A 72,089-nucleotide genomic window follows, 5' to 3' on the forward strand; every position below is an offset into this window, starting at 1 on the left:
CAGAACTCTGTCATACTCGCATGAGTGGAACCAATCATTCTCCGGTAACTCCAGGACCCATTAGAGACACAAAGAGCAGCTTGGATTGTGATAAAAGTACAGCTGCCAAAAAACTCCGTTTCACAACACCAGAGCAGAGTGAAAATGAAGGTGATGAAGCTGCCAAGAAGGATCCACAGCAGTGATATAACCAGAATTTGGGGTGTAAGACAAATCAAAGTGCTTGGGAATCCAGCCTTCTGCCATAGATTTCCTTTCCTTTAGGAGTTGCCTTTCCTTTTAGCTGTTTAGATTTATGTCTCTTAAACAAACAGTGGTTTTAAAAATGTTTTGCTCCAGCATTGCAATGTTGGAGAATCAAATTTTTTAATGAGTTTTCTAAGAACACATAAAATAGTAATCGTTCTTAGAAAACACTGCAGATAAGCCGGATGTTGATCACAAAAAAAAAAATATTACTGTGATGTTTATTTTGTACGTATAAAATTTGATAATTATAGTAAATTATAATTGTTCATTTTTAAAGTGGCGTAACTACAATATTACCATTTACAAATAATTAAACATATCTACAAAAAAATTTACTCCAGCCTTTCAACCATGAATCATTGCAGGTTTGACCTCGGCTAATACCATCGGCCTCTGAAACACCTCGGTTTCAGCGACTCGAAGCAGATTTCTCTAGGCCTCGGCAATTGAATGTGGTAAACTGAAACATATTCGGTAAAACTCGACAACGGAGAACAAATCTTCACCTATTGCTGAAAACCTGAAGCTTGCTTTCAGCAAACCTCATAACTGTAATTTAAAGCTTCAGCCATTGCATAAAACTTAAAACCCTTAGTCTCGGTAACATTTTGGTTTCGGCGGCTCAAAGTTGCTTTTGCTGAGTCCCAGCAATTGTTGAAATACTTTCGAGCTTGAAGCTCCGGCCATACCATACAGCTTGAAGCTTCGGCGGTACTCAACAACATAATATTTACAATATTGCAAATTGTAACACAATCACCATATATATTACTTTCTTAGATTGTTTCAAAAATAATTTTAATACAAAATCAAACAAAGGTAGTAATTGTAACACAATCACCGTATACATTACTTTCTTAGATTATTTCACTAAGAATTAAAATAAAACACAATCACTGTATACATTACTTTCTAATTTTAAACAAACGCCATAAGGAGTACCGCGTTGAAACTTTACCTTAATGTTATTTACTTAAATAAGATTTTAAACAACTACTTTCAAATAACATAATTAATGATTTAAATTTCTTATGAAACACACTATACGCAAACCTAATTACCGTGTAACAAAAACACCGGAGACAGTATTAGCCAACAATAATCACCGCCATTGGGGTGCCGCTAACGTAGCGCGCGAAACCACAATTAGTATATTATAAAGAATAAGACTAAGATGGAGATCGATAATTATAATCATAATATGTTTTTTGAAAAAAAAAGGTAATATTTAATATAAAAAATAAAGATAAAATAATGTACTCCCTCCGGCCACAATTATCTGCAACATTTTCCATAAATGGGTGCTCTCTATTATGTGCAATAAATTTTTTTCTTTCCTCTTTTAGTAAATTTTAAAGAGTAAAAAAACACCACCTTACCTTTACTTTTATTTTTTTAACTTTGTTTAACATCTTTTAATTACACTCAATTAAATCCTAAGCATCTAACTCACTCTAATGATTCCCACCAAAATTTAACCCCCTCCATCTCTCTCTCATCAACATTCACTCATCTCCCAACAAACTCATTCAATAACTACATTGAATGTCCCTCGAAGATGCAGCCCAAATTTAATTTAATTTGGAGAATTCTCCAGAAGTTCATCAAAAACCCTAGGTTCTCTTTCGTTTTCCCTCTTCTCTCTCCTGTTCGCACTTTGTTCTCCTTCCCATTTTCTCTGTGAAAACCTAACTTCAATTTCTCCATCTCTCCTAGAAAAAATGAGTACCAGCCCAGATCCAAATGAGTCCCTTGAACGCCAGACCACTGAGAAGAAGAGTGAGCCTTCGTTTACTCGATCGCTAAATAATAATGAAACCAGTTCGTCGGTGCTCTGCTTTGTTTTCCAGATTCACCCATGGAAAAATTGGAGCGAAACTCGCTGAGTACACTTCGAGTGATGAAGAAGAGGAGTAGGGTTCGACCGCAGATCTAGCAAAGAAGGAGGTTGTGCAGGCTATAGTAGGTCCTGATCTTACGGTAGACGGTGGTGAGAAGGAGGTTGGTGCAGTTGTTTAAAAAGAGGGCCCTTCTGATGTTGTTGCTATGATGGAGGACACTTCCGGGGTGTCAGATCTAGAGGTTGCTGTCCCTGAGGCACCTGTAGCGGTGGTAGAGATTTTTTACTCCCCGAAGGTGCTGAATGTGGTCTGCCCTAAGTCCCTAAAGGCTCCGGCCAGTGTTGGCTCTTCCAGTGGGAGGAAAAGGGTCTGTTTTTACAGACGACTATAGTGACTGGGACCCTGCTTACATGGCCTATCTAAGGGACAAATACCCTGATGACTTCCCTCCCACTAACTGATCTTGCAGCGTAACTATTACTAAACCTTAATTTTGATTTTAGTTTTTTCAATTTAGCTTTGCCTTGTTTACTTTGTTATTTTGGTGTTTATCATTGTTGAAAAGCATGTGAACTGTGTGTATGAGAGTTCCTACAATTGTTTCTTGCTTGATTATGTTGCTTGATTGTGGTGTTTGGAGGTTTATGCTGGTGGATGTGTTACATTGGCTTTAAGTAGCCTGTTGGATTATGTTGGATGGTTGTTTGAGTTCCTTGCTGGATTTTGCTTATGTATGCTTGTGTATATGATGCTGGATTATGTTGGATGGTTGTTTGTGTACACTGCTGGATTTTATTTATGTATGTTTGTGTATATGATGGTGGATTATGTTGGATGGTCCGTATTGGATTGTGTGTGTGCTTGTAGTGTTGGAATGGCCAAGGGAATGTATGATTGATGAATGATGAGCCATGCCAAGGAGCATTTACAGTCCTATTTGAATGTTGCCTAGTAGTTCTTGCAAGTGAGTGCATGTGGCTTTGTGTATGAGTCCCCCATAAAGGGTTATGTGTGTGTACAAATTCAAAATAATGAAGGGACTCACTTTAATTTGGATGTGTAGGTTAGTTTTGCTCCAACAAGTGCCCCTTTAAACTTGTTGTTGAGGTAACAACCTATAACATCTCACTGAAACAAAAGTAACCTCTCTGTTGGAATTCATTTTGAAGCTGCAAATTCATATTCGTTCATTACAATTCAAAAACTTATATGTTAATAGTCCCTTAACCTAATCATTTATTACATGACTGCCTAAAAATAAGGAAGTTTATATACCAAAATACACATAACCAAAGCATTATAAACATGAACAAAAAAAAGTTGCTTACTTAAGACAAAAACCAGTTGTGACTCCTTCTTTGGTTATGTGTGGAAGTCATGTTGTCATTTAATGATGGTCATCTGTTGTACCTAGTCTGCATAAACCTTCATCTGCATGTAGTCTGCATTCTCTTGACTTGTTGGAATAAAAAGTGTGTTGAGGTGGTCAACTACTTGTTGAATGAGTCCCCTTTCAACTTCCAAAAACTCCGGAAGAAGACCTAGGTGATCCAACCTTTTCTTGCCCATATGAGGTGGATTGAAGTTGTTGCCCCCTTCTTTCTCTAAAATCTTTTTCATTACTCCTTGAAAAGTGATCCATGTGTACTTGTTGAGTATTGGATCAAACCACTCATAAGCCTCATACACTTTCTCTATTAGTTCATCAATTGTTGTGGGAAAGGACTGGAGTTGCAAAGACTGAATGACCTTGAACAGACCAAGGTCTAGAACATTCAAAATCTGGAGATTGAGCTGGTTGAAACACCATTTGAATGTTGAAACCATTAGTTGTACATGCTGTAATGAATTCCTCATCCCTTGGAATTTGATGTGGCTTTGCATTGTCCCATTGAGTTAATATGTCTATAGACAGACTAGGATGCCATTGCATTGCTTGTGTATTGCTAGAATGATGTTGTTCATGAGCATTTTCCCGATTTCTTCTTTGGTCACACTCTGCACTGCCTTTGTCTCCATGACCCATGCATCACTGTTCTTAATTTTCTTCTTAGCCTTTTGCTGGTAAGTAAATGGAAATATTCCATACTTCCCATCATGCAGCATATTTCCATTGATGTCATAAAGGGGCTTACCAATCATCCCCATGAACATAGCTTTAATTTTGTATCTCTTGGACTATTGACATCTATAGGGGTTTTCTTCCTTTGGTAAGAGGTAGAACCTCCTTGTTTCAGGGTTCATATAAAACCATTTTTCATTTATGTGTATAACTTGTTGCGTATCCATGAAAGTTGGATCCCCAACTGCTGGAATAGGGTGAATATGGCCTAATGCTCACTTCAGTCTAGCCACTTTGTGATTTGATGTGAGTGTTGAATGGTTGGTGCTTGTATGTGTTCTTAATCTGCCCTTTTTCTTCAAGTTATGGAGAAATCCATGTGACACTTTCAGAGCAGCTGTATAACTCCTTTTTGTTGTCCTTTTGTATAACTCCTGGTTTGGGACCAGTTTTCCCCAGTTTTTTGCTTCTGACATCAATCGCATTCCCTTGGGCTATACTTTTCTTAACAAACTTCCACACCCTCAGTGATGTGCTTCTGTGAATACCATATGTTTTTGCCATTTGTGACAAAAACCCTCTAGGTAATTCCCCACCATGCATGTTCAGAAGAAAGTCATCAACCTTTTGGCGTTTTTGCTGCACAGTTAATTGCTTCCTACTTGTCACATGTGCCTCTTCCTGTTCTTCCTCTTCACTGTTGTCCCCCTCAGCATCATCATCCATGCTCTCATCAGCACTGCTGTACTGAACTGGTTCCTCATTTAGTAGTTGCTCTATATCAAAAAACTCATGATCGAAGTATTCTTCCATGTGTTTTGTGTCTTTTTTTTCCTGTTTTTGCAGATTTGAAAGATGGTGATGAAGTTTTTTGGTTGCTGTTGTTTTTTGAAGTGGTGATGAAGTGGAACCCTAATACTGCCCTTAGTTTAGGACTAATTTCAATGTAGGTAGTAAATATTTTGACTAATTATGGATGTAATTAATGGGTTTTTTTTTTAAACAAACATAGATGTGAAATTAATGGCCATGGTGGCTTTGGTTTATAATTAATGTCAACATTGAATTCTCTTGCCTTTTTATATGAGGCACTTTTGGTTTGAATTTGAAGTTAAATTTGAAGAAATGTTGAAATTTGAAGTGAAATTTGAAAATATTTCAAATTTTTGGTTATTATGTGAAATCTCAAAATTTCACACCAAAAAAGAAGAGTGAAAAGTACATTCCCTCTTCTTTTGGGACTAATTTCCAGCAAAACAAAAACAAGGGCCCTTAATTTTCCAACTTTTTCCCACCCACGTTAACCCACCCAAAAATAAAAATAAGGGACCACTTCTTTCCCTCCTTTTTCCCACTTAATTAAACCCACCAAAACTTAATTAAACTCCACTAAAAGTTTTGTCTAGGAGTCCGTAAAAAGTGTGTTTGGTGCAGATAATTGTGGGCGGAGGGAGTAGGAAAAATTGAAACTAATAACCCCACATTTGCTTGATCTTCTCAAAATAATCTCACCTTTAAATATTCCTAAAACAATCCCACCTTTGACATCAATCTTCTTTTAATAGGCCATGACTGGTTTTGATAGGTTGATAACCTGTTGGACGTGTTGAGTTGTTATTGGCCAAATCCTTTTTAAAAAAAGGAAAATTAAAACTCTTTCCCTCTTCTCAAAACACGAGCTGTCCCTCTTCCCAAGTTGATAACCACCACCAAATCACCTCGTCTCTCCGTCAACGACAAACCAACAACAACAACTCACAGCCCCAAAATCCCTCCTAAAACACGGGCAATCAGGTCCAATTATGGAAATAAAAGAAAAGCAAAAGAAAGACTTATTAATTTTGGAGCTTTTGCCTTCGATTATTACGAATTATCTCATCAACAACTAAAAATTTTAATTAATTGGATCATTGGATGAATTGTATGATTAATACGATTTTGTGTGATTTGATAGAATGATGGTTTGATCGAGTAGAGTTACAGCAGTAGCTTGCTTCATGCGACTTCTTTATTGGTGGTGATGGTTGCAGCGCATGGGTGAGATTATCAGTGAGGAGGCCAGGAGGGAGAATTGAAGTGCGGGTTGGGTGGGTGGAGTTGTGGTTGGCTGGATGTGTGTTTTTGCGGGTGAGATTATGTGTGGATTTGGAGGAGGGGTGGTGGGCAGTGGTAAACTGTACGGAAGTATAGGGTGGGGATAGGAGGTTTTTTTAAAGTTCGAGTGGGTGTTCTAAGGTGGCGATGGTGAGGGCAGTGGTGGTGTCGGTGGCAGTGAATTGGTCGCCGTGGAGAGAGAGATTTAAGAAAAAAAACAAAAAAAAAAAAAAAAAATTATCCTGTAAAACAGGTTATAGGTCAAAAGGACCGTTGAAAGAAGATGAGGGTCAAAGGTTAGATTATTTCTGGATTAATTGAAGGTGGGATTATTTTTGGAAGAAAGGTCAAAAGTGGGATTATTGTTTTCCAATTTTCCAATAATACAATACGGAGTAATAAATATGGAATTTCTGGAGATACCTTCTCATGTGGCCGACGTACTATTTTACACAAATAGTACAAAAGGTGGTAATGCTTTTGCATACTCGGATAATAGTTGAGGTTATTTGAAGCCAATCTATCCAATATCATATCATATCATATCACTAATAAATAAAGTCGGTCTCGCAGTCAGGCCACCAGACAGCAACACTTGGCATTCAGTTATTCACCAAGTGTCACGCCACGTTGGCGAAAATAAGGTATTATTATGACACATATGATGCTAAGTAAGCGAATTTTGAATAGATTTTTTAAGATAAAATTGTTGTATAGAGTTTTATCGTCGATATATTTATAATATTTCATATATACAAAATTAATCATATTAATAAATATCCTATAACTCAGTTCCATTTCCATCATAAAATTCGTTTTAAAAAGTTCTTTAAAATAAGATCCATTTATTATATATTTAATCACAAACTTTTATACGTAGTTGGCCAAACCGTATCACCAACTATTACAAGATCAGAGTTACTTCGTTAGTACTATATGGGCTACTTGGTCAATGTTATAGTGGTTACTTAATCAGTGTTATATTACTCAGTGTTAGAGGTTACTCATCAGTTAGTATTACAGGGGTTACTCGATCAGTTTTATAGGGGTTACTTTATCCGTCCAGATGGTGTGGCTAGCTGCATACAAAATGCATTGCTATTTAATTTATTTAAATAAATATTAGAGAATCAGTAAAATAAGTTTTAATCAGTAAAAATAATTTTAGTTTGGTAAAAATACTTTCACTTGAGTAAAAATAATTTAAGTTAGATAAAAATAATTTCAAGTGAATAATAACATAGATATCTATTTACAAACAAAACTATACAAAGTACACTCCATATGATATCGTATGTCTAAATACCCTACATTATCATAATGAAGTATTTGACCGTATTTAACATTCAAGCAAAAATGTTATCTTAAAATTTTATCAACCATTAGGGCATTGCCCTGGCACAAAATTAGTATATATATATATAAAGGGGAATTTTTTTCCAAGATTTTAGAGAGCCACCTAGGATTTTGATTTTTAAAAAATTATTAGAGCACCATGTAGCAATAGTATATTTAGAGCGTTACGTATAAGATTATGCCATGTAGGATTGCTATTTAAAGCGTTACGTATAAGATTATGCCACTAAGGATTGTTATTTTAAAGCGCCACGTAAGATAAATTAAAAAATTAAATTTACTATAAAAATAAAATACTATCTTTCAAGATTGGAAATTATATCTAAGAGAAAAGAAACAATTTATTTTATTTCGTATACAATAAAAAAATACTATTAAACTTTAAAAAAAATGAAATTCATATTCAATTGATATTTAAAACAAATTGGATTAGATAAAAAACATAATGAAAATATGACAAGTTATTATAATAAAATATTTTATAAAAATATACTGATAAAAAAAAATCACGTTCAATTATATAAAGAGGAGTTTTTCCCCAAGATTTTAGAGAGCCACCTAGGATTTTGATTTTTAAATAATTATTAGAGCGTCATGTAGGAATAGTATATTTAGAGCGTTACATATAAGATTATGCCACGTAGGATTGTTATTTTGAAGCTCCACGTACAATTAAAATTAAAAATTTAAATTTATTATAAAAATAAAATACTATCTTTTTAAATTGGAAATTTTATCTAAGTGAAAAGAAACAATTTATTTTATTTTGTATATATAAAAAAAATACTACTAAACTTTAAAAAAATGATAATCACCGTTCAAATGATATTTAAAAAAAAATTGGACTAGATAAAAAAAATAATTAAAACATGACAAGTGATTATAATTAAATATTTTATAAAATATACTAATAAAAAATGAAATCACGTTCAATTAAAAAAATATCAGTTTTCTCTAAAAAAAACAGTTTTGGATTAGATAAAAAAAAGATAAAAATCATTGATATTAAAAGTATATCCTTTCTCTTTTTCTAGCAAAAAAAAAATGTTCATCATTAATCATTTATTCGATAAATTGATTTCATCTTATGATTTGTTATTATTATAAATAGGCATTAATTCCAATTAAATAAGTGATTAGTAATTTCTTTTAAAATTAAATAATTCAAATGCCAAATTAAAATTAGCGAATGAGATTTTAAAGTTTAAATTAACTAAAAAAAATATTATCTTTTGATATTAGGAATTTCATCTAAATATATAACGAATGAGAGAAAATTCTCAATTTATTTTAAATAAATAAAATAAAAATATTAAATGATAATATGATATAGTACAACGAATAAATAAAGTAACAAATTTATGACAAACATACAAAAAAAAATATTAGTTGTAAAAAAATACAAACAAACCGTGTATCACACGGGTTTCATTTAGTTTTCCTTTACAATTTTATTTCAATACCTATCGTACAAAATTGTAATTTTTGCATGCAAAAATATTGTTTTAATTAATTATTGCTTTAAAACATACAAAATCCATTTATGATACGTAATTTTTAACCACGTACATACCAAAATTTGTAATGAATTATAAATCCTAAACATTAAAGATACTAATACATGTAAGTTTAAAATTCTAAACATAATAAAATAATAATAAATGTACCGTTCTTAACCTTTTAAGAGCCACAATTATGCAATGTCCAAAAAATAATACGGGTATTACCAGCTTAACACTCATAAAAATTACTCCTTCCGTTTCATAATGTTAGTCCCATATACTATTTTGGGCGTTTCAAAAAGATTTTCCCATATTAATATGTTCCATTTTTAACTTAATTTTTTTTGGAATTAATTGGTTGTGGATTGATGACACAACTCTAAGTAAGGAAATCTCTACCTTGAATTATGCAATTATGACTTATGCTTTCCCAAAAAAAAATCAAAAAAAAATTAAATAAGGTAAACTAATTATGAATTATTTTGTACTTTAATGTTAGATTTCAAATATTCTTCTTTTCTTATTTTTTGTGATTGATTCCATATGGAACTAACATATTGAAATGGAGGGAGTAAAAATTAGCACGTACAACAATTAAAACTAAAATACATTTATTATACAGTTTAAAACCTATTTGATTCAAATAGATTTGTCAAATAAAGATCTCTGATTAATATACTACCTCTGTTTCTTTATAGTTGCAACACTTCTCTTTTCACGCTTGCCGATATATGATTTGAAATCGTTAATATCTTTAATTACCAATATGTAAAAATTATAAACATTTGATATTAAAATAGTATAAATCGAGACGAATCTAACAAGATCCCGCATGACTATATTTTTTATTACGATATATGATATATGTTGAAGATTTGATTTGGTTTGATTAGGATACTCTTAGTTGGCAAGGATAAATCTATGTTAAGTAAATAATATTGTCAATATTCTTGCCATACTTATCTAGTACATCATGCTATATATTTCAGCCAAAAGCCATGAATACAGTCAAGCATATTATTCCTCATTAATATTTAACATGGTATCCTAATCTATGGCACCTATTGTTTGTAACACTACGGTGTTGGTTAATAGGTTGAATGGTAAATTCAATACTAATTTGTGGATAATTGATACGGGTGCCACGCATCATGTCACTGGTATTGATACTTGGTTGTTTGATACAACACCGATATTTAATTGTCCGGTTGGTCTACCGAACGGTGAGACCGTTCTTGCAGAAAAGGAGGGTTTGATTCGTTTATCGGACTCAATTGTGCTTAAGCATGTCCTATACGTTCCCTAATTGAGTTGTAATTTGATTTAGTCTCTCAATTAAATGATGAATTGCATTGTATTGTTAATTTTAATTCCTCTATGTATGCTATACAGGACCAAAAGGGGACGCTAATTAGAACGGGGGCTAGACGAGATGGACTTTACTACTTTGGAGGTGATTTTGTACAACATGTGTTAGGTGCATGGAGCAATGTCACAGTTAGATTTATGGCACAAGCTATTTGGTCATCCTTCGAAGAAGGTAGTAAAGTTACTTCCCCTTGATAGTCTTTATGATGGAGCAATAATACCATATGTAATGGCATCTCGCACAAAATGATAATCAACTTCAATGTGTTTGGTTCTTTCATGAAAACCCGGATTTTTAGCAATGTGTAGAGCTGATTGACTATCACAAAACAATGGAATAGCCTTAGGATGTTGTACCCCCAAACTCAATAGCAAACCTTTCAACCATTTTAGCTCACAAGTTATGGCTGCCATGGAACAGTACTCTGCCTCTGCTGATGATGTCGAAACCGCAGATTGCTTCTTTGTCTTCCAAGATACCATTGATTGGCCTAAAAACACAAACCAACCTGTCAACGATCTCCGAGTAATTGGACAAGCCGCCCAATCTGAATCACACCATCCTTGTAGCGTCAAATCACTATTTGCCCGTAGCAAAATCCCTTGCCCGGGTGTACCTTTAGAGTATCGAAGCACAAGTAAGGCAGCATCCCAATGCTCCGTCCGAGGTGCATGCATGAACTGCGACAATATGTGCACTAAATAAGCTAGGTCCGGTCGTGTCACAACAAGATAGACCAACCGACTAATAAGACGATGATATGCTTCTGGATTTGCAAGTAAATCACCATTCGCATTACCCAATCTGTGAATTTGCTCTATCGGAGAGCCACTAGGCTTTGCACCTGTCAAGCCAACCTCAAAAATAATGTCTAGCGTATATTTGCGCTGACACAAAAATAATCCCGTCGCACTTCGTGCGACCTCAATGCCAAGAAAATATTTCAGGGGCCCTAGATATTTCATTTTAAAACAATCACCCAAATAAGCTTTAAAAGCTAATAACGCAGCGAAATCATTGCCAGAAATAATCAAATCATCAACATAGACTAAAACATTAATCTGAACACGCCCCTTAGTGAATGTGAATAAAGAATAATCAGAGTAGGATTGAAGAAACCCATACCCCTTTAGAGCAGTAACAAGCTTAGCAAACCAACAACACAGAGCTTGCTTCAAACCATATAGTGACTTCCACAATCTGCAAACCAATTTCAGATTGGATTTTTCAAACCCCGGGGGAAATTTCATGTAAACTTCTTCAAGATCACCATGTAAGAAAGCATTGTGCACATCCATCTGATAAAGTTCCTAGTTCTTTGAGGCGGCTATTGCTAAGAAAGCTCAGATAGTTGTCATCTTTTCTACCGGAGCAAAAGTCTCATTGTAGTCAATGCCCTCCGTTTGATGGTTTCCAAAGATCACCAATCTGGACTTCAATCGTTCTACATCTCCATTAGACAAATATTTGGTTTAATAGACCCATTGACTGCCAAGAGCACGTGTACTAGGAGGCAACTCCTCCAATGTCCAAGTCCCATTATCTTCCAAGGCTCGGATTTCTTCTTGCATAGATTGCTTCCACCCATCATGTCTCATTGCTTCCTTAAATGATTTTGGTTCTTGACCCGAAATGATTGATGCTATAAACTTGCGATAATTTACAGAAAATTTATCACAATTAATATAGTGTGCTATGGGGTAGGGAGTACCTGAGAATCGCTGTGGAGACGGAGTAGGCGAAGTTGGACTTTTAGCAACAATAGTGTGTGTGACATAATCCCATAACAACACTGAAGGAATTTTTTCTCTAAAACCACGACCCAGTTGTTGCGAAGCTGATGACTGTAACGTGGTTTGGGGTGTTCAGTGGATGTAGTAGGCTCGGGTGTAGGTACAGAAGCCCCTCCTGCCTCTGTGTTCTGTTGTTGCGCTTTTGCACTTAGCTGATGTTATGCAATGCTTTGCTACTGCTGTTGTGTACTACATTGCTGTTGTTGCGCACTGCCTTGCTGCTGCTATCGTGTGGCAGTGTGTGGTTGCTGCTGTGCGGCAGTGTGCTGTTGTTGCTGTGAAGCAGTATGCTACTGCAGCTGTGCAGACCCAGCGGGCGCTGGTTGTCCAGCGGGCTGGGCAGTAGCCTGGCTTTAATGATCGACCACCCGACCATCGCACGATGGGTTAGCCAGATTATTTGTAACATAGAAATCTTCCTCTAAAGTATCTAACCCAACATTATGAATCGTCAAAATCCTCATCAATAATCACATCAGACATTAGGACAATATTCTCCGGCTCGATGTTCACCACTTTCGAGTCTACAAACGGAAATACATTCTCATTCAAATCTCTAGAGTCAAAGAATTCCCTTTTATCAAGATCGTACAACCTCCATCCTTTCTTTCCAAAAAAGATACCCCATAAACACACATTTTCGACTTCGACTTTCGAATTTATCACCCTTGGTTTTCTGATTATGAGCAAAACACAAACATCTCCGAAAGTCTGAATAGCATTATATGATGGAGGATAACCAAATAACATCTCAAAAGGAGTTTTGTTATCTAATAAAGGAGTAGGATTGCAATTAATCAAGTGGGCGGCAGCTAGTACACACTCCCCCCAAAAATAAATCGGCAATTGTGCTTGAAATCTCAAGGCCCTAGCAACATTCAAAATATGCTTATACTTCAGTTCAATCCGACCATTTTGTTGAGGAGTCCTAACACAAGAAGTATAAGACAAGACCCCAGTAGCAGCAAAATAATCACGCAAGCAATTAAATTATGTGCCATTGTCACTTTGAACAACTTTAATCGTTTGAGAAAATTGACGATTATCCATTGCAATAAAATTCATAAATACACGAAAAACTACCGTTTTATCATCCAACAAATAAATCCAGACAGCACGGGAAAAATCATCCACTATTGTTAAAAAATAACGAGCTCCACAAGAGGAAGCATGTCTATATGAGCCCCACAAATCACAATTTATCTTTTCAAAAATGCGACTTGCCTTATTATCACTAGAAGAAAATTTGTCCCTAGGGTGTTGAGCCCGAAAACAAACCTCACAATTCTTATCCAAGCTACGGATTCTCAGTTGGCGAACATCTTTACGAAAGCGCTTGACAAACGACAGTTTGATTTTCTATTGTCCAAGTTGGGCATTCTAGATCCTCACCATGCTCCAACTTGAGGGGAGAGGGGGGTGTTACGATATATGATATATGGTGAAGATTTGATTTGGTTTGATTAGGATACTCTTAGTTGGCAATGATAGATTTATGTTAAGTAGATAATTTTGTCAATATTCTTGCCATACTTATCTTGTACATTATGCTATATATTTCGGCCAAGAGCCATGAATACAGTCAAGCATATTATTCCTCATTAATATTTAACATTTTTTCATATCTATAAAAAATCAAAGTAGTCAAAGGAATACATAAATAGCGTAAAAGTCAAATTGTTGTAACTATTCATAAAAAAAAACGGAGTAGTTACTTCATAATCATTCTAAAAGTACAAAAAGTACAACATAATCGATCAATGATACTGTATGTATCTTATACATTATCACAAGGATTTTGTGATAACATTTACTCCGTAACATTCAAGCCAAAAAATTTGGGAGTATTTGGATTGGTACTGTCGGTCTTCTTAATATTGGTACGTGCATGTGTTAGTCAAATTAATTCACTTTGGGAGTATTTGAATTGGTACTGTAGTTCCTCTTAGAATTGGAATCGTTTACTTGGCACGTGTGCCACAAGTAACAGTCCTCTTAGAGTTGGTATCGTTTATTGTGCCTGAAATATACAAACATTAACATAATTTAGCGAGGATTATTTTTTCTTTTTTGTGAAAAGTTTAGCCAAGATTATGAGACAGTGGTCTTGTCATTATTTTTTCAAATTATTTTTCTAATGGGCATGCAACTGCTAAAAATAAGGAGTATTTTAAGAGAATAATATAATAAATTGAGCTGTACAAATTTACGGAGTCATTGAATTGATCAATTGAGACATAATCAACCCATCCGTACATGAACAACTTATAAAAAAGTCGATTATGAATATTAAAGATGCAACCAATAATCATCAATCATACAAATGGTAGCTAGTATAAAATCTGTGCAACTTGTTGATAATAAGATAGGAAATATCTATCGATACTATTGAGTATTGACTACTTCCTTTTTGAAATCTTTTTATGATCAAAACAATAAATTGAAATCTTTTTATGATCAAAACAATAAAAATTATTAAATTTTTTATTTGTGGATCGACTACATTATATGACAAGGGTTACTCGTTTGATCAGGGGTTATTTGTAGGGGTTACTTATTTTGGAATTACTCATTTGGCCAAGGGTTACTTATTCAGAGGTAACTCGTTTGGTTAGAGGTAAATTATGTATAAAGGTTACTTATTTAGGGGTTACTTATTCAAGGGTTATTCCGTAAGTCAGGGGTTACTCTCACACAGAAAACACGATAACCGACTGATTAAGTAATCCCTACAAGTAACCTATGAATAAGTAATCCCTGCAAGTAACCCGACCCTCTAATTAAGTAAACCTGAATAAGTAACCCATACAAGTAACCCTCTGATTAAGTAAACCCGAATAAGTAACCCATACAAGTAACCCTATCACATGGTGTGACCAGCCACTAAACTTGTTCAACGGGCCGAATTCGGGCTGGTTGGACCTTTAATTAAATGGGCTAGACCAGGCCAGATTACAATTAATCTATAATGGGTCGTGCTGGATCAAGGGTCGTTATGTCCAGCCCAACCCGGCCATTTAAACTTCATTATCAACGCTATAACAGCTCGCTAAGTTTAGTAAAACAAAATCTAAACCCATTATTAGAAACAATAGGATATCTTAAAAAAAAAAAAAAAAAGGATTGAAACTATAATCACATGAAATTGAGAAGAGAGAGAAAATGTTGAAAATGAAGGAAGCAACACCACCTAAACATTCTGCATTTACGATATCGTCTCGGAAGACATCGTGGCAGTAGTTGCCTACCACCAAACTTTAGTGGGAGAACTCCATTAGTTTGGGTTTTGTTTGGTTTTATTGGGGATTTATTAGAGAAGTTGTTCGAAAGAATTTGATTTTAAAAAATGGATTTGAGTATTTATATATATGCATTTGAGTTTTGTAATTGGTGTCTGTCGATATTTTCTGAAATTTTGCGCGTACATGGATTCTGAGAAAGAGTATCAAAATCAATTCAGGAGCTCAATAAAACTCACTTTCTGTCGATCAAAGATGATGATTGCAGAAAAAACGAATTTAGTACGAGGAGAAATTTTGGAAATTCTTTTAGGGTTTATAATTTGGAAATTTGGGGATTTTATTTTTTAGAGTTTATAATTTGATTGAAGAGGGAGAGTTACGAGAATCAGAATGAGTTGATAATCCTTAAAAGCCCATGAATTGATAACCCTTCAAATGCCCTTTTAAAACTTGACCCAACCCTTTAAAGGCCCATGATTTGATAACCCATTAAAAGCCCTACCCATTTACATGTTGGACGGGCATAATCCTATTTTAAACGGGCTGGGTCAGGGCTTTTAATGGGCTCCTAACCCATTGAACAAGTTTAATGTTTAGTGAGGGCTCCAACTCATTGAACAACTTTTTTTTTTTTTTTTTTTGAAGAACTTTTAGTACTAATTTTATTATCAATGGACAACTTGTCTATTAAAACATAAGGAAAAATTACAAGAGGGCAAAAATTGTCCCAAATTTGTTCAACACCAAACGGTACTAAACTAGCGAGGTGATAAGCAACGTAGTTCCCTTCCTAGCGTACATGAGACCAAGAAACATACTCAAAATTAGAACTAAGAAAGAAAATATCATCTAGCACGGAGTCTAGATCAGAATTGAATGTAGAAGCCTTCGAAAGACGGGTCACAGCAAGCTGGCAATCGGACTCCATAATCATATTTTTATACCCATAACGCTGCGCAAGTTTAATCGCAAAATGCAGAGCCATTCAGCCACCTCAGGGGGCCAGTAGCCACGATTGCAGTGCACCCCTGCAAATAATACTTCACCTGCTGCATCTCTGGCCACGGCTCCAAGGCCTATCCACCCATCATCCTTCAATGAGGCATCACAATTTATCTTGATAAAATTAGGTGGAGGAGGCAACCACTTCTTTGAGCTTTTACACCGCTTACTCTTCACAGGGCCATAAATTTTGGAAGCATAATTTCCATAATCCTCTACCAAGCGTGCAACTCTATCCTTCACAACCAAATGTGGCACATCATTGTCATTAAAAATTTTCTGATTTCTGCGATCCCAAATCTGTCACAAGAGAGCAACCCCAACAAGGCTTTTTTTTGCCCCAATTTTCACCCAATCCAGCAGTGTATTTTTGAAATCGAAATTCAGGCCATCAACAATAAGCTCAGAGCAACCACATTCATATTAGAGGTCTTGAACAATGGGGCAGCTAAACAAAGCATGATGCAGCGTTTCAGAGGTGTCAGGACACCAAGGACAGGAGTCGGATTCTTTCATATGCCTATAGTGAAGAAGGGAACACGTCGGGAGAGAGTAAGTGCATACACGCCACAAAAAATGTTTCACCTTTGGGATAGTATCGAGGCTTCATATAAGCATCCAGGCTTGGTGAAAAGCATCCAAATCACACGACTTTCCTAGCATGTAGGCCATCTTCACTGAGTAAATACCGTCCATTGAAAATGCCTAAGTTAACAGGTCTTCCCGACCACGAGGACTTAATAAGATTGCCAATAAGCACTTGACATCCCTCTCAACAATGGATGCAGACAGAAGATCAAAATTTCAGTCCTTAGTACTCTCGTCAATCAAGTCTTTCACCATAGTAAGCCCGTCAACTGTAGGAGAAGTAGTGAATCTCCCACTGTCATCAGCAAGCCAAGGGTCTTCAAAATTTTTTATCTTCGAACCATCCCCTACTCGCCAAATGAGACCCTCCTTAACAAGAGACTTTGAGCCCCAAATACCTCGCCAAGAATAGCTGCAATTCAACCCCAGAGAAGACTCCAAAAAATCAGAGTTCAGGTAATACTTGCCCTTCATCACTCGGCCTAGCAAAGAGTCAGGCTTCAAAAGAAGTCTCCATGCCTGTTTTCCTAAGAGTGCCTCATTGAATACAGCCAAGTCCCGGAAGCCCATCCCACCCAAACACTTTGGTTTGCAGAGAGCATCCCAATTCATTCAATGCACTCTCATCCTGCTATCCAAATTATCCCAGAAAAATTTTGCCGTAAGTGAACGCAACTCATCAATTACACTAGAAGGCAACTTATATACTCCCATAAGATAAGTCGGAATAGCTTGGATAACGGATTTTATGAGGACCTCTTTCCCTGCTTTCGACAAAAGTTTCTCTTTGTAGCCCTGCAACTTCTTCCAAATTTTGTCCTTCAAAGCCACAAAAACCATTCTTTTTTATCTTCCAATTACAGAGGGGATACCAAGATACTTGTCATGCTTGTTGACAAGTCGCATTTTAAGTAAATCAACCAACTCTTCTTGTTTCGACACCACAACGCCTTTGCTAAAAGATACCTCCGATTTTCCGTAATAAATTTTCTGTCCGGAAGCTGCTTCATAAAAGTTGAGAATTTCAATTATCTTAGAGCATTCCTCTCGGTTGGCCCTTGCAAATAGCAAACTGTCTTCAGCAAAAAAGAGATGAGAGATTTTTGGTCCTTTCCGACTAGCACCTACACCATGTACTAATCTGTGATATGAGGCTTTTTCAATAAGAGCCGAGAAAGAGTTTGCAACCATTATAAAAAGATACGGAGATAAAGGGTCCCCTTGCCTCAACCCTCTAAAAGGAACAGCCGAGCCAGTGACATTTCAGTTGATAATAAAAGAATATGAGACTGTCAAAACATAGTCCATCACAAAGACCAACCCATTTCTCCGTAAAACCCATTTTTAACAACAATTTTTCCAGAAAATGCCATTCAACTCTGTCATAGGCTTTGCTCATGTTAAGGTTCAAAGAATAGTCCCTTTTTTCCCTTTACTCCGTTTTTCCATCGTATGAAAGATCTCCATTGCAATCAAGGCATTGTTAGTGATGAGTCTTCCCAGAACAAAAACACTTTGATTTTCCGAGATGGCATTTGGTAATATGGATTTTAGGCGCATAACAACAGCCTCAGAAGCAATTTTATATAATACATTACACAAAGCAATAGGGTGGAACTCTGACATAAACATAGGGGACTTGACTTTCGGAATTAAAGCAATGTTAGTATTAATAACCAGTTTAGAGGAGCACGTACCATGAAGAATGCTACTGACAAAACGAAAAACATCATCTCCAATCACATGCCAAAATTTCTGATAAAATATGGCATGAAGTCTGTAAGGTCCTGGAGCTTTACAAAAATGCATAGCACAAATAGCAGCATAGATTTCATCTTTTCGTGTAAGGTCGCAGCAAGGAAGCATTATCATCATCAGAAATCTTCGGTGAGACAGCCTCTAGAACTCTGTTAACATTAGAAAAGCACAACTCCGAGGACATGAATAGATTTTCATAAAAATTTTGAGCAATGTCCTCAAAATATTCTTCTTCTTCCTTCCATTGCCCATTCTCATCAAAAAGCCCTTTAATTTCATTCCGTTTCCGTTGTTGAGATGCTTTATGATGAAAATATTTTGTGTTCCGGTCTCCATCTCTAATTTCAGAAACTCTTGAGCGAAGGTACCAATAAGCCTCTTGCTTGTTCCCAAGCTCATCAAGCTTTGCTTCCAGGGTCGAACAAAGCTTAAATTTTCCTCCGATATCACCCCTCCTTGCGCTTCTTTCAATGTTTTCTCCGTATCATCGATCTGCCTATCAATATTCTTGAATTTTTACCACTCCACATTCTAAGCGCAGACAACAAACTCTCCAACCTCTCTGCAACAGGGCGCTCAGCAGAACCCCCTCCCCCCCCAAACTTCACGAACAACAAGATCACAGGAAGCATCAAGAAGCCATGCTGTTTTGAATTTAAAATTCTTCTTCCCTCTCTTGCGCTTCTTCTTGGGTCGCTTAAGTCTAGCAAGAATTGCCGAGTGATCAGACTTAATGCGTACTAAATGTTCAACCGAAGCCTTCGGAAACAAATTAAACCACTCCTCATTGCCACAAAATCTATCAAGGCGTTCACGGATCATTATACTCTCAGTCAAACCCTTTTCCCAAGTGAACCACTTTCCCTCAAATCTAAGATCACACAAGCCACAATCTCCAGAGCAACCCGAAATTCATTAAATTCCCTTCTCACCAAGTCAGCCCCTCCTTCTTTCTCCTCGTAACTCAAAATTTCATTATAATCTCCTCCAATCAAGATAGGTCCCTCAAAAGCAGAGCATAAATCCCGAAGGAGATTTGTTCCCCGACTCTTATCCATACAAGCCTACAAAGCTCCAAGACTTGCCATTAAGTTCTAATATGTCACCACAAATATGATTTTGAGACATCAAGACTAAAGAAAAAGTAATACAATCACTTTTCCAAAACAAGCACAAACCTCCGGCCAAACCAATACTACTAACACCTATACTGTCAAAACCAAACCTATCTTTTAATTTTTCAGACTCAATTTTATTTATTTTAGTTTCAGAAATAAAAAGTACCTCCGGGGCATAATGTAAGCACCATCTTTTGAGTGCTTTAACTGCTTGAGGGTTGCCCACCTCTCGGCAGTTCCAACATAAATTATATATGGCTTTTCGCGGCGTTTGGACACTCCAACACACGCTACTTCATCAAGAGCCAATGTACTATGTACACGAGCTCATTACGATATCTCATCAACACCCATCTCATCACCCTTGAAACACTCCTTTCGCTTCCACACTTAGTCTCCCCACTAGCATCTTTCCCTTCAAATTTGCCACTTCCCTCTCTTCGAAGCTTCAAACCCTTCTTTGCCATTCCTTTTCTGGAATTCTAAGCAGCCATGAATGAAAAGGGGGGGTTAAGTTGGTTTACAGAGAGCGTGACAGAAAGTCCATCAATATCTCCACCACTACGAATTCCATCTCCTAGGGACGGAGCCAACAGTTGATTGTTCTCAGAAGCAACAATTGTTGCCACCTCAGAAGGCTTAGCTTGCGCCAAGTTATCCTCCCCTTCTGTTACTTCCTTCTCTTTTAATTGTTCAAGGCCCTCCATCTTATTATTCTCACTGGAATTTTCAGGTTTATGCACGAAGAGCACCCGCCTGCACGCTTTAACCTCTTCAGCCTCCTCAATTAATTTCTGTCTCCCCTTGCACGGGGTAGCATGAAGTCGCAAGCTCTAGCCCAGCCCTGGACTCTGCTCATCCTCAGAACAGTTAAGGCAGTCCTTTTCACTGTGTCCAATAAACCCACACATCAAGCAAAAGAACGGAAGACATTCATGCTTAAAATCAATACGTAGCACTCGACCATCCTTCCCTCTCATGTTTATGAATCTCCTCAAGGGTTTCGAGATGTCAAGGTTAATTTTCACTCTCCTGTACTTGTCCAATCCAAAGTCATCCTGTTCAATCTCCATGATTTCGCCCATTGATCCTGTAATTGCCCTAACAATGCTATTGGATCGTTTATTAAAAGGAAAATTTTCCAGCCGCACCCAGAATGGGGAATGAGATGGCATAACATCCGATGGCTGCTCGTCCCCTCCAACTTCACTAAAGGCCAGAAAATTATTTTCGAAACAACATGGACGTCCCTCCAAAATCTTTTCACTGCCCTTCCAATGGAAGAATTGAAAGGCAAACAAATTCGTACCAATAATTCGAATCACAACTCTCTTCGAAACAGCCCATGCTTGCGATATGGTCCTTTTGAATATGTCAAATTTGTAATTGCGATCCGTCACCAATTTCCCCACCAACATTAGGGCAACGCGTTCCTCTGACTCTTCATCCGCAACATCTCCAACATCCACAATTTCGTTCTCTTGATCGAAAATTCGTAATTTAGAGCACTGATTTGCTAGATCATCGGCCTTTGTTAGCCGGTGAAAAGCCTTTATTGCAAGGTAGGTCAATCTTTCTCTCGAGGTAATCTCGCCCCTCTCTTTCAAGGGAGTTTATGTCCAACTAAATTCTAAATTCTATCTATTGAACAACTTTAATTGCGAATAATGTAAAAGGAAAAAAAAAAACGGATGAACGTACCTCTTACCTCCCCTTCTTCTCTCTCTCTCTCAGTTATCCATAGAAGCGCACTCAACGTTCTCCATATACTTGTATCCACCATTGAAGCAGGTTTTGAGGTAAATTGTTGTTTTTGTTTGTAATCATCATGTCAATTTCACAATCTAGGGTTTAATTTAATTTAATTTTCAGAGTAGGAAGTTTAGGGTTCGAAAATTTGAACTATTGGTTCTAATTACTAAGATTATATGAAAGATCTTAACCAGCTATTATGTTGCTAGAAATTTGATAATCCCTTAAATTATTTATGTGATAATTGAATCAAATTTGGTTGCAGAACCCATTAATATTAGAATTGAACTATGAAATTAGACCTCTTTGATTTTTTTTGTTTGATTATTATATGATTTATATGAATTATTAGTTTTAATTTGTATTTTGGATTATGCTATTTGATTTCATTATGTGTTTAGCGACTTAGAACCCCTAATGGAAATTGGTAGCGTTGTTTTCCGCATAATTCATAAAGAGAAATTCCTAAGAGCGAGTTTAGCAATGACGAGCACTCGAGATGACTACACCTTAAGATCTAGAACAATTTATAAGTCTGATACCAGGTAAACATAATTATTATTTTATTTCTCAATTGCTAAACATCGCCCGCGAATCTCCACATAAAGCCCACAAAATTAGAGTGAATTGTCACTTTTGCCCTCAAAGTAAAAAACACAATTTCTTCTCTCAATTCTCTACTTCCACTTTCTCTCTCTAAAAAACTTTCCGAGCGATGTCGAGGCGGCCCGGCAAGGAAGTGGCGGCACAGGCGGCGGGTGGACAGCGGTTTTCCGGCGAGAAGGTATTTTTTATTAATTTTGTGTTTAAAAATTAAAAAAAAAAGGTCGGAGGCGGTGGCGGCGCCTAGGCCAGACGCCACCACCACGGCGGCGGCGTCTAGCCCAGACGCCACTACCACGGCGGCGGCGCCTAGGCCAGACGCCGTGACGGTGGCGGTGGCGTCTGGCCCAGGCGCCAGAACCACGGCACCGGCGTCTGGCCTAGGCGCCGCCGCCGTGGTAGTGGCGTCTGGGCTAGACGCCGCCGCCACCGTCACGGCGTCTGGCCTAGGCGCCGCCGCCTTTTTATTTATTTTTTTAATTTTTTTTTGGTTTTAAATTTGAAATTTAATTTTCGAAAATAATTATTTTTTTTTTTGATTTTTTTTTAAATTTGTTTTTCTTTTTTTTAATTTTAAATTTTATGTTTCTGATTTTTTTTTTATTTTGTTTTAAATTTTGTTGGTTTTTTTTAAAAAAATTTTATGTTCCTCTTTTTTTTTTTTAATTTTTAATTTTATGTTCTTGTTTTTTTTTTTTTTTGAATTAGTTTTTTTACTTAAAAAAAATTTTATGTTCCCTTTTTTTTGTTATAAATTTTTTTTAAAATTTTGATGTTCTTCTTTTTTTAAGTTTTTATAATTTTATATTTTTCACTTTGTTTTTTCCAATTTGTTTTTTTTGGGTAATTTTTTTTTTTGCTTTGTTTTTTCCAATTTTTTATTTATTTATTTATTAGGTTATTAATTTTTTTATTTTTAGGTTGTTAATATTTTGTAATGTTTTTAATTTATTTTCCATCATATGTATATTGTTTTATTTATTTATTTTAATTACTTTTTTTATGTTTATATTACATGTTTATATTGCATATTACATGTTTTGTTATTTTGTGTTAGGCATCGTATTTTCGTTCTGGGGCTGGGAAGAGTATGGACATTATGAGAAGTACGATGAACTCAATGGAGAGCTCGGGGCCCAGACACGTTAGATCCCGTGGTATTTCGGCCTCGGCTCGTAGAGAACGGGTGCACTATTCTGAGGATGATGAAGATGATGATGGTGATGAGGAGGAGGAGGAGGAGGATGCAGATGAGGATGTGGACGATCAGAGTTGACCATATGATGATTACGGTCCATTCAGTCAGAGGCTTGATGATGTGTATGAGACGCGTAGGGTAGACGTGCGTAAGGGTAGAGATGGTAGATTTGTTAGTAGATCTGGCACATCATCTGCGTCCACTGTGTCTGCGGTTAGCAGAAAACGGTCGAGGGCCGTTAATGATTCTTGGGTGGTGAGGGGCGAGGTGGCTGGGGGACCTATAGACGGGAGTGTGATTCCTAGCTTTCTAGGACACATCGCTACCCGTATTTGGGAGGACCAAGAGCGGGCTTTGGATAGCGGCATTTTGAAATGCCAAACCCGGGAGAGGACTTGTAACTTCTTGTGTAGTTGGGCTGAGGCTTGGCCGGAGGAGAGCGAGATGGTCGGCCGATTGAGGGCCACTAGAGTGAGCCACCTTCCTGCCACCATGCATGAGAGGATTGACTCGACGCTGATCACGGCTTTCGTTGAGCGATGGCAGCCGGACACGAACTCTTTCCACCTTCCGTTCGGTGAGATGACGATCATGTTGCATGACGTCGAGGCCATCCTTGGGATTCCCGTAGAGGGAAACCGAGCATCTGTTGTCACAGATGCGGATCAGGCAGATTTATTGGCGGAGCTGTTGGCGGTGGATAGGGCTGCGCTGTACACAGCGGCACTTGGTGTGTGGGATCACGGCGGTGTTAAGATCGCAGCAGTTTTGCAGCGATGTTTGCACCCCACTTCACGTAGGACGCAGGACACACAGCTGGCTGCATATGTTTTTCTTCTTCTCGGGTGTACCTTGTTTCCGGATAAGAGCGGAAACAAGCTCAGGCCACGCGACATAGTTGACGCGTGTGAGCCCGACAGAGTAGGCCAGTTTTCTTGGGGGTCGGCTACATTAGCGTACATGTATCGCCAGTTAGGATTCTCGAGCCGGGCTGATGCGGCAGGTATCACTGGATGTATGACGTTGTTACAGACGTGGATATACGAGTATTTCCCGGCGTTTCGACCACACCGCGACCCGGTTCCTATTGGGGATGGCCAGCCACGTGCCTGTGCGTGGAGTCCGCGTGTCGAGAAGAAGTCCATTGACCGCCTGCGATCGATACGGTTATTGCTTGACAGGATGTCCCCATTAGAGGTAAAGTGTTTAAATTATTTCTACTTTTATAGTTTGATGTGTTTATTGTATGAATCTTACTAATTTTAAAAAATGTGCAGGTGAACTGGATGCCTTTCGGCCAGAACCCTAGTAATAGGGTACCCAGGACCCTCTACACGGGACTGATTCAGTATCGTGAGATCGTAGAGGCGTACATGCCGCAGCGCTGTCTTCGCCAGCTTGGATATGTCCAAGTTGTTCCTCCTCCACCAGCATGGCCCAGTAAGGCCGTCCGATCTGCGTCGTTGAAGGAGTACGTCGTCCAATGGCCGGCAAGCATGATTGGCACGTGGGAGCAGTTTCCGATGGTTGCCCGCATATGGATTGAGCAGTTGCAGCGGCCGCCAACTGGGGTGGCTGCCATGTGTGACCAGCACTACATGGAGTGGTACAACCGGCACTCGCACCCGAGGTTGATCAGAGACGTCCACCACGGCGACGACGCCGATGATGATGATGTGCCACCGCCCACTGCCGTGGATGCGGTACGTCTCATAAAACATTTGTAGTTGTGTTTTTTTTCATATAATACGTCTCATAATACGTCGTTATTGAATTTTATGTGTTTTGTTATGTGTAGTGGATGGGAAAGATGACGCAGTTGGGACACAGACTTTTTGAGGAGAGGGACAACATGACGACTGCAACAGGCAGAGCTGTTATTGATGAACTGGAACGGGCCCTTGAGCAGTGGCAGTGGGCGTCACAGAGAGATTATTGATATGTCGGCAGTGCATTTATAAAACATTTTCCTAGTTGTTTGTAAAAGTTAACATTATCTGTTCTTATAATTATTATTTTAAGTTCTTAGAATTTGACATTATATTTTTAGTTTTTATAACTTTTATTTTAAGTTGTAATTAGTGGGCATACGAAAACTAAATACAGGTTCACATTTAAATGGGAAAACTAAATACGAAAATTAGAATCCGAAAATTTATGTCTGACGTTGTAGAAGCTGCTGTATAGGGTTCCTTCCCTCTGACCGTTCAAACCTCAATTTTTGTCTGACGTTGTAGATGTGTCTTCGGTTTGGCTGGTCTTCAGGAAATTTCTCCAACACAGATGCTAATATTTTAGCAGGCTTCACTTGAGCATCACTCATTTCTTTTACAATTAGTTTCGCAGCAGGACTTAGGCCACTTAACTGTCGATGACCCACTTCATATGCGATCATCTCATGGTTGTGATACCCCCATTTACCGTAACTCTTCACTTCCCAACCGTCACCCCTTTGCTGTTGTCGAACCTTTACTCTGAACTGACACCCACAACCTTTCCGCTTTGTATCAAACCGAATCGCTTGACTGAAATCTCGTTCCTCCCTTTTGCGATAACGGTCGCATCTCAAAATGCGATCCATTCTACCATCCCGTTGAGATTTATGAGTTGCTACTACTAAACAAAAACCTGATCTAATTGCAACCTGTTTCGCCCAATCAACCGCTTGTTGAGCATCTTCGAACAGACCATCGTGTACAAAAATCCCACTATAATCATTTCCGTCTCCACCATAATCCTGCAACAATAACATATAAATATAATCACATAAGAGTAGATTAAATTAATACATTTGACACAACATTAGCACAAAAGCAAAAACAATAATAAATTATAAACAACAAACAAAGAAATAAACAAAAAGTATTCAAAAAAAAAAAAAAACAAAACACAAAAATAAAAAACATAAACAAAACTTTAGATTAAATAAATAAAAATAAACCAAAAAAATAAAAACAAAAAAAAAAACATAAAACGAAAAAAATTGTAAAAAAAAAAATAAAAAATAAAAAAATTAAAAACAAAAACAAATTAAAACAATTAAAAACAAAACAAAAAAAAAACCAAAAAAAAAAGAAAAAAAATTGTAACACAAAAAAAAAAAATAAACAAATTTTAAATTAAATTAAAAAAAAAAAAAAAAAAAAATAGTGGTGGCGCCTAGCCAGGACGCCGCCACCGTGGCGGTGGCGTCTAGCCAGGACGCCGCCACCGTGGCGGTGGCGCCTGGCCAGGACGCCGCCACCGTGGCGGCGGCGTCTTGGCCAGACGCCACGGCCACGGTGGCGGCGTCCTGGCCAGGCGCCAGAGCCACGGTGGCGGCGTCCTGGCTAGGCGCCACCACTACGGTCACGGCGTCCCGGCAGGACGCCAGCCGCCAATTCGTGGTTTTAGATGGCTTCGTACCTCCTTTTCCGGCGTCAACGGCGTCTCTACGGTGCATCTACCCGACGTTGAGGGCTCTTCGGTTTCACTCGGCGATCCAGTCCTGCTCCACATTTTTTATGAGTGAAAAATTTTATTTTCGGTAAAAATTAAAACAAGGGCAATAATGTCAACATTTTTAAAAAATGTGGGCTTTATGTAGAAAAACGCGGGCGATGTTTAACAAATCCCTTTTATTTCCTTTTGGAGGGTAATTCTCTGTTTCTCATTGTGAGAAACAAGTTTATGTGTAATGATTTGGGACTCCCACTCATGACACATATATATGCGGTCTCCACCAATGAAAAATATCACATATTTTCCAAAATGCCATTATGAGAAACAAAGGGGCTCCCTCTCTTTTGGGTTCTATTATATATCCTTATTTTATATAAAATGAGCTGGATTTTGACTTATGGTTGTACATTTATGCAATTTTATCATTCAATTAAACACTACTACATTTTTGACCTATTGCAACCTCATTTCCGTTGCATTAGGCGTCAAAATCTGTGGCATTAGGCCTAATGCAATGGCCATGTACCGTGACATCTGATGGCGTTGCAGTAGGTCTAATGCAACGGCATATGGTACCTAATGCCACGGCATCAATGATCCGTTGCATTAGATCAACACCTGATGCAACGACAACATTATTGCCGTATGCCACGGTTCCCTATACTCTTATGCCATGGTTCCCTATACCCTAATGCCAATAATAATAATAATAATAATAATAATAATAATAATAGTAATAATAACAACAACAACAATAATTAAGACCATTAAATTGGAATTTCATTAATATAAATTGAAGGTTTGTACATTATTGCTCTTAAAGGGAAGAGTTACAAAATCAAATTTCACTAATTAAATTTATTGAGATAAAAAAAAAAAAAAACCTATCAAAGCTAAATCACTGTTCCCAAATACAATATTTTCAACATTTGTTTGGCTGCTACAACATATACTACAAAAACCAAAATCTATCTTGAAACCGGGGAGAGAGATGTTTTGTAGCTGGAGAGAGAGTTGTCATCGTCTGCAAGGCAGCAAGTCAGCAAAATTACAGCAGGGGCAGCAACAACATTATAAAGCAGAGGCAGTAGTAGCAACATTATAGAGTAGATGTAGTAGCATATTATATAGTAGAAACGACAACATCAATGTACAAGGTAAAAGGAATAGCAGCAAGCACCACCCAAACAACATAACAATTTAACAACAGCGGTTTAAACCAATAACATGGCACTACAACTAAAAATACCCTTGCTTCGTATAAGGTAAATCCGAGGTAATCCCAATACACCTTAAAAATTTATCTAAAACTATTAATCTAAATAGAGATATTCAAGAAAAGAAAAAAATCAACTATATTCTAGTATAATTACAAGACAGAGATTTAGTAAAGGAAAATTTAGTTTGGAATCAAGAGTAAAAACTAAGCAAGAACACACAAGGGATTAGAGATATACATATATAGAACAAACCTGCAATGCAATTTAAAAAAAAAAAAACAGTATTCGTTCAAATTTGCAGTGTTACCAGTGAATATATGTCAATGTCAGCATCTATATCTTATTTAATTACCTTCAGGGTACTTACAAATGAATAAGCAAGTGTCATATTTTCATGGAGTAGCTGAGGTGGAATTGAGCCAGAGAGTTGATATCTTCCAAAGTGACCGATAAAGTGGCAATCAATAGACAAACAACAAGAAATTGAAAATTAAAAGATTGAAAGAGGGCAATACAATAATGGTAAAATTCGATAAAGAATTCAAGAAATTTTCAAATCAAAAAATAAATGCGTCAGACATACAAGTGCTTACAACTATGCAGCATATCAAGACCTGGTTTAGTCCCATTTGAGACAGGTAATGTTCCAGTAAGCTTGTTTTCAGCTAGATCCAGCCAATAGAGCTTAGAAAGATTACCAATTGAACTTGGTATTGACCCGCTTAAACTATTAGAATTCAACGATCAGCAGAACACCAAAATGCAGAATTCAGACCATTATTTTTTTAAAATAAAAATGAAAATCAGAGAAGGAAAGGACAGTCAAGCCACAGAGAGCACAAAGCCAAAAACAAATTGAACAAGCTACAGTAGATAGGAGACCAATCTATTTGCATGCCAATCAATATTAAGATCTCAAAAACTCAAATGGTAAATAAATAAAAGACAACATAATACAAAAGAAATATACAAAAAAAGAAATACACAAGCAGCAAACAACACGAATAACCATCATGTGGCTTTGGCTTATATAACAAAATTGAAAGAAAAAAATAAATAAAGCTGGCCAAATACATCTCTGCCACTAAATGTTCAAAATAAAATATGTGTGTGTTTGGAGAGGAGGGAGGTAAATGAGCTTGGTTAAATGTATCTTCACAAGTAGTTTAGGACACAAAAGCTTTTGAACCCTCCTTCATCTAGAACTCACAACACCCTTCCCAAATCAATTAATGTAATTTTCAAAGATCAGAGCATTAAGCAAAGCAAAGATAAATATTGAATTATGTCAAAACTTCCCTAAAATGCAGGTTCTATGTCACCCCATTCAATGTATGCCTGAAAATAAATCTCACTTGGATTAAGCAAGGACCTTGATCACATTCCATTTTATTTGCATTCTAATGGCATTCACAGCATTAGGTTCATTTAAAATTCTTATAAATTTTGCAAGACATTTGCATTTTAACAAATACTATTTCAGAGGATGCGTCCAATAGAAGCAGATATCAGAATATACCAATGTTAGAAAGGAATCTCTCTTTCATTACATTCATCATTAAATCGTTTTCATCTTCAAGTGTCATGTTCTCATACGGAATTTCTATCAAGACCCCAATCCCATTGCACCCCATTCTCCAAACACATAGTTCAACTTTTCCAAATTGTAATATACTAATAAGCAGTAACCATGCTCATTTTCGAAGCATCAATATACTATTTATCTCTATCTCACCCAAACGAAACGCAATGCCCTTAATCAATTCCAACATGAATCGTCCATAAGCACCAGTTACTAGACATTATAACACCAACTATAGTAATCTACTGTCATCATTACCTATACCATAACATTTGCACTACCATAACCAACAAAACAACCAAAAGCATACTTATTTGCAAGTTAAAAATCTACCAATTTTCCAATAATCAAACCAAATACTAACAATATGATCAAAAATTTATAACAAAAACTACTAAAATCAGAAATTAAAGATAATATAAGGAACCTGGCAAGAATAGAAAGGCGAGAAACCAAAACGAAAGAAATTTAACCTGAGAGTTCTCGAGGAATTAAATTGTTTTACAAACGAAAGAAATAGAGGTAGAAATGCAATAGAAATAGCGATTATACCTGACTCCATTATTGAGCTACTAAGCGACCAAGAACACCAGGTCCAACAATTAGCAAATCACTCTCACCAACTACCACAGACAATGATGATGAACCTGATTAACATTAAATTGTCAATTTATTGAAAATTCCTAAGTGTATAATTGTCGAAATTGGAACAATAATTGAAAGGGGAGAGAAAGTAGCGAGAAAGAAGAAAAAGGAGAGATAAAGAGAGAAGGCTTATTCAAAGATCAGGGCACGAAGCTGGAGTTCGAGCGACGTTAGTTCAGCAACTCTCCACCACCGCCATCAATAACAAATCAAAACTCACCATCGCTGCTTTCCACCACCGCCAACAGTTACAAATCGAAACCCTAGAAATCGAAAAAAATAAAAAAAATTGAACTAGTAATTATGCAAAGGAACCCTAAATTTAAAATTTAAAGAGGAAAGTTTAAAGAAACTCATACCATGAATACCAATCAAAACCCTAAAAATCGAACCGCATTGTCGTTATCACTCGCGACCACCATCACCACCGTGACCATCAGTGAATGAGGAGGGAGAAGAAAGAGAGAATTTAATTTTGTGAGCGACGGTGGTTGTGGATGTGTGCGGCTGCGGTGATGATTGCCTTCGTCTTTGAGGAAGAGAATAGGGAGAAGGAGAGAAAGAGAGAGGAGAGTGAACTTTAAGCGCATTTTCATATGGAGTGAACTGCCGTGGCAATAGCCTTTCAGGTTGTTGTATTAGTACACCTAATGCAACGGCTTCTTAAAGCCATTGCGTTAGCTCCACCTTTTGATGTACAAAGTTTATGCCGTTGTATTAGGTTTATCTAATGCAACGGCAATAAAATGAGTTGTTGCACTAGCTCTTTTTAGCCGTTGCATTTGATTTAAAATGTAGTAGTGTAATTTGGTTTTATGGCTAGTGCCCAACGTTTCAAAAAATATTACAAGAAGCTTCCTGACGGTCGTATTATCGGAGGTCATAGTATCGGAGATCGTGTTCCACGCCGGACTACAGGGACCGCAGAAGATGTCTTAGCACAGTGTCGGCGTTGCGCTGAACCAGCACTTGCACACTACAATACCAAAATAGCTCCGACTGTGGGGTTTGTATTCTCTTTCCTTCTATTTCTCTACCTCTTATGTAAAAACACATACCTTTACTCATTTAACCATAGTCCATAACCAATATGGAAAACTAACAATCTAATTACATCTCCGACTTACTGCTATTACTAAAACTCTGTAGTGAGCAGTAATAATCATTAAACCAATATTGTTTAGTGTTTTATGTCAGTGATGGGTAATCTGTGGTTTATACACACGGGTGTACAGTGCTCATCATACACCCGGATAAATAAAAAAAAGGCGGAAAGAACATCCTGTGTTTCATAAAGAACATACATGTATTTGACAAAGAACATGGTTGTATTTGACAAAAACATGCATTACCAAAGAACATAAAGATATAATAAAAAGAACGAGATAAAAGCTTGATAAAATTTTCTGAAAAATTACACATTATTAACCGGAAAAATTTAGAAGTGATAAATAATCGAGTAGGGCCGGGCCATATCATAATTTCTCGTGCTCAAACCCGTATAAAAGTAGCGGATTTTCGGGATTTTTTCGAACCCGGATCGAGTTTTAACTAAAAATGCATTTTTAGGTTTGCCCAAACCCACCCTATTTCGGGCCGGATCGGGTCGGAATGTGAGTCATGCCAATGTTGATCACCTCTTAAAAAATCCTTACCAAAGATATCATTTCCCCAAAAAATAGTTTTCTATCTCTCCAAAAAAAAATTCAACTTCCCATAATAATTAGGTTTTTTTACTCTAACATTTTTTTCAATTAAAAATAATTTAAGATTTCAATATCAAATTTCAAAATACCAAATGTTAAAAAGAACATAATTTATATTGTAAAGTACATATAGTTAATACCTAAATAACACACTAATCAAACTCAAAGAATGTGCGATAATAAAAGTAATTTAAATATGACATGATAATAAAAAATAGAATTTGGGCGTCACTACGACCTTAAAGAACATACACGCCAAATTCAAAGAACATACTTTGTATTATTAAACCCAAAAAAAAATATGTTTATCAACATATGTTAAACAACATAAGTTATAATGTAAAGAACATATAATTTTACTCAAAGAACACACTGATCACACTCAAATAACATATTAAAGGTATGTTCTTTGTCAAACATAGGTATGTTCTTTATCAAACACTATATGTTCTTTCCGCCTTTTTTTGTTTACCCGGGTGCACCATGAGCATGGTGCACCCGGGTGTATTATCTAATTTTCACCTCTCTTAGGGTAAGTATTGATCACTTTGGCTCTCCTGGTAAGGCTTCTTCATCAGTGTTGCTTGCAGTATATTGAGCCCCTTTTCATTTCTGATTCTCTAATCTTTTTGTTCTCTATATTGGTATTTGACATCGATTGTATATTTTTATTTTGGTTTCAGGTATGATGAATGGGGAGCTTAGCTTGTGAATCAATATTATCAGTAGAACGACTTTGATCCAAGGATGACATCAGTATGATGATCGATTTTCATTCCGTTCCTGTGCTGGCAGCCACTGAGCCACACAGAAAAGTTGCTGTAAAAATAAAAGTGAGAATAGTAAAAAGAATTAAAGGGGTAATTTGGGAGCATAAGCTTGTGCACCTTACAATCAGTTATATCTTACTCAGATATAACCGGTAGCAATATGGTATATATGAGCATATTGTATGCTGTTAAATCTTCCAAGGTAAAAAGTAAACGAACTAAAAATTCAATTTTTATACTTTTTTATGTAGACGAGTAAAAATAAATAATGTTTGTTGGAAAGTTGAGTGAGACATTTTGTTGAATTTTTGGGATTATCATTGTTGTTGATGTTTGCTAGGGTGATATTAAAGCTTTTGTTTGCATATGCTCATATTCTACAAATTAGCTCGAAGTTGCTCATACACAAATAAAGCAATGGTAAAATTGAAGAATATGAGAAAAAATAAACGTTATATTGTACCAGAAATTGAATTTCAAAAAATTATTGACAATAATAATGAAAAATACGAGAAAGCTTAGAAGGAAATTAAGCAGAAAAAAATGAAATCAAAGCTCGAAACTAAACTGAAGCTTTTCAACACACGAATTACAAAAATAGTGAGTGAAGTTTGAGAGTGCAAATAAAAGAGAAAATGAGTATTATGAGAGTTATGACTTTAAATAGTTAAATATGAGAGAAAATATGATGAATCTTATGAAATTAGACAGAAAAATGGGTCTTACGTAGTATACTCTTATCAATCAATAGATTAAAAGTAGATCTTATTAATTTAGATATTACATAGTAAAGATAGGTCTTATAAGTTTAGAAAGTGAAAGAGAGGAGAGAAGAAAACGAGTCAACTTGTGATGTGTTAGCAACGTCCACGAACAAGTGAAGGAAGAGGTTTGTAGATCATAAGGATTATTGTACGTATTACAAACTTATCGCTAGGTTAATCAAATGTACTCTATGGATTGAAGTTTATGGTAGTACTCCTAAATAGAAAGTGAAATAGGTCAAAAATAGACTCAAAAACAAAAAAAATCGTAAGTTTGTCCATTGGGGATGACCACGTTGCGCCCTGAGATCTCACGATGTGTTAGAGGACCATCTTAACGGACCAAAAACTTAAGCCGCTACATACTCTATCACAATGATTGTTCAAAAAGGACAAGCTTATTGAAAGCATTTTGTAACACTACATGAGCCCAAAACACAGCTAATGCAAGTAAGCAATGTAATAGCTAATAGTTAATGCCTACACCCTAGTATTAGTAGGGACGCAGGGTTACCTATACCCCCCTTCTTACCCACCTCCCAATTAAATCCGTCATTTTTGTTATAAAAAAAACCAAAAAAAGAAAAAGAAAAAAAGAAATCAAATTATACTCATCACCATTGTTATCCTCTAAAAAGCTTCATTCTATCATTTCTCTCTCTTAAAACTTTTATCATTTTCATTTCCTCTCTCCAAAAATCTTCATATTTTCTCTCATAGGGGTTTCATCATCATCTATTCATATCACCCCTTGTCGAAGCTTCATCGTCGACGCAAATTCTTTGATGAGGTACTATTTTCTTTCTCCTTTTCCATTTCAACGATTTGATATAATTGTTAATTGTCGATTTTATATATTTACTCTAATTTTTTTCCCCTATTTGATTATAAAATTATAGAGAAGAAAATCTTAAAAAACTACAACAATAAAAATTTCATATATATGAAGTACTGTACAAAATTTAAATGAGATGAAGCTTTTAATTTATTTTTTTTTTTAAAAAAAAAGAGTATTATATGTTATTTGTGTTGGAGAACACTAAAACATTAAAAAAAAGGTGAAGAGGAGTTTGGGGGGGGGGGGGGAGGGGGGTGTAGGCAACTTTACCTACACTGGGGTGTAGGTAAAAAATTGCATAAGCTATGGTCTAAGGCCATACGTTGTTTATTAAGTCTACTAATTTAATTATTTTGGACCAAATCAATTCTATACACTTATTAGGTCTAGTGGTCTAGCAATTATGATTGTTTTATCATACGCTTGTATGAATTTTAAAAGCATCAAATTAGGCCATGCATGTTACCAAGTTTTGATTAGTGGAATAATAGGCCTCATAAATTGGTTGATAGATAGCAAATTAAAGTGAGGTTTAATAATCTAATAATATAGGATATATATACCTAAATTCTTATATGTTTGTTAATTGAGACGAACACTATAAGAGGGAGGGTGAATTATATATAAGTTCCTAATGACTACTTTTGTGGAAATAAAACAGAATATAAACGAACAGAACTTTGCAAAGCACACAAAATTTTACGAAGAAACCTCTCAAGGCCCAATTGGAAGTAAAATCTCGACCCTCCAAGGGATTTCAACCCAAACCAATCCACTATAATAGGGCAAACTCTCCTAGTTACAACCTATTATAATCAGACCTTTACTCACAAGTTCCTGTCTGAACTTGCAACAAAGTAGAACCGTATTCTACCTAACTTAAGTCCCTGACTTAGATTCACTCGGCACTCCCTGAATGCTCACACAATCATCTTCAATCTTGAAGCCTACAATCTGTATGCAATACACTTAACACTTGATCACCCAATACCAAAACAATACAAACTCTTGACTCTAATATGTGATTGGAAAGCTACACATGATTACCAAAACTAATATGACAAAGTTTAGACTTGGAAAACTTACACTTTAAGCTCTCTTCAGATTCTTCACTCATAAACTCACAAAGTTGTGCTAATTATGAATTCTCCTTTATATGCAAGTTATACTGGATGTAACGTAGGGTTTTCAAAAGATATAAATTATAAAACTGCCGTTTTCATAATTACACTTCTATGTAAATCTTTTTGAAACAAAATCTTTTTAGAAACCTTATCAAAGATATAATTTATGAAAAGAATAATATTTTGTAAAACCAGTTTATAAAATAAAAATCTTTCAAAAATCTTTTCATAAAATTAAAACTCATCTTTTATAAATTTTCCATTTTTAAAGCTTGCCAAGCTTTGTCAAGATTCTAATAAATTCCATGCATAAACTTTCCTACCATATTTACAATAATCCTTAGATAAAAAAACTTAACAAAAAGACTTATATTCTAAAACTGGATTATCTCATCAATCGTTGTAAGTTAAGGATACTTAGGCATCACGCAGACCAGGACTAAGTTCCTGCGTGTTGTCCTTTATTCTCCGGCTCCTTGCTGGAACTTCGTAGGCAAAGTTCTTATAGAACTTGATGTCTCCAACGCAGACCAAGCCAGTCTTCTTAGCTTGCTGTCAAGCTCCTGTTAGGGAACCTTTCTTATTGTTCCTATTAGGGAACTCAGTTAGTTCCATTGTGGAACTCTTCTTTTACTTTCTTTAACTTTCCCTAGGATCTCCTTGAGTCTTCATAGTCAGGTTACTATTCCACTTCCCAAGTTAATTTCACCTGTTCTAGTTAAACACTTAGAGAAATCGCATTAGTTGAAGTTTGCTTTTATTCTTCATCATTATAACTCTTAAGCTTCAAAAATTTCCCCCTTTTTGATGATGAAAAACATAGCAAACTTTGAGCAGGAAAGTTAAATACAATTAAAGGTCATATTTTTGTATTTTTTGATTTTTTAACAAGAAAATAAAAACACACAAAAACTAAAACAAAAATAACTTAAGAAAGACTATAACAAAGAAAAAAATAAACAAAACCAGAACAAAACAGAACTATTAAACTATTATTTACACAATATCAAAGAAATCTTTGATACTTTATCAACTGGAACCCAGAACAACTTCCACTTTCAAGTTTGCTTATTCTTTTCCTCCTTTTGGCATTATCAAAAAGTCTGGCAATCTAAGGTATTAAACATCTAGCCACAACCCCACAAACAATTCATCGAGTGTGGGAAACTGAAGGCAGCGCTGACTAGCTCTCTTTAGCTAGTTCCTTCACACAATCCTGCACATGCTTTCATATCATACAAAACACACATGTATATGAAAAGTTCCAAATAGATGTTTAAAAACAAAATATCACCCTCTTTTAATAGTTACAAACCAAAGTTTGCAAAATACCAAAATGAAATTAAAATTGTTCATGACATAAAAAAACAAATGAAAAGGCTAAGATTAGGCTAGGCTAAGGTAGGTTGCATGAGGTAAGCTGGGTTAGGATTCAAGAAGTTCAAGAATCTTCTTGTTGTCTTCCTTCTGAGCTTCAATACTCGCCTCCGGCTTTTCTTCCAAGCTCTTAATAGCCTTCTGGAACTCTAACTTCTGTCCCTTAAGACTCTTCTCAAGACCCTGCACTCTCTTTTCCAGCTTCTAAACTCTCCCTGTTGATTCTTTTAGCTGCCTCTTTGCAAGCTCAGCCACCTACCCTTCCAGAACCTTGTCATCAGTATCCAACTCCAAAGGCTTCTGCATGTTGGTCTAAGGAAAGGAACTAGCCGTAAGCCTCCTACTCTTCCTCACATGCTCACCAGATGCTGCTCCTTCTCTCTTATTCCCACTGGCTTCAGATTTCATTTCTTTTTCTTCCACCTTCTTAATCCTCCCATCTACAACAGCCAAACTTATTCCCAGCAGAGTCTCAAGCTCATTGATCACATTTTCTACCTTTTCCTTCAATCCACCATAGACTCCTTTGAGTTTCACACCAAGACTCTCAAAGACATTTGACAGCATAGCCCCATAGCCTACTTTGTTCTTATTAGGAACACAGTGGGCTAGATGTTGATACATCAATGAAGGAAAATTGATTTTGATCTTTTTAGCCAGACAGAAAATTATAGCCATATCCAACAAACATGGCTCATTTTTCTTTTGAGTATGAGGTAGGATTGTTTTCTTCACTAAATTAAACAACAGCTTGTTTATAGGGCTCAAATTATTATGATTCATAATTTTAACTCCCCCTTTTCCTCCCAAATACTCAACAATATCACCACCTAAGAAACTATCCACTTTCACACCAGATTTTCCCTTAGCATACATTTCATAACCCTCAGTTAGAACCTTCATAATAGTTCCCAATCGTTCAACATTATAGCAGTTTTATTAATTTCACTAAAAATTACCCCTTGTTTCACCTTAAAATTTTTGCAGAATTCATTCGTAGAAAGAGGATACATGCAATTATTAGAAGACTTGGACAACATATACTCCTATCCTTGAAAAAGTAGCAAATCAAGAAATTCCAAAAACCTAGCTTTTTTACACCAAGTTAAATTCAGTCTATGACCAACAACATACCTTCCAGCTATAGATTCCAGTTCGGATTGATCATCATCCTCTCCAATTGGATCGTTTTCCTCACCCGATTGGAATTCCCCCTCAGTAAAGTCCTCCACTTCTTTGATGTGCTCTGCTAGAGATTTTGCCTTTGCTTTCGTTTCTTTCCACTCCTTCATTCTATTGAGTAAATCATCAGAAGACGAAACTTCTCCAACTACTGACGCCTTCTCCTTCTCCATTGGGTTTTTTTTTGTGGTAGAGATAGTGGGGGTGTTTGCTGTAGGAACTTCTTCAAAGTTTTCTTCATCCTTTTTAGGTGATTCGTAAACCACCATAGCAAGAGGTGAGGTTTCTTCTTCTGAATGTTGTGGTGTGGGAATTTTCTCAGTGGAATTTTTGCTGGTTTCAATTGCCATGGATGAAGGTTTAGGCTTTTGGCGAGTTTGATGGTTTTTACTGAGAGTAGTTTTTGTGATTTGAAAGTGAGGAGATAAGGTGGGTGAAAGATGCTTTTATATTTAATGAAGCGGTGCAAGGGATATGAACGGGTTACTGTTCAGTCATTAATTGAACAACTTCAATTTATTTTACAAAAAATAATCAGGATGAATATTTTACAAAATCTTTTCTTTCCAAATTCAAGTAATTTCCAAAAATAGGATTTTCCAAAATTCAGATGTATTTGGAATGCACTTTCTACACATATGCAATGTACAATACTAATCACACACGTTTTCAAGTGTTAGTGAACTACCTCCAAGAATTCACCAACGGTGACACTTCAGCTATGTTTAGCACACCAAGGTTGTGCTAGATGTCCTTTTTGCTCTTTTCGCATTATTTTTTACTTTGCCATATCTTGGAACTTCAGAAGCAATCAAGTTAGCTTGATCATCTCAAGTTCCAATCTTAATTTCTCAAATCTTTCTCTGTTCAAGGGCTTGGTTAGAATATCTGCAATTTGATTTTCAGTGGCAAAATTCTAATCTAATATTCCCTTGTTCCACATTATCCTTTAGGAAGTGATGCCTAATGTGGATTTGCTTGACCTTTGAGTGTTGAATTGGATCTTTAAATAATACATATTGCACTAGTATTATCACAGTAAATAGGAACACAATCAAATAAAATACCAAAATCTCTAACCTGTTGCTTTATCCATAACATTTGAGAGCAACATGCTACTTCAGCTATATATTCAGCTTCAGCTGTAGATAATGCAACTGTGTTTTGTTTCTTGGAACCCAAGATACTAAACACGGTCCCAAAAACTGTACCATACCTGAAATGCTCTTTCTATTAACCAAGTCACCTGCATAGTCAGCGTCAGTAAAACCATTTAACTCAAATGTGTCACTTCTAGGATAGAAGAGACCCAAATCATCAGTTCCTTTTAAGTAACAAAAAATTCTTATCACTGCTATTACATGTGACTCCTTTGGGTTTTCTTGGAACCTAGCACACAAACCTACATTAAAAGATATGTTAGGTCTACTAGCTGTTAAGTAAAGTAGAGATCCAATCATACCTCGGTACATAGTCTGATCAATTGAAGTTCCAGATAGGTCTTCATCAAGTTTCGTTGCAACACCCATAAGGGTTCTATTGGTCTTAGCATTCTCAAGCTTATATTTCTTGATCAGTTCTTTAATGTACTTATGTTGATGAATCATGATCCCTTCTTCAGTTTGCTTAATTTGCAAACCAAGAAAGAAATTTAACTCACCCATCATGCTCATTTCAAATTCTCCACCCATGAGGTCAGCAAAATACTTACACAAAGATTTGTTGATTGCACCAAATAATATGTCATTAACATAAATCTGTATAACTAAGATGTCAGTTCCATTTGATTTTAAAAACAATGTTTTATCAATTTTACCATGTTTAAAACCATTAGTCAAAAGGAACTTGGACAACCTTCGTACCATGCTCTAGGAGCTTGCTTCAGTCCATAAAGAGCTTTGTCAAGCTTGTAAACATGGTTTGGGAACTTTGGATTTTCAAATCCAAGAGATTGTTCCACATAGACGTCTTCCTCAAGGACCTCATTTTAAAATGCACATTTAACGTCCATCTGGTAAAACCTGAATCCTATATAAGCAGCAAAAGCTATAAATAAACGAATGGCTTCTAACCTTGCTACTGGAGCAAATGTCTCATCGTAGTCAATTCCTTCATGTTGATTGAACCCTTGAACTACAAGTCTTGCTTTGTTTCTGACAATAATACCATGCTCATCTAGTTTGTTCACTACAAGAAAACAGCTTGATTCCGACGAAAAAAATCCGTCGGAAACATCAGAAATTCCGTCGGAAATTGGTCTTCCGACGGAATTCCGTCGGAATCAGTGGAATCAATCTGTTGCAAAACCCTTTGTAGGAAATTCGACCTTTTCCGACGGATTTATTTCTATCGCCGCTGTTTTTTACTTTAATCGAGAGTCCGTCGCAATTTTCCGACGTAAAAGATTCTGTCGAAACATACCTCTTCCGACGGAACTTTCCGTCGGAATATACCTCTTTCGACGGAATATTCCATCGGAATTTACTTCCTTTCGACGGAAATTTCTGTCGAAAATGTTAATAAAAAAAATAAAAAAAAATAGCCCCACCCACCACCCCTACCACCAGACCTAGCCTGAACCCACCCACCTACCTTACCTGAACCCACCACCAGCCCTAGCCACCTCCAACCCACCCAAACCACCTTACCCAAACCCTAACCCACTAGACCACCATAACTAACCCCATCTCCACCCACCAACTGTACCCACCCCACCTAAAACTGTACCTACCCAGTACCCCTACCTTAACCCACCTCCCTTAACCCACCACCACAACCCAGTAACCCCACCCTAACCGAACCCCCCAACCACCCAGCCTAACCAAACCGGACCCACCACCTTAACCCCCCCACTTAATCCTAACCAACCGAAATCCAGATCTACCACCCAAACACCCCCAAACCACAACCACACTATTGCCGAAAATTAACAAAAAAAAAAAAAAAAAAAAAAAAAAAAAAAAAAAAAAAAAACCAATCACAACCACCACTACTACGAAAACCACAATTACAACCCAAAAATTAACATAAAAAAGAAAAAAAAAGGAAAGAAAATTAAAATCAAGAAAACATACCTTAACACCGAAATTGGATGTTAATTTCTCATCGAATTATGTTTAATACGGCCAAATTCGATCATGAAACCTCTAGATCTAGAGGTTTCATGGTCGAATTTGACCTGAATAACAATGGGACACCGTCGAGAAGGAACAAAGGAGAAGGAGAAGAGAAATGACGAGAATGGCGGTGGTGGTGTTGCGTAGCGACAATAGGTTTTGTTCAGCAGCGGCGGTGTGAGAAGGAGAAGGTGAAGAGAGGAGAAGTGAGAAGAAGAAGAGAGGAGAAGTGATAATGGCAAAGGAGAGAGGAGGGAGGAGTTCAGAGAGAAAGATAAGAGGAAAGAGGAAAGGAGAGGAGAGAGAAAGAGAAGAGAGGCGGAGAGAGAGAAGAGGAGAGAGAAAAGAAATGAAGGGGAGGGGGTTTTCCGGTTTTTTAGGGTTAGGTGTTTTTCAATTTTTTTTTGTTTTATTTGTTTCGACGGATTTTTTCGCTCTGAATTTACAGCTTCCGACGGAATATTCCGTCAGAAGCTGTAAATTCCAAGGGAAAAAAAATCCGTCGGAATATTTTCGAGGGATTTCTGTCGTAATTTACCTTTTCCGTCGGAATTTTCTGATAGACCCAAATTCCGGCCTATTTCTTGTAATGATTCCTGTACACCCATTTGAGACCTATAGTCTTTTTATGACTGGGTCTAGGTTCCAGATGCCAAACTTTGTTTCTTTCAAACTCATTAGATTCTTCCTGCATAGCGTTAATCCAGTCTGCATCAGTCAAAGCTTCAACATGGTTCTTAGGTTCCATGGAGGATAGGAATGCATAGAATGCACAAAAGTTCCTAAGCTGAGATCTGGTCTGAGTTCCTTAAGCAATATCACTTATAATTGCATCCACTGGATGAGATTTTTGATGTTTCCAAGACTTGGGATGAAAGTCTTTTATGGGAAACGTCCTCTCTTGTGTAGCATTGTTGGCTGGAACTTCTGTTGGAACTACTCCTTGAGCTTCATTCTAAACTTCTTCAAGAACTTCCACTTGCTCTTGTTCTTGAATCTGGAGTGCAGTTTCTTATGCTTCCTCTGTTGCTTTCTCCCCATTTGCTTCATGATTTGTTTCACCTTCCTTTTCAGAGTGTCGCTTCTGCAATGATGTTGATTCCTCATTTGGATCATACTTTCGTACAAGTCCAATTTTAAAATCATCATCACCTTCCTGTGCATCAATCAATTGTTCAGTTTCATCAAAAATAACATGTACAGATTCTTCAACACACATTGTTCTTTTATTACAGACTCTATAAGCTTTACTATTTGAGGCATATCCTAAGAATACAGCCTCATCACTTCGTTCATCAAACTTACCTAAGTTTCTTTTACCATTATTATGAACAAAACATCTACACCCAAAAGATCTAAAGTAGGAAATATTAGGCTTTCTTCCTCTCATATGGTGTCTTGTTGGTGATGGCTCTAACAGTAACTCTATTTAGTATGTAGCATGTTGTATTCCCTACATCTGTCTAGAAGTTCCTAGGTAAACCACTGGAAATCAGCATTGTTCTAGCCATATCCTCAAGCACTACTAGAAATAGGCCGATTTCCGACGGAAACACTCTGACGGACCAAAATTTCTATCGGAAATTTTGAATTTTCCAAGGAAATATAATTCGTCGAAAAATTCCATCGGAATACCAACTTTCTGACGGAATATCCCTCGTAAATTTTCCGACAGAATTAATTTCTGTCGAAAATTAATACTTTCGACGGAATATTCCCTCAGAAAATATATTTCGACGGAATATTCCGTTGGAAATATTAAGTTCCGACATAAATTATTTCCGTCAGAACTACAAAAAAAAAAACAATGCTTGATTTCTAATTTATGCATTTGTCGAAATAGAAACAGAAAAGGAGAAAGAGAAATAGAAATAGAAAGAGGAAGAGAAAGGAAGAAAAAGAGAAAGAGGAAGACCGACGACCACCAGATCCGCTACCGCAACCACTGGCCTTACATTGCCGTTATTCCTTGGCCGTCGTTGGGTAAGTGTAGTGCATTTTGTTTTTGTTTTTTACTTTGATTTTTTCGGTCGGATCCCTAACCAGAACCACCATGTCTACAGCCACCCCCGTTCTCCTTCATCGGTGCGACCAGAACCACCTTCTGCCGCCCCTGACGCCGCCGCGAGGTTAGTGTTGTTGTTGTTGTTGTTGTTTTTTTTTTTTTTTTTTTTAATTATTTAAAAGTACCGCTAAAACCTAACTATACTACCTCTTCGCAGCCACATCCACCAAGCTACCTCCGACCTCCTCCCCTCCGTCGCCGCGACCAGAACCACCACCCTTTCCCCCTACTGAAACTTCCGGTAAGTCCTCCTACTTTCCCCCTTTCTTTTTTAATTTTTAATGAATTAATTTCCTCGACCACCCTTATTTTGCAGCCACCACCGACGCCGTCTCCACCAAGATTGTCGTACCTACAAGAAAACAGCTTGATTCCGACGGAAAAAATCCGACCTTTGTAGGAAATTCGACCTTTGTAGGAAATTCGACCTAGGAAATTCGACCTTTTCCGACGGAAATTCCGTCGGAAGGCTAGTTTCCGGCGGAATTTCCAACGGATTTATTTCTGTCGGCGCTTTTTTTGACTTTATTTGAAAATCCGTCGCAATGTTTCGACGAAAATTTCCGTCGGAGTTGGAGAGGTTTCCGACGGAATTTTTCGTCGGAAAAGGTATAAAAAAAAATAAAAAAAAAAGCCCCACCCTGCCCAGAAAAACCCCCACCCACACCCACCCCACCTGCCCAGAACAACCCCCACCCACACCCACCCCACCCTGCCCAGAACAACCCCCACCCACACCCACCCAGACCACCCCCACCCACACCCACCCCACCTCCCCAGAACAACCCCCACCCCCACCCTGCCCAGACCAACCCCCACCCACACCCACCCCACCTGCCCAGAACAACCCCCAGACCACCCCACCCACACCCACCCACCCCACCGTACTTCATCTACCCCACATGCCCAGAAAAAACAACCACCACACCCACCCAGACCACCTAACCAACCGCCTAACCCACCCACCGAGAAAAAAAGAAAAAAAATCGAAAAAACGCAAAAAAAATCCAGAACACCCAAATCGTACAAACCAACTCGAAACAAAAACCCAAAATCCGAATAAACCAAACCCATATCCAAACCAAAAAATCGAAAAAAATAAACAAAACCAATTGAAATCGAACAAAATATATAAAATATACAATTATCTTCTGAAATTAATAAAAAAAACATTATAATTATATCAAAAATTAATTATAATCAGAATTGTTTAAAAAAAAAACTAGATCTAAATGTTGTTGTTGTTGTCGTTGCTGCGTGCTGGTGTCGTTATCGTTGCGGTGGTGTCGTTGCTGCTGGTGTGGTTGTTGTTGTCCTTGCGCGATGGTGTGGTTGTTGTCGTTGTTGTGTCGCCATTAGAGTGGTCAAAAAAGGGGAAAGAGGAGGAGAGAAGGAGGAGATCCATGAAGAGGAGATCGAAGAAGATAGAGAAGGAAAATGAGAAAAACAGAAGGGGAAAGAAAGAGGAAAGGGGAAAGAACGGAGAATGAGGAGAAGGAAAATGAGAAAAAAAAAGGGGAAAGAATAGAGGAGAGGAGAGAGAAAGAGAAGAAGAGAAGAGAGGAGAGGAGAGAGAAAGAGACGCGGAGAGGGAGGAGGAGAGGAGAGAGAAAAGGGCTAGGGGCCTTTTTTAGGGTTTAGTTTTTTTTTTAATTTTTTTTTTTAAAATGCTAGAATTCCGTCAGAAAATGTGTAAAATCCGTCAGAAATTTATTATTTTCGACGGATTTTTATCCCTCTGTATTTACAGCTTCCGACGGAATATTCCGTCGGCAGCAGTAAATTCCCGAGGGAAAAATATCCGTCGGAAATATTCCGAGGGATTTTCCGTCGCAACAAACCTTTTCCGACGGGATTTTCTGACAAACCCAAATCCGTTGGAAAATTCAAAATTTTCGACGGAAATTTCGTCCGTCGGAAAACGACCTATTTCTTGTAGTGCGTGCAGCCACCACCGAGTTTGTATCTACCGATAGTGAGTTCCTTTTCCCCTTTTTTTTCAATTCAATTTTATTTTTGTATAATAATAAACTCTTATTTATTTTTACTTTTAATTTTTTTTTAGGATTTGTACAATTAGTTGGTTAATTGTCAAAAAGAAGTGCAGATCTAAAGGTTAGTCACATTACAAACCCTAATACAATGCATGTTAGTTTAGTTTAGTTTATTTTAATATAATTTAGTTTATTTAGTTTTGTTTTATATAAATGTATGTTAGTTTAGTTTAATATTATGATATGTTAGTTTGGTTTGGTTTAATTTAATATGATGTATGTTAGGTTACTTTAGTTTAATATAATGTAGTTTAGTTTTGTTTAGTTTAATATAATGTAGCTTAGTTTAGTTTAGTTTAGTTTTATATAATGTATGTTATTTTGGTTTAATATTATGATATTTTAGTGTAGTTTGGTTTTGTTTGATTTAGTTTATTTTAATATTATGATATGTTAGTTTTGTTTAGATTAATTATGATATATTTGTTTAATATAATGTATGTTAGTTTAGTTTATATATTTTTAAATGAATCATTTGCATAATCATATGCCTAGATACCCGTTCAAGGCATAAACATTAGGAGTATGTCTTGAATAGTCCCCGATTGGGACTGTCCTTGTACGCTTATTCTCACTTAGGTGGTGAATGTATACATTGTTATTAATTCTAGGGAATATCCTGTCTTCTCATTTCTCTACAATGTTCTCTGGGTACATATGTAGGTGTGTCTAATCGCCTACATCGTGTACTTGGATAACTGTAGGGAAATGCTGGCAGATTTTCCATATAATTGAAAACCTGGCTTACATTCACTAGTGGGATTGAACGTACAAGGATGGGTTAGGTTGGAGTGATAAGGACCCTTGGACATAATGTCAAATCTCATTTTCATTTCCATAACACTTTGATGGATAATGAATAGGAAATACGCTTTGTGATTAATGTGATTATACATATGCGTGAGTGTGTAGAAGTTGTAATCATGAAACGAACAAAACGTACCTGGATGTATGAAAGGAAGGTTGGGCTTTCTATTAATCCAGAGTTTGTGAAAGGGGTTGATGAATTCATTCAGGACGTCAAAGATCATCCCGAGAGTAGTAACCCGAATGAAGTTAGGTGTCCATGTTTTAAATGTAAGAACAAACGGCTTTGGGATGCGAAAACGGTTAAAATTCATTTGTATCACAAGGGTTTTGTACCTAATTACTATGAGTGGATGTGTCACGGGGAAGGGTTTCTAGGAGTTCCTGAACGGCGGTCCAATGAATATCGTGACATGGGTTTTGATGCTTTTGGTCATACTCAAGATAAAAGGCATTCCGAGAAGGCTAGTGTTTCATCGGAGGAAGAGCCTAATGCACAAGCTAAGCATTTTCTGGATTTGTTGAAGGCTTCTGAACAACCATTATGCGAAGGGAGTTCATTGTCTGTGTTAGAGATGGCTGCTAGAATGATGATTTACATTGTGTCTTTGACCTCGTAGGAAGTTTGAGGACTACTTTGTTAGTACTCGACCTTATTTGCGTAGAGAAGAAGTCATGGAGAAATTCGAAGCTAAATTCTCTGATTGGTTTCATCACAAGGTGATATAAACGGTCTAACCGTGACATACTTATGAAATTTACATCTTGCAATTCAATTTATTTAATTAGGGAATTGTGACGTTTATATTCAAAACGTTGATAGGTGGTTGAAGAGGAACCAAACTCGGATGTCCTGCGAGCGTGGTAGGGGAATGGTGGAGTACTAGCAAATCTACGATGAATTATGGTGTATGTGTATCAAGTGAGGATGGTGGAGAGTACTTCGGCATTTTAGACGACATTATTGAACTTGTCTACATTGGTCCCAAAAAAATGTACAAGACTATTTTGTTTAAGTGTAGTTGGATGGATTGTGGTAGGGGAATGAACATACATGAACCATACAAGCTTGTCAAAGTAAATCATACTAAGAAATACCCCAAGTATGATCCCTTTGTATTATCTTACCAAGTGACTTAAGTGTACTACGCATCATACCCTAGCCTGAAACGGGATCGAGTTCAATGGTGGGCTATTTTTAAAACACAAGCAAGGTCAGTGGTTGATGCTCCGGTGGACTTAGATTTTTTGCAGGCACCATCCCCACAAGTACATGCAACGCTTTCCCCACCGAATGACATTCCAGACTATGTCCTAGATGATGATGATGAAGATGATGACAATGGATTTGTTATCTCAAGCGATGAAGATGATGAATCTAGCATCGACTTTAGTGGCAGTGACGAGGATGATGACATCGATGTATTATTAGATGATAGTAGTGATGATTCCAGTAGTGATAGTAGTGATGACATTAATGAACAGCAGAATATGTTAATCTCCGCCGTTGAATTTGCTTGTTATTGTAAATCAAAATATGACTTGTATAAAATTTTATTACGATGCACTATACTTGTAATTTATAATATCATGTCATGTTACTAACAACTATTTGAGGTGGTCATGGCGGGGGGTAAAGATGGGGAATCGTCGAAGAAATCAAAGGGGAAAGGTAAAGCTCCAATGGTGATCGACTACTCCGACGAAGAAATGGAGGAAGCGGAGGCACATGATTTGGGTGCCACTCAGGAGCCCGCCTTCAGCCAACCACGAGATCAGACACAGCAGCATTCAGAGTTGCCGGTATTAGACCCTACTACGCTCTGGTACGTACATACATTTAATGAATTGGACTTATATTCTTATTTTCGAAAAGTTAACCTATTTATTACTTATAACAAGTTTTATATTACTTTTTGTTGATGATCATCTAACATTGTTGTTTCTCGTTTAATATAGGTTTGATGATAACAAGGTGAGGAGTGCGGTCTCCGATACGCTGACTGGATACTATCGAGACCCTTGGAGGAATTATGGAGAGGTTGATGAAGGAACAAAACAACACTGGTGGAACTTGTTCAGCGTATACGACTATTTTTAACTTACTTAATACATGTTTTATTAAGTGTATTGATGGAGTTGAGTTTATAACTTTTAAAGTTTATCATTTGCAGAAACAATTCACATGGGCACCTCAATTGAACAAGCATGTGAAGCAAACTTTTGAAAGGAAGTTTGCAACTCGCCTACCTGATATGTTCTACACAGTCACACACAAGATGAATGGCGCCAAGCCAGGCTGGCTCAATGAGGAAGTCCACAAGAAGATGATGGATATTTTTGCCACATATCCGACGTATAAGAAGCGGTTGGCCCAAAATAGGAAGAACCGAAGCGGCGGTTCCATGGAAAATGTGGTTGACCAACCCACTATCAGGGTTCTATGTCAGCTATACAACATGCAAAAAGGATGGTAAGTTCGTTTAATACGCAAGTAAAATAGAAGGCATTTGTGTATTGCTATATAATGGTGGTGTGACATTTATAACGATGATTTTCTGCATGTATAGTCAAAGGTGGCGAAGAATAAAGGCCAGTTACCAACAACTCCTGAGATTTTTCTGAAGACGCACTTCAAGGATGTTCCTGGGAAAGGCACAGTGCCAGCCAACACCAAAGCAAAGCAAATTGTGGTAAGAACTTCAATATAACTTAGAATCTAAACTTTTTTGATTGATTTCATGAAAGTGGGCAAAGTATAAATCACTTAGGCCATACTTGGATGAATTTGGATGAAAATGGTTCCTAAAACTTAATTAATTGGGTTCTTTTTTTGTGATTTCAAGCCCTATACACCTAAAACTACCTATTATTAACATGTTAAGAAAAAGAAAGAGTTCATTTGGTAAGAAATGTAGAAAATGGGCAAAGTAGAAGTCATTTCGGCGTTACTTGGATGAATTTGGATGAAAATGGTTCCTAAAACTTAGTTAATTGGTTTTTCTTTGTGATTTCAAGCCCTATACACCTAAAACTACCTATTATTGACATGTCATGAGAAAGAAACAGTTCATTTGGTAAGAAATGAAGAAAATGGGCAAAGTAGAAGTCATTTAGGCCACATTTGGATGAATTTGGATGAAAATGGATCCTAAAACTTAGTTAATTGGTTTTTTTGTTGTGATTTCAAGCCCTAAGCACCTAAAACCACCTATTATTGACATGTTATGAGAAAGAAAGTGTTCATTTGGTAAGAAATGAAGAAAATGGGCAAAGTAGAAGTTATTTAGGCCTTACTTGGTTCTATTTTGTTGAAAATGCTTACTTTAACTTAGTAAGTTGCTCCTTTTCATATGTATATCTTGTAGGAGGCCTACTAGAAGAAAGTTGAAGACGCAAGCACTCAAGGGATTCGGAAGAGTTCGAATGAGTTGTACTGGGAAATTGTGGGTGGTCGCAACAAGAAGGGTCGTGTGAAGGGACTTGGCCAAAGTGCAAAGCTGTACTATGGCAACAAGATGGGTTGAGTTTCAACGTCTTCACAGCATTACACACCTTCCGTTGTTTCCCAGATGCAGGATCAGATGGAGCATAGGGTGCAGGCTCTTCGCAGTGAAATCCGGAGTGAATTGGAAGTCGAGATGGAAGCCTGACTTCAAGCCTAAATGGCCGCAATGGAGAGGAGAAACCAGGAGAGGTGGGATGAGTTCATGAGTCGTTTCCCCAGCGACACATGTTTCACCATTCAACCTCAGAAACGAGACCCCAGGGACGACCTGGGTATTGGCGGTGTAGGGCAAGGTACTCCGGCTATAGCTTAGCATTTGTGTATGTAGTTTGTACATGTGCTTAATTTGGATTATGTTTTATGGTTGCACACAATGTGTGTGTCTATACATATATATACATACATACATATATATATATATATATATATATATATATATATATATATATATATATATATATATATATACACACATATATATACATATATACACACATATATACATATATACATATATACATATATATACATATATACATATATATATACATATATATACATATATACATATATATATACATATATATACATATATACATATATATATACATATATACATATATATATACATATATATATACATATATACATATATATATACATATACATATATATATATATATATATATATACATATATATATATATATATATACATATACATATATATATATATATATATATATATATATATATATTCGTAATTAAATCATGAATTTAATTTTATCTTGAATTAGGTGCAGGAGGTATAGGTTTCGAATGGTGGTAATTAAAAAAAAATCAATTAATTTGTTAAATTATCAGGATAAATTCCGACGGAATTTTTGATGGTATTTTCCGTCGGAAGCAAGTTTGTTGCGACGGAAAAATAATCCATCGGAATATAGCGACGGATTTTCAGACGCTTAATTCCGTCGAAAATCATATATTTGACGAGGGAAAAAAATCCGTCGGAACATTGCGACGGAAAAATCCGTCGAAGTGTTCCGATGGATTATATTTCCGTCGCAAATAACAGACCTTCCGACGGAAATAATCCGTTGGAAACTTCTACAATTACGACGGATTTTTCCGTCGGAAGAGGTATATTAATTGCGACCGAATATATAATTAAGTCAAATTATGCGCCGACATATTTAAATCCGTCGGAATATGATCTTCTGACGAAAAATCCCTCGGAAAAAGTCGAATTTCCTACAAAATGTTTCGCGACGGAACATTTCGACGAAATCCCCTCGGAAAGATGATTTCCGACGGAATTTCAAATGATTCCGACGGATTTTCCGACGGATTTTTTTCCGTCGGAATCAAGCTGTTTTCTAGTAGTGAAGGAGTTACTTCGTGCGTTCCACCACTCCATTTTGTTGTGAAGTCTTAGAAGCAGAGAAGTTGCGATCCATTCCATGTTCTTTGTAGAATTCATCAAACTTGTAGTTTTCAAATTATGTTCCGTGATTAGATCTAAGATGCACTAATTGATTATATGTTCTTCTCTGTTCTTTTTTCACAAATGCAACAAACTCATCAAAAGTTTCATCTTTGCTCACAAGAAAGAAAACCCGTGTAAACCTTGAAAAATCATCAACTATAACCATAACATACCTCTTACCAATTCTGCTTTGGATTCTCATTGGACCATAGAGATCCATATGAATGAGTTCCAAAGGCCTTTTGGTGCTGACCATATTTTTAGATTTAAAAGAAACACGAGCATGTTTTCCTCTAACATAGGCATGAAAAACTTTATCATTTAGGAACTTTATAAAAGGAAGACCTTCCACAAGTTCCTTGGATCTAAGCTTATCAAATAACGAAAAAATGACATGTCCAAATCTCTTATGCCATAACAAAGGATCATCCTCAATGACACTAAGACATGTCAAACTACTTTTTGGAACCTCGTTGAGATCCACTGTATACCTTTGCGAGTTCCTTCCAATATAGTGTTTCCAGTGTCATTGTTGATGATTCCGAATTAGAAGTAAATCTAACAGAGTTACCATTGTCACAGAATTGTGAAATACTTAACAAGTTGTTTTCAGACACTCGACCAAAAATACATTATCAATAGTATGGAAACTTGACCAACCTACTTTTCCAATGACAATAATTTCACCTTTCATGTTACCTCCAAAGGTTACAGTCCCGCCATAGTAAGCGTCCAGTGCGAGAAATCTTGATTTATCTCCAGTCATGTGCTTAGAACAACAACTGTCGAGGTACCACGTGTCGTTCCCCCTCACTAGAACCTGCATGAAAAATCAAACGTTAGTGTCTGGAACCCAGGTCTCCTTGGATTCCTGTGTAACATATTTGGAATCAGATTTCCTAACCCATATTTGTCTAACATGATTTTCATTCTTAAGAATGCTCTTTTCTTAGGACATTTGTTTAGCTTATGTCCTGTCTTTCAACAGAAATAACATATAATACTACTTGGCAAATCAACATACTTCTTTTCTTTCTCGAACTTCTTCTTGTATCCTAGACCTTCAGTTCCTTTGGCTTGAGCATTAGCAATCCATTCTGGTACAATGTACTTTATGGGTTGCTTGCCTTTCCTAGCTCTTTAAAGTTCCCCCTCAAGTCTTGCTTTATCCACTTTCAATTCTTCTAAATCATATTTTAGTTTTTCAAAATTTGGATATTGATCAAGAAGAGGAACTTCAGAGTTGGGAGTAGCACCACTAAGTTTCAACAAGGGAATTTCCAAATTCATAAGTATATTATCATGTTTAAACCGTTCAACAGTTTCTTTTAACTTAACATTATCATCAAACAAATCAAAAAATCTTTGTTGAAAATCAAGTCTCATATTATCTATCCATTCACTGTGTGTTTTTTTAAGTTTTAAGCACCTTTTCACATTGTGCTTTTTCTACATATAAGTCCATTAAATCACCTTGAACCTCCAAAACAGCATCAATCAATTTTTCTTTAGAGAAATTTCTTAATTCGTTAGAAGTAAACCATACCTCAGCATGTAGCTCCTTTAAATTGGCTATTTAATCTGTTTTGGCCATCAAACACAAGTTTGCTGATTCTTCTAAGGGTTCTTCTTCTTCTTCTTCTTCTGACTTCGAGTCTCCCCAGGCAGCTATCATAGCCTTCTTTACATTCTCTTTTCAAAAGGATGGCTTGTAGGCTTTGGAATCTTTAGCTTGGTCCTTACCTTTGAACTTTGATCTATCATTTTTCTTTAGAGGACACTCTTTAATAAAGTGATCTTTTGAACCACACTTGAAACAGGTAATCTATTTGGAACTTGAAAATTTCTTATTCTGATCAAACTTCCTATTACCAATCATCTTCTTGAATCTTCTCACCAGCATGACCATCTCATCTTCATCAACTTCAGATTCATCCGAGTCCTGAGCTTTTAGTGCAAGACTCTTATTCTTGGAACTTTCAGCATTAGAACCTAAGTGAAGTTCATGAGTTATCAAAGATCCAGCCAGTTGTTCCATGTTGAACTTTGTGAAGTCCTTGGTTTCTTGCAATGCAGTCACCTTGGATCTCCAGCGTTCATCTTGAGGAAGACTCCTTAACACCTTTCTAGCCTGTTCATCTATGGGAATATATCTGCTAAGGGAACCCAGTTCATAAATGATATCATTGTATCTAGTAAACATTTCTTCTATGGTTTCTTTAGGTAGCGTTTCAAATCTTTCATATTTAGACATCAGTAAATCAATTTTAGAACGTTTTACCTCGTTTGTACCTTCATGAGCAACTTCTAGTAGATCCCATATTTGCTTAGCAAACTTGCATCCCATGACTCTGTTGTGCTCATGGGGTCCAAGTCCACAATGAACAATTTAATAGCTAAAGCATTCAATTCATATTTTTGAAAATCCTCTTTTCAAAATCAGATAAAAGTTTTGGAATTACCTCGTTTTTTTCATTAGTTTTGGTTACCTCAAAATCACCAGACTCATTAACGCGCCAAACCTGGTAATTTTCAGTTTTGATGAAAATCTCCGTCCTGTTCTTCTAGTAGGTATAGAACTTACCATTGAACACAGGTGGACATTGGGTAGAGTAACCTTCTTCAAGCTTCTCTCGATAGTTCATCTCTCCTCATAAACTTACTTAGCAATGTTATTAGCTTATACGCGAGAACCAGTGCTCTAATACCAATTGTTAGTTGAGACGAACACTAAAAGAGGGGGGTGAATTGTATGTGAGTTCCTAGTGACTACTTTTGTGGAAATAAAACATAATATAAAAGGAACTTTGCAAAGCACACAAGATTTTGTGAGAAAACCTTCCAGGGCCCAACTGGAAGTAAAACCTCGACCCTTCAAGGGATTTCAACCCAAACCAATCCACTATAATAAGCAAAACTCTCCTAGCTAAAACCTATTATAATCAGACATTTACTCACAAGTTCCAGTCTGAACTTGCTACACAATAGAACCCTATTCTACCCAACCTAAGTCCCTGACTTAGATTCACTTGGCACTCCCTGAATGCTCTCAAACTCAGCTTCAATCTTGAAGCCTACAATCTGTATGCAATACATTTAACACTTCACCTAATACCAAAATAATACAAACTCTTGACTCTAATATGTGATTGAAAAGCTACACATGAAATTCGAAACTAATATGACAAACTTTAGACTTGGAAAACTTACACTTTGAGCTCTCTTTAGATTCTTCACGCATAAACTCACAAAGTTGTGCTAATTATGAATTCTCCCTTATATACAAGTTATACTCGTATGTAAAGTAGGGTTTTCAAAAAATATTATAAAACTGTCGTTTCATAATTACATGTATATGTAAATCTTTTTGAAAGAAAATCTTTTTAGAAAACTTATCAAAGATATAAATTATAATATTTTGTAAAACGGTATTTTATAAAATAAAATCTTTCAAAAATCTTTTCATAAAATTAAAACTTGTCTTTTATAAATTAAACTTTCCATTTATAAAGCTTGCCAAGCTTTTTCATCCTTCTAATAAATTCCATGCATAAACTTTCCTAACATAATTACAATAATCCACAGATAAATTAATTTAACAAAAAGACTTATATTCTAAAACTTGATTATCTCGTCAATCATTGTAAGTTAAGGATACTTAGGCTTCACACAGACCAGGACTAAGTTCCTGCTGTCCTTTATATTCTCCGGCTCCTTGCTGGAACTTTGTAGGACAAGTTCTTATAGAACTTGTTGTCTTCAACGCAGACCAAGCCAATCTTCTTAACTTGCTTTCAAGCTCCTGTTAAGGAACTTTTCTTAGTGTTCCTGTTAGGGAACTCAAGTTAGTTCCATTGGAACTCTTCTTCTACTTTCTTTAACTTTCCTTAGGATCTCCTTGAGTCTTCATAGTCAGGTTACTCTTCCACTTCCCAAGTCAACTTCAACTGTTCTAGTTAAACACTTAGAGAAATCACATTAGTTGAAGTTTGCTTTTATTCATCATCATTAAAACTCTTAGCTTCAACAATGTTGCTGGCCACACGGTGTGGTCAACCATCATGGGGGTTACTTTGTTAGTGTATGTAAAATGAGTTACTCGTTAAGTGTTACAAAAGTTACTTTGTTAGTATTATAGGGGTTACTCAATCAGTGTTATATGAGTTACTTGGTCAGTGATATAGGGGTTACTTTGTTCTTTTACAAGCGGCCACATGGTATAGCCAGCCGTACACAACTGTAGATAGGCTAGTTGTTGGGTTGTTTTTTTATTTTTTTTTATTTTTTTTCTTCTTCTTCTTGGGTCTCTAAAATAAAATTCAAATAAGAAGAAAAAGTTAGAGGAGTAAACAAAAAGATAAGGATAAGCTTTGTCTTTAAACTATACTAGAGAGAATCTTGATCCCTAAAAACAAGATGTCGAAATCCATGGTAGATCATTATGTTATTGATGCAGTTTTATACCAGCACCTTGTCACCGGAAATTCAAATGGATTTAAGGAAATCATATCAAGCAGGCAAATTGATGTCCTCAAGCTTAAACATACAAGAGACAAAAACAACGTTCTTCATATTGCAGCAAGCTTCGGACACCTCCATCTAGTCACTTTCATTCTTAGTCAATGGCCTCAACTGATGATTAAGGCGAACACTCAAGGTGAGCTCCCCATTCACTCAGCCCTTAAGACAAGTAAACTGGTCATCGTCGATGGTCTTATTAGCTGGCTACAGGCCGAGGGTAAGGATGTTGTTGATCAAGTGTTATCGTGGAGCACCAAGGGGAAAAAGAACATGACCTTACTTCACATTGCCTTAGAATTTCATGATCATGAACATCATATATTCCGGGACTTGGTTGATCTGTATCCTATCGCGTCGTATGCTATGAATAAAGAGGGGATTTGTCCCTTGTATTTGGCTATCAAGAAGGAGTTTGCGGACCTTGTTCGTTATATGCTCGAAAAGTTGCACCTATTCAAACAGGATGCGGTTAGATGTTTTACCAAAGGCAAGTCCTTAGTACATGCTGCTATTTCTGCCAAGAGGACAGGTATCCTATCAAATACTTTTTTCATTTCAAATTAGTTGACGTATTTCTTTAATCGTGTTTACCAACAAATTACTTTGTAATTTGAAACTTGGTTACATAAAAATTTGCAACAATTGGGCTTTTATTTCATTCGCTCACTATCAACATATGATAATCTATTATGTCGAACTTTTTTTGGTTTCTTTAAACCATGCAACAACTGGGCTTTTAACCTAATTAAGAACAATCTAACTAGTATCTTGTTAGATCCATCTCAATATATATTATTAGATATTAATGGTTAAACGAAAAAAAATTGGATGAGTCGGACTCGTGATGAGTCTAATATATCTGACAATAACAATCTAATATCTGACAATAATATTCTAATGTATGACATTAATATTCTAATATCTGACATTAATAATCTAATAGATATTAGATTATTAATATTAGATATTATATTATTAATGTCAGATATTAGATTTTTCATGTTGGATATTAGATTATGTATGTCAGATATTAAATTATTAATGTCAAATATTATGTCAGATATTAGAATATTAATGTCATATATTAGAATATTATTATCAGATATTAGAATATTATCGTTTCATATATTTAACTCATAGTGAGTTCGGTCTCATACAAAAACTTCTCATGGTTAAAATAATATGACATGATGTCTAAAGCCCCAATTGTACGTTACACGAATTATATAAAGGAAAAATTATGTAGCATTACATACATTAACGTTGAATTTGAATTCAACGTGAATTGTAAAGGGAAAAAGACCAACATTTTCCTCAACTTGTATTTTTTTTTTCCTTTTTCTTTTTGTTATTTATAAACAAACAAGATCTTAAGGCTATTATAATGATATTACATCAGTATGCATGTACACATTATGCCATAATATACTTATTGGTCAATTTGTGCTTGTTCTTAAAATGATTTGAGAGATGAACTTTATTACTTTGTAGTTTGTATAACGTAGTAGACTACTAGTATATTTTACTCGGTCATATACAAACATAAATTTAAACAAAATTTTGAAGTATTTAATATACCTTACCCTTTTCATGACAAACATCCTATTGTCATTGGTAGTTACATACATCTATCGGTGTTCATTATATTCACTACTAGCTTAGGTCCCATTATGTCATACACGGTAGTTTTGATTAAATTAATAAAAGAATTTTTTTAAAATAGTATGGACAAAATATAACTATAACATACTTCATATTTATTTTCTTCTTAATTTACATTTATATAATAAAATTAAATATGGAATATAACGAAAAAAAATATTAGACCATGAGTATATTAAAACTACATTCTTAGACCATATGAGTGTTTGAAATATTCAATAATAAATGTAGAGAATAAAGTATAATGTATTAGCCAAATAAGTATTTTAAAATTATTTATAACACGATTTACACCCAATGGTTAATAATAATATCCCGTTTTAATGATATTTGGTTAATTTTTTTCCCTAACAAAATATAATAATATGAAAATATTAGAAATTAAAATTAAAAAAGGATAAAATTTTAATAATCAAATTGTCTAACTTCGTACATGATTTTATGCATGCATACTTAGATTGGGATTTATAATGTTAAGCTATATTGTTATACACCCTACGATTTCTTATATTCTTCGTGTTAGAATTAGGCAAGAAATCAATTAAACTGTAAAAAAAATAAAAAAAAAACCAAAATTCCTATTTTATAATAAAAAAAAATGAATCTAATCAAAATATTGAGAAGATAAAAATTACATCAGAACTTAAATTATTGTGCATTATTACACTTTGTGGAAAACATAAATAAATAATACTTAAATAGTTGAAAATTAAAGACAAAATAAAGTAATGTTATTTTTCTCCAAGAAATATGCTATTAGTAGGAAGATTCCTAATAATAATTTGTATCTTACGAACTATGAATATATAACTTAAAAATTCGTCTTTTTTTTAATATTGGTACAAAATTACCTTATTTAAAAAAGATTAATAGTTTAAAAGAATAAAATATGGTGTATCGTGCTATTTAAAGATATAGCATATAGAGTAATATTTATAAGATATAAAGTAATAGATATGGAAAATATTTTATTACACGTATGGAAAGCATGTGAATCAAAATTACCACAATTATAAGGTTTGGTGAATATTTCAAGTATAAATTATAGTAGGTGGCATTAACTAAAAAAAAAAAAGGAAAAAAGAAAAAGAAAAAAAAGGGGGGATTTTGGAGGAAAAAACAGCAGCAGGAAGTGATAGTGTCATTCCCAGTGTTTGTTTTAGTATTATACTAGTTTATGACTCGTGTCATGCATTGTAAGTCCAAAACAACTTATACATTAATTATATAGCTATGTAACAAAAAAAATGAGGATTAAGGAATGGAGGGATGGTTAGTCCCTCCATCTACCCCTGGTGTGACCAGGGTTCGATCCGATCCTCACCCCCACCCCTGGCCTCCTGTGATAGGACGGGCAACCGCTTTACAAATGTTTCAATTTATCTAATTTATTTCATAGATATTTAAGCAAGATACACTAAGAGCCCACAACTTGTGATTATGTCAGCAAAGTCTAGTCAAATTTCATCATTAACTCCAGCATATATCTCGTCAAAAAATCCATTGTCCGATTCACATTCTTCATCATTCGTCAATAATCTCTAAATTGAAGCAAATAAACAAATTTAATCGTCAGTTTAAGAATAAATTTAATCGCTAGTTTAGCGATAAAGGCATGCTATTATGTTTGTTTTTTAAAAAAACACAATAATTGTGCATGATATATTACGGTTCAAATAATTTATAATAATTACTACAAATCTACTAACGGAGAAGTGAGAAGATTGGTTGGTTTGCCATCTCTTGTTGAATTGGCAGTTCCCAATATATCAGAAAGATATTCAATAACATCTGTTTTATAAAAATATATATATATATATATATATATATATATATATAAAATAAATAAATCATTATAAAATAATGATATTTTGCGTTCATTAAAAAAATTGATATTACCTCAAAGCAAAAACTATATTAAGTGCATGAAAATGTACTATACCTACTGTTTCGGGTGAAAACAATGGGACCTTGCCGAAGGTCCGCTGAAATGGAGAAGGCTGGATTCGGTCCAAGTTATGTTGGGCCGAAGATTTCCTGCACAGTAAACACACGTAAACTAGCCTCGGGGGTGTTGCCGAGGAAGGCCCCTCCGATGCTAAAGTCAGTACAATGTGTAAGAAGAAGACACTATGCAAGAGAGTTTGTTGCTTGAGGCTTTTTTGGAATATCTCAGAATATATGAATGAACATATGAATCTATGAATGAATCAGAATCAATCTCTCTCCTTGAATGTATCAATATGATGGCTTTTATACCTCATCATACATGGAGAGGTTGGGCCTTAGCCCAATTGGCTTGCTTTGTGGGCTGACCTTTGACTTTAGCACAATTGGAGAGTTGAACCTTGACCTTGGGCTTTTAATTGGATCATTTAGTGCTTAGGCCCAATTGGACTAAATTGGACCCAAACACCTACTAAACAATCCGTGTCTTGACAGTTTGAAGCAATTTTATCAAAAGACAACAGATTGAAACCAAGGTTAGGAATGCTCACTTCGGTAGCTATTGTAATCTCAGTAAAAAGTCAGCAAATTTATTTTGTATCCATTATTAGTAGGTTTGAACTACCCATCATTTTTATCCAACACTATATAACCGGATATAGTGTACAATTCCCCCTCATTAAGTAGTTGTTGAACCTTGAATAACAAATAAAGTTTTTTTATAGATGCCTGTATTTTTTCCACCTTGTTAAACAAATGTATGAAAAACACCATTAGATTCATACAACAATATCTTATGGTTGTTATTTTCAAGGTAGAAAAAAATAGAAATATATAAAAATCACCTTTGCATCTAATAACAACACCATTTCCAAAGAAGTTGTTTCATTAAGATAAGCTTTTGAAGGTACAATCCATAACCTAATTACTCTAGCCTGTATAACTACATGCTCATTGGTAGGACTAATATCGTTAATTGAACCCTGATTTGTTACCATGATAAAAAGTTGTTTGTGGCTCCTAAACACATTTATTAATAGTTTTTTTTTTTTTTTTTTTTTTTTTTTTTTTTTTTTTGGAAACAAATTGAAGCAAATGAACAAATTTAATCATTCATTATAAATGATGTTTTGCGTTAATTAAAAAAATTGATATTACCTCAAAGCAAAAACTATATTAAGTGCATGAAAATGTACTATACCCACTAAACAATTCGTGTCTAGACTGTTTGAAGCAATTTTATCAAAAGACACAAGATTGAAATCAAAGTTAGGAATGCTCAATTTCGTAGCTACTGTAATCTTAGTAAAAAGTCGCAAATTTATTTTGTATCCATTATTAGTAGGTTTGAACTGCCCATCATTTTTATCCAACACTATACAACCGGATATAGTGTACAATTCCCCTCATTAAGTAGTTGTTGAACCTTGAATAACAAATAAAGATTTTTTTATAGATGCCTGTATTTTTGCCACCCTGTTAAACAAATGTATGAAAAACACCATTAGATTCATACAGCAATATCTTATGGTTGTTATTTTCAAGGTAGAAAAAAATAGAATTATATAAAAATCACCTTTGCTTCTAATAATAACACCATTTCCGAAGAAGCTGTTCATTAGGATAAGCTTTTGAAGGTACAATCCATAACCTAATTACTCTAGCCTGTATAACTACATGCTCATTGGTAGGACTAATATCGTTAATTGAACTCTAATTTGTTGCCATGATTAAAAGATGTTTGTGCCTCCTAAACACCTTTATTAATAGATTTTTTTTTTTTTGGAAACCAATTAATAGATTTATTTATATAGTATATATTATTCCAACTTAATAAAAAAAAAAGTATGGGTTAATTAAGTTTAGTAGTATGAAAAATTATTAGAAGAGTTTACTTATGAAACTTATATTATAAGGCTGTTATTTTGTGAAGATATTGTGCATGCATGTATAGTAAAGATATTGTGATATTAAGATAATGTATGTGTCCCATATAATAGTAATGATTCACCAAAAAAAAAAAAAAAAAAAGAATAGTAATGATATTATGCGTGCATGTAATGGTAAATTCCTATTAATGTGATACTTGTGCTACTTGCATCAAATCTAATCAATAACAATTTCATTTTTTACCTTTAAAGTGATATTTATTTACTTGTGCTCCCTCCGTCCCATATTCTAGTTCATGTTTTCCTATTTTGGAGACCCAAAATATTGTTCATATTTCTATTTTTGGATAGTATGTAAAGACCATTACACCCTTAATTCTTTTTAAACTTTATTCATTGTACTTCCTAAATTACCCTTGAATTTTTCACATGCTTTTGTACTTTTTTTTTTTACTTTTTCTCTCTAATTTTTTTACTATAATTGTACTTTTCACCATTTTTTATTTACTTCATTCACTTCCTCCTCCGATTTCTTAAATACCGTGAAAAAACACAAACAGAAATTGTATACTGGGACGGAGGGAGTATATTAAAGAATCAATTTATTATAATAAATTATATAGTATAAATTATTCAAACTTAACAAAAAAATTTGGGTTAATTAAGTTTACTAATATGAAAAATTACTTATAAAGCTTATATTATAAGAGTGTGATATGTGAAGATATGTGTGTGAATCTATAGTAAAGATATTGTGATGTTAAGATAATATATGTGTCTCATCTAATAGTAATGATTCACCAAATAAATAAAAAAATATCTAATAGTAATGATATTATAATTTTGAATCAAATATATTCATTTTTATACAAGTATAATGTTTCCTATTGTTATATTTATATGTGTAAATTATTTTAATCAAAATATATTCAAATTATATACTTGATATATATATAAAAAAAATTTATAGTGAAATCTAATATATATATATATATATATATATATATATATATATATATATATATATATATATAAAGGGGAGTTTTTTTCCCAAGATTTTAGAGAGCCACCTAGGATTTTTATTTTTAAAATATTATTAGAGCACCATGTAGGATTAGTATTTTTAGAGCGTTACTTATAGGATTATGCCACGTAGGATTGTCATTTTAAAGCGCCACGTAAGATTAGAATTAAAATTTAAATTTATTATAAAAATAAAATGATATCTTTTTACATTGGAAATTTTATATAAGAGAAAAGGAACAATTTATTTTATTTCGTATGTATAAAAAAAATAGTATTAAACTTTAAAAAATGAAATTCACGTTCAATTGATATTTAAAAAAAATAATGAAAATATGACAAGTGATTATAATAAAATATTTGTATAAAAATATACTAATAAAAAAATAAAATCACGTTAAATTATATAAAGGGGAGTTTTTTCCCAAGATTTTAGAGAGCCACCTAGAATTTTGATTTTTAAAAATTAAAAATTTAACTTTATTTTAAAAATAAAATACTATCTTTTTAAATTGGAAATTTTATCTAAGAGAAAAGAACAATTTATTTTATTTCGTATATATAAAAAAAATACTATTAAACTTTAAAAAAAATAATAAAATGAAATTTGATTAGGGGATTTTTATCCACCAATCACCGTCTGACAAGTGGACCAACCAGGTTCCGCCACGTGTCCTTCACGAAGGCCAACAGGAACCTGCCACGTGTCAATCACAGATACGTCCTCTACGGACCAATTTAGACACGCCACGTGTCCACCCATGCCAAATGGGAAAACCGGCCACCAAGGCCCAATCCAGTCTAGAGGCCCGATCAGCCCTAGGTTTACCTTAAACCTAGAGAGTTGCACGCTTCTCAAGGCTATAAATACTCAATTAATCCTCATTAATCAGGGGATCGAAGAATAAAGAAATCAAGCAGAGAAGAACAGAGTTATTAACAACCGGCTAATCTCGCTAACGACGCAGATTACCAACACTAAGCACTCTCACCTAAGAGAGATCTCATTACTTTAATTTCTGTATTGATTACTCCTTAATCAGGTACTAACTTGACCGTTGGAGGCGGAGCTCTCAGGAGTCTCCGTTATTTTGCAGGTACAGGCGTCCGGTTCCAGTCTCGGAATTGTAACTCTCCCGCAGGACATCAGAAAACCCCGAAACATTTGGCGCCGTCTGTGGGGAGAGTACTTCAGAGATGGCATCCAAGTCTGTACCGACTCCAGAAGAGAGGCGTCCCCTGGACGACCCTCAAGTTCAGTCGGACCATGATACCGAAAGTGAATTTGAAGTTGAAACTCATACAGCTCCAGACGGGACCCTAAGGGCCCGACGTACCCGTCATACCGAAAGGAGGGAACGGGAGCATCTTCAAACAGGAAGCGAGCCAGCAGGCGCACCGCTTGCTCGGCAACAGCCGACTGATGGGTCTGCTCCCATCACAAGGAACGAACTCATGACCTTCATGAGGGACTTCAAGGGAGAGATCCAAGAGTTGATCAACAAAAAACCGCCGGCTTCAGTCAAAGAGCAGTCGGCCAAGAAACCTTCCACTTCACTGAAGAGGAAGCCAGTTCAAGGGCGAGAGGCGACTCCCCATCCTAAATCCAAGAAGCGGGAGCCGCCTGCTCTTGATTTCACAAAACTCCGTTATCCTACGGGAAATAGGAAACCGGTTCGTCATATTCAGGCGGACGGGTCAAAGCAAACGTTCACAGATGCTCGGCACCTGCTAGAGCAGAAGAAGAGTGACCGATTATCAGAGTCGGCTTCTACTTCAAATCTTCAGGACAGTTTGCGAAATGCCTCGATGAGGCATACTCAGTCGTACCATGAGAGTCAGTCAGGCGGCACCTCCCGTCAGTCCGGCTTTCATAGTGCCCAGGCGGTACCAAACTTACCATTTGTGCCGCAACAACAGTATTTTATGCAGCCACCTCCATTTGGTGGACATGCAGCAAAAAACGTCCAACCTATGGACTGGCAGCTACGGCTGCTTAGACTTGGTGAACAGCCGTCGGCCTTCTCCAAGGAAATTACTGAAGCCGCTCAGCCGGCCAAAGTAAAAAATGTTCTAGTAGGCGCCTATGACGGCACTACTAACCCAGAAGACCATCTGATGGCATTCACCAACCTGATGTACCTTCAAGGGTTAGATGATCCCACTTGGTGCAAGTGTTTCCCAGCGACTCTCAAGGGAATTGCACAGCAATGGTTCGGCAACCTGCCGACTGGTTGTGTAAACAACTTCAGGACGCTTGCTTACTTATTTGCCTCAAACTTTGCTATGAACATCCCTGCGAAGAAAACGACCCTTGATTTGGGAACAATTCAGCAGGGCGAGAAGGAGGGGCTTCGTTCTTACATCAGGCGGTTCAACCTGATGAGAATACAGATTCAAGGGTTACCGGATGAGGTAGCTTATACTGACTTTTTTAGAGGTCTCAAAGACGGGTCTACCTTTAAATTTGATTTAGTTCGAAAAAGGGTGGCGACTCTTCAAGAGGCCTTGATTGAAGCAGAAGCCTATATACAGGCGACTGATCTGTGTACGATAAAACAGTCGGACGGGAAGAGGTTCGACAAAAGAGAGGGACGACTGAAACAGTCGTCCAACAAAGATGAGAAAAGAAAAGAGGTCTGGGCGGCTGATTCCTCTAAACAGCCGGCCCAGAAAAAGAAAAAAGAATTCAAACCATACTCCCCAAAGTATGTGTTTAACAAGGATAACCAGTTTATCCTAAAAGAAATAAAGGGACGGCTCTCAATTGAGAAGCCGCTCCCCATGAAGGGTTCTGCGAGCAACCGGAACCAAGACAAAATCTGTGCTTATCATGATGACGTTGGTCATCACACCAATGACTACATCAGTCTCATGCGGTACCTAGACCGCTTGGCTGATCAAGGTGATCTTGACACTTATGTCAAGAAATCTACGGGGAATACTTCCTCAAAAAAGCAGTCGGCCAAAAAGAATCAACAGGCCGACAGTTCCGATACAGATGATGCAGTCGTCTACACCATTGCAGGCGGCTTCTCAGGAGGCGGCCCCACTATTAGGGGCAACAAAGATAATATAAGGCGGTTAGATGTAAATTCCGTTCACCAAGAACAGCCGTCCAAATATACATTTCCTGAGATTGTCATCACCGAAAAGGATCTAGGAGGAATAAGGGGGCCGCATGACGACCCTCTCGTTATTGAATGTAAAGTGGCCAACCAGAGAGTTGGCCGAATCCTCATAGATACCGGGAGTTCCTCAGATCTCATCAGCAGCAAATGTCTGTCAAAACTGAAATATCAGACGGACTGCATACATCCGGCCTCCCACCCTTTAATAGGGTTTGGAGGAGGAGTCGTCCACCCACTGGGACGAGTAGATCTACCCATTTGCCTGGGCGAAAAAGGGGAAGGACGACACATGGTAGTCCGGTTCCTAGTAGTAGAGGAACTCTCGGCCTACAACATGATTCTGGGTCGACCAACCTTGAATAATTCCAAGGCTGTTATAATCCCGTCACTTATGCTGCTTAAGTTTGAAAGGGATAATGGAACAGTCGGCTCCCTAAGGGGAGATCAGAGGATGGCCCGAGAGTGCTATCTCTCGGATGTCAAGCCCACTGTTATGGCCACCGGGTCAAGTGGAGAAAAAACAGACCTTGACAACGTCAAGGAGAGTGCGCCTGTTCAAGAAACAGGCGACAAAAAGAGAAAGGCACCCCAGACAGAGTCCGCAAGAAAAGCAAGAAAATAGCAATCATTGGCAGAGGACCGGCCGGATGAGTTCCGACCTCAGCCGGCTGGTGAGCATGCGGACCTGATATTAGACGACTCCCGTCCTGACCGAACAGTCAAAGTTGGGACGACTGCTCTGAGAAACCTTGGTGATGACTTTCACAACCTGTTGAAAGAATACAAGGACATCTTTGCATTTGAAGTCCATGAAATGCCAGGCATTAGTCCTGATCTGGCAGTACATAAACTCGCTGTGGATCCGAAAAAGAAGCCGGTACGGCAAAAGAAGCGGAACCATGGTGAAGAAAGAGGTCAGGCGGCAGCCGCCGAAGTCAAAAAATTACTTGATGCAGGGTTCATTCGGCAATGTTACTTCCCAGACTGGGTTGCAAATGTGGTGCTTGTTAAAAAGCCGAATGGCACCTGGCGAATGTGTGTAGACTACACAGACTTGAACAAGGCGTGCCCCAAAGACAGTTACCCTCTGCCTAAAATTGATAACCTGGTCGACTCAACAGCCGGCCATGCCTTGATGAGTTTTATGGACGCTTATTCTGGTTTCCATCAAATTCCTTTATGGAAGAAAGATCAGGAGAAGACGGCCTTCGTCACAGATCAGGGATTATACTGTTACACGGTCATGCCGTTTGGTCTTAAGAATGCCCCGGCTACCTTCCAACGAATGATAAACACAGTCTTCTTTGATCAGATTGGGAGAAACGTCGAGGCATATATTGATGATATGATTGTCAAGACTAAACTTCAGAAAGATCATCTGACGGACCTCCGAGAAACTTTCGCCACACTCAGGCAGCACCATGTCATGCTCAATCCCAAGAAATGTGTATTTGGAGTTGAGTCTGGGAAATTTCTCGGATTCCTTATCAACCAGAGAGGAATAGAGGCGAACCCTGAGAAGGTACAGGCGGTCATTGACATGCAGTCGCCTCGTACCGTCCGAGAGGTTCAGAAGTTAACAGGTTGTCTGGTGGCCTTGGGGAGATTCCTAAGCCGATCAGGCGACAAATGCCTATACTTTTTCCAGGTAATTAAGAAAAAGGCAAGGTTTGAATGGGGGCCGGATGCTGAGGCCGCCTTCCAGAAATTAAAGGTTCACTTGCATTCCTTGCCGAGGCTGGTCAGCCCTTTGCCCAAAGAAAATCTCTACATGTACCTGGCCGTCTCTGATCATGCGTTAAGCGCTATGCTCCTTGCTGAAAGGGACGGCTGTCAACTCCCGGTCTACTTTGTCAGCCACGTACTGAAGAATGCCGAGTTGAGGTATCCCCTAGTGGAGAAATTTGGTCTTGCACTCTTCATGGCTGTTAAAAAATTGAAGCCCTACTTTTTGGCACATGCAGTCGTTGTGTATACCGACCAACCAATCAAGCGGCCCCTTACCATCATGGAGTCGTCAGGACGAATGATCAAATGGGCCATAGAAATACAGAGCCTCGAAGTTACTTTCGAGCCTAGAAAAGCAGTGAAGGGGCAAGCCTTTGCTGACTTTATTGTAGAGATGACTCGTCCTCCTGACTCTCAAGTTCCAGACCAAGTCTGGAAGGTATATGTGGACGGAAGCTCTACTTCAAATGGTTGTGGAGCAGGCGTCGTATGTCAATCTCCAGAGGGCGACAAGTTCGAGTATGCTCTACGCTTCAGTTTTCAGGCTTCAAACAATGAGGCAGAATATGAAGCTTTACTAGCTGGGATCCGCATGTGTAAGGCGGCAGGGGCAAGAAAAATAGACGCCTGTTCTGATTCACAATTGATAGTGAGTCAGTACAACGGCGAATACGAAGCAACACATCCGGCCATGATCAAGTATTTACAGCAGTCCGACAAGCAGTCGGCTCCCTTGAGGATTTCCATCTGATCCAAGTGCCGAGATCAGAAAACAACCAGGCAGATGCACTTTCGAAATTAGCATCATCCGCCTCCTCCGATACTCCTCGAACTGTTTTTTGGGAAGTAATGGAGAAGAGAAGCATCGAGGAAAACCTTATTGGAATCCTAGACAGAAGCTCAACCTGGATGGATTCAATCAGGGCATATCTGACAAACGGTACACTGCCGGATGATCCTCAACAGGCGGCAGCACTGAAAAAAACGAGCCTCCTGTTTTGAAATGATACAGGGAGAACTTCACAAGAGGGGGCACCTTCAACCCTTCTTAAAGTGTGTTACTCCTGAAAAGGGACGAGAGATACTAGATGATCTTCACTCTGGTTTCTGTGCTTCCCATATAGGTGGTAGGATGCTTGCTCAAAGGGCAAGGCGGCAGGGCTACTTTTGGCCTACTTTGGAAGCAGATGCAATGGAGATGGTGAAAAAATGTGACAAGTGCCAAAGGTTTGGCAAATTAATTCACCGTCCGGCTACTGACCTCACTACCATTCACAGCCCACTACCGTTTGCTAAGTGGGGCATGGACATTCTGGGTCCATATACGCCTGCTACAGGCGGCAGAAGGTATATACTTGTTGCCGTTGACTACTTCACTAAATGGGTAGAGGCGGAGGCTGTAAAGGGAATCAAGACGAAAGATGTAATTTCATTCATTTGGAAAAACGTCATCACTCGGTTCGGGGTTCCCATGTCTATGGTTTTTGATAATGGTCCCCAATTTGAGACGCCTGTTCTCAAAAGCTGGTTGGGAGACCAAGGAATTGCACATTACTTCGCATCTGTCGGCCGTCCCCAAGCAAACGGCCAGGTAGAAGCCTTTAATAAAATCATCTCAGACGGTCTCAAGAAAAAGATTGAACGAGCAGGCGGCCTATGGGCAGATGAACTACCACATGTTCTCTGGGCCATTAGGACGACTGAAAAAGGGGCGACTGGAGAAACTCCATTCCTCCTAACTTATGGTGCAGAAGCTGTTCTCCCAATAGAACACTACGAGCCGACTCTTCGAGTAATGCTATATGACGAAGAGGCAAACTGGGAAGCTATGCGCCTGACATTAGACTCACTTCCTGAAAAGAGGGGCAATGCTGTTTTGCGCCATGAGATCTATCGCCTGAGAATGACTAGATCATACAACAAAAAAGTAAACAGGCGTCCACTCAAAGTAGGGGACTTTGTACTTAGAAAAATGGAAGCAGTTGGTAGGGCCAATGAGTCTGGCAAACTAACTCCCAACTGGGAAGGACCCTACCGAATCTATGCGGAAGTCAGGGACGGTACCTACCGTCTGGAAACACCAGACGGACAACCGTTGCCTCGAACTTGGAATGTAGATAACCTTAAAAAATATTTCTTCTAAAAGATGTAAAGTAAAGAGCTACTTAATAAAGTTTGCACTTACTATTCAATTTTTGTATTACGAGGGGCATGCCGTCTGTACCTTTACAGTCGGCTACTCTCCATTGAGTCTTTTAACTCAATCATCAGAGGGGCATGCCGTCTGTTCCTTTACAGTCGGCTACTCTCCATTGAGTTTTTCACTATCTTCAGAGGGGCATGCCGTCTGTACCTTTACAGTCGGCTACTCTCCATTGAGTATTTTACTCACAATACTTAGCTAAAAAGATTAGGGCCTGGCCGACCCTGTGCCTAACAGGCGGCTACCCTTCTTTTACTTAGCACCTACGTTCACCAAGAACTTACCAAGGCCACCGGCCGAATGATCAGACCAGGCGCCAAGCCAACTGATCAAATCTACAAAACTAATTCGACCTGTCCCAACATCATAGCAGGCGTCCGACGGCATCCCTCCGGATGAAATTCGTCGCAGAGAGCAGCTCCCTTTTGGGTGGAACATTGTTCTATAAACTAATTACACGGCACCTATACGACTGTCCCCAAGGACAACCACGTAGCCGTTTTTGAGACAAGGATAACTCTATCACTAACCAAATCAGTGGTAGCAGTTGACATCTGAGTCAGATAACCGCCTGTATTACTTGGGATAGATGCAGGGGGTACCTATTGAGTTAATAGCCAACAAACATTGGCGAATCAAGGGGTCTAGCCGGCCTACGCCGCCTGGTATCTCTACTTCTCAAACAAAAGTGACGGCGACTGAGTAACTCCAACGTTAACTCATAGTCACTCCTTCAAATTTGGTATGGAATCTAAAAGTTTGAGTCGTCCGCCTGTTTTAAACAAACAAAGGCACTCGAACCCCTATTCTTACTAAGTAACCTATTGAGTTAATAGCCAACAAACATTGGCGAATCAAGGGGTCTAGCCGGCCTACGCCGTCTGGTACCTCTACTACTCAATCTAAATTGCGACAAAGACTAAGTAACTCCTAAGTTAATAGTCACTCAAACTAAGTATGGAGCCTAAAAGGTATGAGTCGTCCACTTGTTTCTAATAAACAAAGGCTCTCAACCAATACTCTTGCTAGGTTAACAAATTACGAGTTAAAAGCCAACATTGGCAATAAAGGGAAACAACCGGTACCCGCCGCTTGTTTTCCTACTTAATTCCTTGGCGACTAGGTAATTCTATTTACTTGGTCAGACAAATTGAATAAAGAGTTCGAATACCGATTGATTAAATGGCCGACTGATCATCTATCCTGGAAACAGACAACCAGTCGACCAGGGGCATAGGCGGCATACTTACTATTTGTACCTGTCTTAACGTTCGGCCATACACAACAGTCGGTCTAGTGAACAAATTAAAAATACTTAGACAAATTTGAACCAAAACAAAAATTTGATTAAAAATGAGCCGGCCATTAAAGACCAGCAGAATATTCAAAACCCCGGCCCCCTGGCCGGGTAATTACAAAGCAAACGGCACGCAGGCCGTGAAAAGAAAAAAAATACTTAAAGCTTAAGAAGGGGGCAGTTCAGTATCAGCAGCTGCCGCCTGGTCAGCACTCTTCTTGCTGGACTCGGCCTTAGCTGCACCCTCTTTTGATGCCTTACCCCCAAGTGGCACAAGCGCCACAACCGGCTCTTCCTCCTCCAACGCACCGTCCAACGCCTCTTCTTCAGCAGCCGCCAGGATCTGTTGATTATATATTTCCGAACACTGGCGGTACGTTCTTTCCCATGAGGCAAAGTTGGCACTGGGGAACAGTCGTTCCCAGGTCATGCGCTGGATTTGAGCGGAGTCTTCCACCATCTCCCGGACGAGCTCTTGTTTCTCTTGCTCGGCCTTATCCGAGAGCTCTTGGGTAAGACTCTTCTCTTGGTTCACCAGGCGTTCTTTTACGTTGGCCAAAGATTTCTCCATGGCTTCGTAAGAGTGCATTTTTTGGCGAAGAGGTTTAAGCTCGGCCTTAAGGTTGGTGACGGTCCCCTCCAGCTCGTCAACCTTCTTTTGGGCCGCCTCTAACTGAGCCCGAACAGCGGCGGTAGCCTGCGCCTGATAATAAAGAAGATCAATGGTCAGTACTTCATTTTGGGCAATTTGAAACATTGCCTTATCACAGCTGGAGGCGACCATAGCCTTTGTGGCCTTTACCTCTTTGTTTTTTCCGATCAATCGGCTTGCGAAGGCTGTTGACTCGGAGCAGGGCCTAAGGACAAAGAAAAACAGGCGTCAGTTTCCAATCAAAAAAGTTAACAGGCGTCCTGGAACTCAAAAGCTCAAAAATATGCTAAGTGTACCTCAGCTAGGACCCCTGAAATCCCATCAAGGTCAAGGGTGCCGGCACCCCTGACCGCCTCCCTGTCAGATGGAGGAACTACTTTAACCATAGACTTGGCTACCTCAACCAAGTCAAGTCCCTGGGGGCCGGCTGCATTAAGTGAAAGGAAAACACAAGTTAGACCTAGTCAAGAAGGAAGCAAGGGTGAGTTTTTACAAGCAAGTGTCCATACATCTAGGTGGCCCCGCCTGGGTTTTTGAAGAAGTGGCCGGCTGCTTCTCAGCCGCCACCGTTTTCCTGGAAGACCCAGGAGAGCTTGCAACAGTCGTCCTCCGGGCCTTGGGGTCCGGCTGTTGCGAGGAAGAAGCCCTTGGAGTACCAGACTGAAAACAAAAAGAGTTAGTATATGCATAAGACAACTAAAAGAGGAAGAGTTTTCGAAGCTAACCAAGGGTGCCTCCTTGTTGGGGGAGTCGGCATACGACTGCTTCATTAGCGAGACCCGCAACATGGCCGCCGCAGTCTTAGATGCTGATATTTTACTC

General features: G+C 37.2%; 3 protein-coding genes and 1 long non-coding RNA gene across 5 annotated transcripts; 2 read left to right on the plus strand and 2 right to left on the minus strand.

The window, feature by feature from the left end:
* The first annotated feature begins 22,382 nt into the window (after positions 1 to 22,382).
* On the plus strand, positions 22,383 to 23,607 carry LOC110699688 (high mobility group protein B1-like). Its single transcript, XM_021877212.1, has 2 exons — positions 22,383 to 22,510; positions 23,387 to 23,607. Exons 1-2 carry the CDS (start codon positions 22,442 to 22,444, stop codon positions 23,603 to 23,605), a joined length of 288 nt encoding a protein of 95 aa, XP_021732904.1. The 5' UTR covers positions 22,383 to 22,441; the 3' UTR covers positions 23,606 to 23,607.
* LOC110699686 (protein MAIN-LIKE 1-like) lies at positions 23,607 to 25,683 on the plus strand. Its single transcript, XM_021877211.1, has 3 exons — positions 23,607 to 24,724; positions 24,805 to 25,230; positions 25,326 to 25,683. The coding sequence occupies exons 1-3, from the start codon at positions 23,972 to 23,974 to the stop codon at positions 25,464 to 25,466; spliced, it is 1,320 nt and encodes a 439-aa protein (XP_021732903.1). The 5' UTR covers positions 23,607 to 23,971; the 3' UTR covers positions 25,467 to 25,683.
* A 2,057-nt stretch (positions 25,684 to 27,740) lies between these two features.
* Positions 27,741 to 31,132, minus strand: LOC110699689. 2 transcript variants are annotated; one of them, XR_002506966.1, is made up of 5 exons: positions 30,775 to 31,132; positions 30,323 to 30,678; positions 28,772 to 28,915; positions 28,541 to 28,622; positions 27,741 to 27,992 (listed from the first exon to the last, which is right to left on the minus strand). It is a non-coding gene; the product is annotated as an uncharacterized LOC110699689 (long non-coding RNA). The 2 variants fall into 2 exon arrangements; XR_002506965.1 differs by having other exon boundaries at positions 27,741 to 28,622; positions 30,775 to 31,131.
* Positions 31,133 to 39,300: 8,168 nt separating this feature from the next.
* LOC110699846 (uncharacterized mitochondrial protein AtMg00810-like) lies at positions 39,301 to 40,041 on the minus strand. The gene has a single exon (XM_021877358.1). It carries the CDS (start codon positions 40,039 to 40,041, stop codon positions 39,301 to 39,303), a length of 741 nt encoding a protein of 246 aa, XP_021733050.1.
* Positions 40,042 to 72,089: the final 32,048 nt, after the last annotated feature.

The sequence above is a fragment of the Chenopodium quinoa genome, unplaced genomic scaffold (genome assembly GCF_001683475.1).
Source record: "Chenopodium quinoa cultivar QQ74 unplaced genomic scaffold, ASM168347v1, whole genome shotgun sequence".
NCBI classification, from domain to species: Eukaryota; Viridiplantae; Streptophyta; class Magnoliopsida; order Caryophyllales; family Amaranthaceae; genus Chenopodium; species Chenopodium quinoa.

Bases quoted from the DNA above. Each gene is read 5' to 3' on its own strand.
- LOC110699686 (XM_021877211.1), top strand. From the start codon at position 23,972: ATGGTCGGCCGATTGAGGGCCACTAGAGTGAGCCACCTTCCTGCCACC. The intron at 24,725-24,804 runs GTAAAGTGTTTA...AAAAATGTGCAG, and splicing joins ACAGGATGTCCCCATTAGAG to GTGAACTGGATGCCTTTCGG. The intron at 25,231-25,325 runs GTACGTCTCATA...TGTTATGTGTAG, and splicing joins CGCCCACTGCCGTGGATGCG to TGGATGGGAAAGATGACGCA.
- LOC110699688 (XM_021877212.1), top strand. From the start codon at position 22,442: ATGTCGAGGCGGCCCGGCAAGGAAGTGGCGGCACAGGCGGCGGGTGGA. The intron at 22,511-23,386 runs GTATTTTTTATT...ATTTTGTGTTAG, and splicing joins AGCGGTTTTCCGGCGAGAAG to GCATCGTATTTTCGTTCTGG.
- LOC110699846 (XM_021877358.1), bottom strand. From the start codon at position 40,041: ATGGTACGAAGGTTGTCCAAGTTCCTTTTGACTAATGGTTTTAAACAT.